We start from the raw sequence: 58353 nt of genomic DNA, 5'->3' as shown, positions 1-58353 counted from the left end.
TTCTTACAATTAGTAGTTCCAGACAATCCACATGGTATACTGTGAAGTTCTTTGCCTCCCCAGTTTTGTAGCTAGATCCTGCAATACAGAAGCAAAAGCACAGTTGAGTGAGCAGTTCAGGTAATGAATATAATCTTTTATGCCTCCCAGATCATTACAAATTACAATGCATAGGAGGTTCTTGGATAAAACATTTACCATTTCTCCCCATTAAACCAATGAAAAAGACTGTATCCCATTGTCAACTTGGATGGGAATAGACTGTGATCCAGGACCTGCCAGAGGAAAACAGGTGGTAGTTCCCCAAATCAGGATGGAAGTGTCTCCATGAGCCTTAGGCTTAAACATAATAGTCACATAGAAACACACCAAGGATAACCATGCTCCCCTCTGCTCATTTCTGTTGTTCAGTGAGGCTGTGAAGAAGATTTTGAGTATATTTTTAGGGATCCTGGAGGTACAGGTGATAGAGAACAAGACAAAGGTGATGGTTTCCTGTATGGACCCGCTGCACTAGATGACAAAATTAGGCTTCATACACAAGCAGATGACTTGTTATAACAATATCCATATGTCTGAACAACTCCCATAACCTTAGACTCATGTCTGATTTATGCTCCCCATCGTAATCATAGCCCTGCATTTCTGTTTCCCTAGAACACCTTTGAAATCTGTTTGTTCTCTATGGAAACAAGGTTGAGAAACATGAAAGAGCACTTGAACTGAGTTCCCAATAATAGGTTTCACAGAAACCAATTGCATCATATGTCCTATGATGCACCTTCTACTCGGTTAGAGGATAATGTTGGAAGATTTAAAAAGAGAGAGAAATAGAGGGCAGGGAGAGGCAGACAGTGATTGATGTCTGCAATAGTGATCTTTGTTTAAAGTACAAGACTACAAAACCTTGGCTGTAATGCATTTAGATTTCTCTCCCTGAAGACACATCTTTAAATATCTTTCTTTCCAAGAAGAGTACATTTTAAAAACTGATATTATAGTTAATTAAGAGACTAAATGGAGTAATAATCATAAAACATTTCTGACACCCTCCCCAACTACTATTTGCATTTTATTTTATCCTTTGATAACTATGGGTGTTAATATATTTAGCTACAATGAAAGCTTCCATAAAGAGACAGACCTACTTTCTTCTGGTTTCACAAAATAATTTAAGTGGAAACAGGAAAAGGAAATATGAAAACTCAATAATAACAGTCAAGCAAACACCACCACCAAAATACTATACCTGATCCGAGTCCGTGACTTATTTCTTGGTGCAGTTCTGTCTGTAGACGTTCACTGTTGTCTCCTGATGACACGGGTTTTATAGCTATCCCCGTGGGTGATCCCCAGGGGTTCTACAGATTGTATCGTGGGAGCAAATGACTTGTACATTTATATGGCTAATCATCTGCTGTTGCACACAGGTAGGGTGACTGCCTAAACGAACCCCAATTTATTCCCCATGATTACTTTAATCCTCTGTACTCTGATGGCCATTATAATACTACAATTACATTTAATAGTATATATGTAAATGACCTCCAATGGACTGGGAAGTTAATTATTATTTTAGATATACTGCATCTTATGTAAACATTGTTTTAATTTTATAATATACACTACAAATATGACCACACTGACACACTTCACAAATATCCACACCCATACAACAGCACACTTCATTGAAGCACATGCACACAATAAAAATTTGTTGAAAGATAGAAAAAATGATGTAAAATTTCACCACCTAGGCATTCACATGTTCTTTTGTATAGTCTACCAGAGATAACTTTTGAAGTTTCCTTCAAATAAAATTGAAAAACTGCTGGAAGAGCAGTGACTGACCTGCTCAATTGTAAACTGAAGAGTCAGCAGTTCTGATTCCACTCCACAGAGGAAAGATGCGGCAGTCTGCTTCAGAATAACCACACTTTATATGGAATTACGTATTATTATAATATAAATATTATTGTATTAATTTTTATTGCTGTGCTTTGATATACTTAGTGTATTCTTCTGTACTGTCTGAGGTGTCAAAACGTGCGATGAAGTGGTGGACTTCCCATCCCCGAAGCTGAATGTTTTGGGGTTGAGGCTAGCTTCTGATGTGAAGTGCCTCTGGTCAAGTGATTAGGGGTGCTAGGCTTGCTGACCCAGGGAGCTTGAACTGAATTGAGGCTTACAGTGCAGGGCCAGGCCCTTTGAGCATTTATTTGCATCCTGGAAGGAACTTTGTAACATGTCTTGACTGAACATCTGTATCCTGGGCATTTATCACTGCATTGTAACCTATTAACTTTGTTAATAACCTTTACGATCTTGAGTCTTATCTGTAAATTCTATTTGGCAATTGCAATGAAATGTAGAACTCAGTATCAGGAAAAGTAGACAGTATTGTGAATGATATAATTCATACCATATTTTTCTAAATCTTTGAAGAAATAAGCAAAGTATGGCCCATATACTTTAAATAGAACTAAAGCACCTTTGTTCATTTATACTTGATTGCCTCAATGTGACTTAATAAACTTCAATACCTAAGTCATTCACTGTAAGAGATTACTAAACAGTTCTTAATTTAATGTTTTAATAGAAGTTGCAGTGGTGTTTAGATTTATACTAACTCAAATACATGGCTGTTAATATTTTTTAATATCATGTCATTATATCATTCAAATCATATGATTGATCGTTTTAAAAGTAATTCTATTGGGGACTCTTACAACTCTTATCACAATCCATACATCCATCTATTTTGTCAAGCACATTTATACATATGTTGCCATCATTATTTTCAAAATATTTTCTTTCTACTTGAGTCCTTGGTATTTTCCCCCTCCCCACCCACCCTCATGAACCCTTGATAATTTTTAAATTACTATTATTTTGCATATCTTACAATGACTGCCATCTCAGTTCACCCATTTTTCTGTTGTCCATACTCTTGGCAATGGGTTACATATAGATCATTGTGATCAGTTCCCCATTTCTTCCCCCACCTCCCCCTTAACCTCCTGCTATCTCTATTCTCAGTATTGGTAATGAGAGGCTTACCTGTTCTGGATTCCCTGTGTTTACAGCTTTTATCTGTAATAGTGTACATGCTCTGGTCTAGCCAGATTTATAAAGTATAATTGAGGTCATGATAGTGGGGGTAGGAAGCAATAAAGATCTAGAGGAAAGTTGTGTGTTTTCTCAGTGCTGTACAACATCCTAACTGGTTCGTCTCTTCCTTGTGACCCTTGTGTAAGGGATGTCCAGTTGTCTACAGATGGGCTTTGGGTCTCGATTCCACACTCTCATCATTTACATTGACATTTTATTTTGTTCTGCATCTTTGATACTGATATCTGAACCCATTGACACCTCTTGATCACACAGGCTGGTGTGCATCTTCCATGTGGACTTTATTGCTTCTTAGCTAGATGGCAGCTTGTTTATTTTCATGCCTTTAGGATCCCAGACACTATATCTTTTGATAGCCAGGCACCATCAGCTTTCTTCACCACATTTGCTTATGCACACATTTTGTCTTCCATAATCATGTCAGGAAAGTGAGCATCACAGAATGTTGGGTTATTAGAAGAAAGTTTTCTTGTGATGAAGGAGTAATTGAATAGACCCCATATGTCTGTTTGCTACATTAATACTTAACATATAAATATATGTACATAAATCTATGTCTTTATTGTTATGCATAAATATATATACATATACACATGCTTGTATTTACAACTGCATAAATGCCCTGTGTCTCCTATTTCTTTCCTTTATTTCCTTTTACATTCAACTTGTCCCACTATCATGGTCAGCCTTCATAAAAGTTTCAATAAATCCTTTTGGCTACATTGCCCTTGATCAAGTCCCACGAGGCATCCTAGGCTCGCCTTTTCATTGATTTTAGATCACTTGTTCTTCCTTTGCCCCTGGGTTTTGACATCCCTCTTCATTTACCCTCCCTTCCTCTCTCCCGTGTCCCCCCAAAAGCATTGGTCCTATTGTTTTCTACTCCAGTTTACTTATCCTGCCTCTCTTATCTACATAGACATGCAGAGACAATAATAAGCACAAAACAAGACAAAACAAAATAACAACAAAAAACTCCCAAACAACAACAAAACAATGACAAAAAAGAAAAGATTCTAAATAGTCCAGGTGTGTTTGTTGACCATTAGGAGTGTTTTCCGGTCAAGTCTGATGGGGTGCAACACCCTGGCCTCAAAAATCTATTTTTTGGTATTTTTCCAGGACTTCAGTGCTTTGCTCCCTTTGCTGCTCTGTCGCATGTTGTTGGTGTTTCATCCCTGTGTGATGTGGTCAGATTGGGCACAATTCCCACACTGTGTCACAAGTGATGTCCCTAGTTACTACTAGGTCCCAGTAGTGCTATGCATCAGTGAGGGATGGTGTCTCCTTGTGGAGCCAGGTCTATGGCCCTCAATGTGCATTGGATGCTCTGACCAGGAACATCTACCTCTGGGCTTGGTGGGCCAGGATGTGTTCCACTCTCTCTCCTTCCCTCTTCATATGATCCTGTGTTTTCTGATCAGACCCTCCCCTCTCCTTGAGCTATAATTTTAGTGCTGTCTTCTGAAGTACATTTTTTGTGGGGGAGTCGGGGTGCCCACGTATTTGGAGATGGGGCTGGGCCCATAGACCTCTCTATTGGTTGCTCCTTCATGCTAATTTTGGAACACTGTATTGAACTCTGGTCTCTCTCTCTCCCTCTACTGTGGCGATATAAACATTACCCTCCGCTTGGGTAAGTTAGTGCCCTGTTCCCCCAATACCCATAACTTTCTTTCTTTCTTTCTTTCTTTCTTTCTTTCTTTCTTTCTTTCTTTCTTTCTTTCTTTCTTTCTTTCTTTCTTTCTTTCTTTCTTTCTTTCTTTCTTTCTTTCTTTCTTTCCCCCTCCTTTTAGTTGGCTGTAAGATATATATATATAGATATAGATAGATATATATTCCTGGATTGGGCTTGAGCCCTGCCATAGTACCTGGACCTCACCCTAGGAATGTATATAGTAGTAGCTTTTCCCTTATGTCCCCTTTGCATTTTTAAGCATACCTCAATGGACTCATGTTGTACTTGTCCTTTTGTGTTTAGCTTACTTTGCTTGGCATAATTTCCTCCAATTTTTTCCATGTGGTGATGTGCTTCTTACATTCATCACTGATTTTTAGAGATGGATGTACTCCATTGCATGTATGTACCACAGTTTCTTAATTTATTCATCCACTGTCAGAAATTTGGGTGTTTCCAATTCTAGTGATTTTGTATTGTGCCGCAATGAATGTTGGAGCAAACATGTCTGGTTGTGGTTTGTTTCTTGCCTCTTCTGGGTATATGCCCAGTGGAAGAACTGTTGGGTCACATGGTAACTCATTATCCATCTGTTTTAAATATTGCCACATTGATTTCCGTTATGGCAGTACATACCTACAGTCCACCAGCAGTGCACAGGAGTTCCTATATCACCACAGCTCCTACTGCACTTGTTTCTTTCTGATTTTTTGAATTGGTGACTTTGATGGTGTTAAATGGTATATCCTAATTGTTCTAATTTGAATTTCTCTTATGGCTAATGATCTGGAACATTTTATCCCATGTTTATTGACCATTGGGATTTCTGCCCTTAAGAAACTTCTGTTCAGGTCCTTTGCCCACTTATGGTAGTTTAGCTTTGGGGATTTTTACTCAGGTTCTTTAGTTTATTTATATTTCCTCAATTTTTTCCAGTTTTATATTACCCATAATCTGATTTTTACCAGGTTGCACATGTGGTATATGCAAACTTTAAGAGTTTGACCTTAATTACTTCTATTCAGCCAAATTGGCTTAGCTTCTATAATTTTTGTGAAAGATTATTATTATTGTATGATCACCTTTTATCAATATGCTCTGAATTTGTTTTTTAGTTTATTGGGGGCTCTTACAGCTCTTATCACAATCCACACATACATCCATTGGGTCAAGCACATTTGTACACTTGTTGCCATCATCATTTTCATAACATTTTCTTTCTACTAGAGCCCTAGGTAACAGCTCCTCATTTTTTCCTCCACCCCCCACTCTCCCTCCCCTATGTCCCCTTGATAGTTTATAAATTATTCTTTTTTGTTTCTCATGTATTACATCGACCACTGTCTCCTTTCACCCACTTTTCTGCTGTCCATCCCTCTGGGAGGGGAGGCATACATTGATTATTGTGATCGGTTCCCCCTTACCTTACCTTCCTAGTATCACTTCTCTCCTTATTGATTGTGAGGGGTTTGTCTGCTCTAAATTCCCTTTGTTGTGAGCTCTTCTAGTTATCAGTATACAGGTTTTGGTCTAACCAGATTTGTAAGATAGAGTTGGGTCTATGATAGTGCAGGAGAAGGAAACATTAAAGAACTACTAGAGGAAAGTTGTGTGTTTCATAGGTGCTATACTGCATCCTGACTCGCTCATTTCTCTTTTGTGGTCCTTCTGACAGGGAGTGTCCAATAGACTAGTGATAGGATTTGGGTCTCCACTCTACCCTTACCCTCCTTCCTTTTGTTATGCTTTTTATTTGTTTGTTTTATTTTGGGTCTTTGATGCATGATAACTCATCCCAGCAACACCTCATGATCACACAGGCTGGTGTGCTTCTCTCATGTGGGCATTCTTGCTTCTCAGCTTGGTGGCCGCTTGTTTATCTTCAAGCTTTTAAAACTCCAGATGCTATATATTTTTTTATAGCCAGGCACCATCATCTTTCTTTACCACATTTTCTTATGCAGCCACTTTGTCTTCAGTGATTGTATCATGGAAGGTGAACATCAGAGTGCTGTGTTAGTAAAACAAATTTTATTTTGTTGAGTGAGTACTTGAGTAGAAACCCAGTGTTCATATGCTGCTGTAATACTTTATAAATAAATATGTGTCCATAACTATATTCCCCTGTTGCTATAAATAATTGTATTTACATAAATACATACCTGTATTTAGACCTCTATAAGTGTCCTTTGCCTCGCAGTTATTTCCTCTGACTTTCCTCTTGTCCCACTATCACCTTGACCTTCATTCGGTTTTGGTCATTCTTTCAGGCTCCTTGCCCTTCATAGAGCTCTCCCAAACATCCTGTGCCCTCCTTGCCATCAATTTAGATCATGTATTCTTCCCTTGTCCCTGGGTTTGTTGGCACCCTGCTCCTTCTCCCCCACCTCCCCTCTCATGTGTTCTCCCAGAAGTATTGGTCCCTTTGCCATTTTTTATTGTAAGCTAGCTAAGTATTATAGATTTTAGTAATAAGGCCTTTGTCTGATGTGTTTTCCTAGCTTGTGGACTATCTTAATATATGCTTGGTGAATTTTTTTTATGTACACAGGTGTTTTATATTCAGTATATCACACTTGCCAATTTAGCTTTTTGCATCGATGTTCATTAGGGAAATTGGTCTGTAGTTCTCAATTCTTCTTTTTCCCCCCCTCCTTTCTGATAGTCTATGTATTCCCTGCACCAAAGTTCTCAGTTTTGTCCCAATTCACTCATTGCTATCTAATAGTTTAGGGTTTTAACTCTAGGTCCGTGATCCACCCTAGGTTTAATCTTGTGCATGGAGTGAAATAAGAGTTTTGCTTCATTTTTCTGCAGGTAGGTATTCATTTTTTTCATCACCACTTGTTGAAGAGGGCATCTGTTTACCAATTGATATTTTTGAGGCCCTTATCAAAGATCAGTTGTCTGTATGCTGACGATTTTACTTCTTGCTTTTCAGTTCTTTTCCGCTGGCCTGAGTATCTGTCATTATACCAATACCATACTGGTTTGACCACTGTGGCTGTATAATATGTGCTAAAGTCAGGTAGACAAGTCCTCCAACTTAGTCCTTTTTCTTGAGGAGATCTCTGCTAATCCTGTGCTTCTTCCCTCTCCATATGAATTTGGTAATTTCCCCCCAATTCTTTGAAGAAAGATTATGGTATTTGTATCGGGATAGCATCAAACTTTTATAGTGTTTTAGGTAGAACTGACACCTTTGCAATATTGAGCCATCCAACATAAGAGCATAGGATATTCTCCATTTGCTGAGGTCACTCTTGGTTTCTTGTAATATTGTTCTGCAGTTTTCCTCACACAACCTTTAAAAAAAATGTAGGTATATCCCTAGGTATTTCATTTGGTGATTGGCTATTGTGAAGGTGACTACCCTTTTAATCCCTCTTCCGTGGTCTTGTGAAATGTGTACAGCAGTGCAATAGACTTCTGTTTGTTGATCTTTGATCCTGCTACTCAGCCATATTCTTCTATTATTTCCAGCACTCACCTTGTGGAACTTTTTGATTTTCCACATATATAATCATATCATCTGAGAATGACAGGCTTCCTCTTCCTTTTGCAGACAAAGATCTTTGATGTCTTTTCTTTGCCTTATGTTTTTCAGGTAGGACCTCTAGCACAATGTTAAATAAGAGTGGGGATAAGGGGAGTTCTTGTCTGGACCCCTTTATCAGTGAGATATTTTCACCTTTTCTCCAGTAACTATCACAGTGCCTGTTGATTTTTAAAAAATAACTTTTATTAACTTGAAGATTTTTCCTTCCATTCCTATCTTCTTGAGTGTCTTAAACAGGAATGGGTGTTGGATGTTGTCAAATGCCTTTTTTGCATCTAGCAATATTATGATGTGGTTCTCATAATTTTTTATGTCAATGTGGCTAATGGTCTTTTGTATGTTGAACCATCCCTGCATCCCTGATATGAATCCCACTTGGTCATGGTGAATGATATATTTTATATACTTTTGTATTTTATTGGCCAGTATTTTGTTAAGGATTTTTGCATCAGTGTTCATTAGGGATATTGGTCTGTACTTCTGGATCCTTGTGCGTTCCTTGCCTGGTTTAGGTATCAGAGTTATACTAGCTTCATTGAAAGAGTTTGGGAGTTTTCTGTCTTTTTCTATGTTCTGGAAAAGTTTGTGTAGGATTGGTATCATTTCTACGCTGAATGGTTTGTAGAATTCTCCTGTGAAGCCATCTGACCTAGAGGATTTTTTGTTGTTAATCCCTTGATAACCGTGTCTATTTCTTCTATTAGTAGGGGACTGTTGAGATTCTTGACATCCATCTGGGCGCGTGTAGGAGGGGATTGTTTTTCCAAGTATTTGGCCATGTCTTCCAAGTTGTTGAATTCTTTGGTACAGGCCTTTGTAATATATATATATATATACATATATATATATATTATAATATAATATAATATAATATAATATAATATAATATAATATAATATAATATAATATAATATAATATAATATAATATAATATAATATAATATAATATAATATAATATAATATAATATAATATAATATAATATAATATAATATAATATAATATAATATAATATAATATAATATAATATAATATAATATAATATAATATAATATAATATAATATAATATAATATAATATAATATAATATAATATAATATAATATAATATAATATAATATAATATAATATAATATAATATAATATAATATAATATAATATAATATAATATAATACAATACAATACAATACAATATAATATAATATAATATATATATATTATTACCACTGTTTCTTTGTTTACCGTTATCTTGAGCATTATATAGTGCCCCTACTTACCTCTTCTTATGGCTTGCACATGGGATCAACTTTGTCTGAGATTAGGAACACAACCCTTGATTTTTGGAATTTCCATTTCCTTGGAAATTTGTTCTCCAGTCTTTGGTTTTCAGCCTATTGTTGTCATAATCATGAGATGTGTCTCCTGTAAACAACAATTTCACAGGTTATGTTCTCTAGCCCCTTCCTTTTAATTCCTGAGTTCAGTTTATTGATATTCAGGGTTACTATGTCCATATGTTGACCCTGTGATGTCATCTGTACCTTTTGTGTTGTATGTTTTCCTACCCCCCTTTCTTATCAGTGTGATAAGCATGTATGTGCGGGGATTGGGGGGGTGGGTTCATTCCTGCCTGGTTTCCACCATTAAACCAATATTACCTTGGAGACTATTTTCCCTTTCTTTCCCTCTGAGTGGAGTTGTTCTATGTGGTAATCTCTTACTTGTGGTCTGTGAGTGTTGCTCTTCTGATCATACTGGGTCTGCAAGGATTGTTTGTAGGACTGGATTTCTTCTAATGTATTCTTTGAGTTTTTCCTTGTCTGGGAAGACTCTTATAGATCATTTGGCTGGATAGATTATTTTGTGTTTGCATTAGTTTCCTTCAATTTTCAGGATATGTTGCTCTACTCTCTCCTCTTCCTCATAGCGTCCACTGATAGGTCTGAGCATATTCTTATTTGGATACCTTTATAGGTGAGTGTTTTTTTGTTGTTTTTTTCCCTACTTGCTCTTATGATTTTCTCCTTTTCCTCAAATTTGGATGATTTAACTGCTATATGCCTTGGTGACTTTTTCTTGGGATTCAGTCTAGCTGGTGTTCTTTCTGCCCTCTCAATGGTTACCTGGGGACATTTTCCTCTAGGACTTCTCTCGCTTTTTGTCCTTGATTTCTTCATTGTGTCCTGTTCTGATTGTCAAATTAATCCAATTTTGTTACTATTCATAGCATCAGACATGATTCTCAGGTTTCTTCTGCTTCTCTGGTTATCGTTTTTGACTGTCTTTAACTTTTATTAAATCTGCCAGGTTATCCTCTCATTCACTTGTGTGATTTTCTGCCTTATTAAGTATGTTGGCAAATTATGTGAATTTGTTACTGGCTTTTGTTATCTCATTCCTAAGGTCTTGTATTTCCCTTTGGTGCATGACCTTTATCTCCCATATCATTTCATCTTTTTTCTCTATTGCTTCCCTCACATCCTGTATTGCTCCAAGCAACATACTGAAGATTTCCTTCTGTGGCAGATCCACGTCTGCTTCTTCTATGCATGTTTTTAGGTTCCGGACTTCTTCCAACACTGTCTCTTATTTCTCCTGGTTTCACATTGAGGTTGTTGGGGCTGTTTGCCATTTGTGTGTCATTTTAGAGGAGCTTGGCACCATTTCTAGAGAGTCAAAGAGCACTGGTCTTTCTCTTTGTGAAACTTCATAGGAATGCTTCTGTTGACTGTCTACAGCTAACTGTGCTGGGAGCGTGGGCTACCAATTTACCACACTAGGGTTTCATTCCATCCCTAGCCAAATGGCATTCTGTTATTTGTAGGGCAAGTTAGATGGGCCTCATATAATGCTGGTAAGGTGACTGTAGGCCTGTGTGGAAGGTGCTGAGTTGAATGATCTCACATGTACCCCTGGTTGTATGGCCCATGGCTCCTTGGAACACCTGAGAGGCTGTGCAGTAGTGCCAGTTTCAATGGGAGTGCCTAGGAAAGCAAGTTAGGTGCCCCCTTTGGTGTAGATCACCAAGAAAAGCAGGAAAAATTTCTCTAGTCAAAATAATCACTACAGAAGTTGGGCAGAGGTTCCTACAGCTGTGTTGAGCACTGGGGAGGGCTGGCAGATCTGACTTAGGCCATGTGAAGCACTGCAGGATGTGGGTGGAAGCTACCTCCTCCACATGTAGAACTCTGAATGGTGGGAAAGGGTTTCCCTAGCTACTTAGATTGTTGGGGAAGGTTGACAGGGGTTCACCCAGCTGAGTGGAGTACCACAAAGGTGGGTGGGAGTTCCCCCAGTCTCTTAGAGAGCTATGGAGGGTTTCCCCAGCTTCTTGGAGGGTGAGTTTCACCAGCCACATTCTGGGTTTTGGAAGGCTGTGGGAGATCCTCCAGTTGCTTGGGGTGTAGCCACAGACAGGGGGTTGGGGGTCCCCCTGTTGGGTGGAAGGCAGGCAGGGGTCCTTTGGTGTAGGGGGGTGCACTGGAAGCCAGCAGTGCCATGTGAATGGAAAGATAAGGAAAAGGTGGGGGATGGAAAAATGAAAAAACCCGAGACTACCGTGACTGTTGTGGAAAGAGAGGGAAACAAAAGTAAAGAAATAGAGTTGCTCTGAGGGCCTGACCCTGGGGCTCGGGGTTTACCTGTGCCCAAAAATGATGGCAGCTGTAGAACAGCCAAAGTAGCCTAGCACTGGCAGCTACTATGCTGAGGTTAAAGCTTTGCTCCAGCCAGCCTCTGCAGTGGTAAACCAAAAGCTCATAGCTCTTCACAACCTAGTGGATCTATGTCTGCTTATTTTTATGATACTCCTCCTTGCAGAATGTGGTTTTCCTCTCCGTGGCTCTCCTGTGCTGATTGCCGCAGGTTCTCTCTGGTGTGTGTTACTTAGTCTCTATCTTTCCAGAACCCTCCTATTTTGCATATCTTATGACTGTTGTTCACTTATTTCTCTTGGTTGTTAACATAGAGGGTTTTTTTGTTTTCGAAACATGGGCATATATTGGACCAGTAATAGTGGGGTATATAGTTTTTTCCTGCTGGTATGGCAATTGTCACTTCACAGTAAATATGAGAACTATACTTACTGAATACAGTCAATTGTTTTATTTTAGATATGCAGGTGTTAGTTATGATATGCATATATACTTACTTTTTACTTATATGTGCAGAAAATTAGATAACCCTGTGTTGAAAATATCAAATGCATATTATAGCAGTATGATCTTATATAGATACCTCAGTGTTACATATTGTTTGTGCTTAACTACTACACTAAAGGTTGGAGTTATGAAGCCACCATACAATACAGAAATAGATAATGCTGCCCTACAGAATTTTTTTCTGTGACATGTAGGGCCTGCCGTGAGTTGAAATGGATTCAATCAAAATGGGTTTGTTTTCCTTTTTTGTTTGATTATTTTGGTTTTGTATAGATTTAGAATCATGCATACAAAATATGGAACACTACTTGCTTACTGTAAAGTCAACTGTTTGAAACCATCAGCTGTTCTGTGGGAGAAAGAGGGACTTTTATTGTCCAGTCAAGAGTTATGGTTTCAGAAACTGACAGGTACAATTCTACCCTGACCCATATGATCACTATGTTAGACAGGATTCTCCAGAGAAACAAAACCAGGACAGCAATAATTTAATATATATTTATATAGATAGATAACATGAAATAAAGTTAACTAATGTATAAAGCAGTACAAATGGCTCAGTGCAACTCACTTCCATGGACAGCTAATACACTGGTAGTCCTTCAAGTCTTGAGGGCAGCCAGGTATCCTCTGTAGAGAAATTCAGGCTATCTGGCCACAGGCAGCAAACTGCTAGGCAGGTCATCAACAATCAGCCAGATGAAAGGGTCTGGAAGTCCCCAGATCAAGAGATGTATATTCCAGTAGTGTGTCAAAGCAGATCTTGAAGGAAACTCAAATTACAGCAACACAATCCGTGGGTTAGGTGTCCCATAAGTAGTGTAGCTTGCAAATTAAGGCACATAATAAGGAAGGAAGCAGCCCAGTGGTCCAATGAACATAGAGCAAGAGACAAGAAAGATGAGGCTTGCTGAGCCATTTATGTCTCCGCCTTTGAATTAATCCCACATGTGGTCATAGGCCATATGGGCACAATAAACTTTAACTATCTCAATCAACATGAGTCAACATTGACTAAATGGCAGTGAGTTTGGTTGTGTTTATATCATATTTGGACAATGATATTTGCCAAGGTTGAGTGTGAGAAGTGTGTGGTATCAAATAGAGCAAACGGAAGATAACAGGAAGGATGGTCAACAGGATTGGAAGGTTAGGTCAATTTATGTTTTCTCCATTTCTGTAGAATCCCAATAAGAAGTGGAAAATACATTCAGGCCATCTGACCAAGGTACTACTTAGAAGCATAACATTCTTAAAAGAATTCCCAGAAAATATGCAGGCAGGAATAGCTGCAATTTATAAAATTGTTCCATTTATTCTGTGCTTCTATTTATTGTCATTACAATTAATTCCTACCTGGCTTAAAAACTCAGTGTGCTTTGTTCAGAACAAGTAGAAGTGGTTATAGAGGCCATTGCAGAAATTAGATCAGGCTTCTGATGGTGCAATGTGTAACTGTCATGTGGAATAAAGATTAGTTAATTAGATGATATGCATATACATTGTGAGCTAGAGAAAATTCACAGAAGACAGTACCAAAAATTTTGTCACAGATATACGTAAAGCACACTCTCATGGCATTGTGTAGATCACATACATTGATAATAAAAGTTTATACTAATCAAGGTGATATTGTGGAATAAAAGAAACTCTAAAACTTTCCCCCAAATAATTCTTCCCTTTAAGACAATACAGAGTCTGTCTCTTCTCTTACAAATCTAATGGGTTTGAGAGGGGCATCATTTGAAAAGAGAAGGGAAAATGGACAAAACTTGAGTCTCAGGGGACTCTAGAGCATAGACACTTCAAAACCCCTGTGTTAGTCTGGGTACATTAGAGAAACAAATCCACAGAAATTCATATGTATAAGAGAGAGTTTTACATAAAGGGTAAGTGCACATCAAGAGAACATCCCAACCCAGTGCTGCCCAAGCCCACAAGTCCAACACCAATCCACAAAGTCCTCCTCCATCTCACAAAACACATGCAACGATGCCAACTGTAGGAGGAAAGTCAAATCACTGAATGTGTAAGCATCTCAGTGCTGGCAGGATTCTCCACAGGGCTGGTCCAGCACCCAGGGCTGCAAGGGGTAGGTCCATGTGGCTTCTCCTCAGGGATGTCTTGCAGGAAGTTCGCCTTGCCAGCTGAAGCAGGGGACTGGCTAAAACAGTTGCACCCTGGTCTGACAATCCGAAAGCAAGAGACCCGGGAACTAGAAAGGCAAGCATTCCTGAGCCATTTATCCCTCTGCCCTTCAATTGACCTGACATGTGTTTATTGGCCAGGTTAGCACAATTAATTACCTCAGCCCTCAACTTTTTTCAAGGCAGATTTAAATACTCTTCTTCCACTTACCCAGCAACACATGCCAGGTTTACCCAAAGGGACAGTTAATAATTGTTTAAGAGTATACAAAGGAGCATCAGCATATCAGTCAGGCTGCTCAGAGACTGGAGGGGAAGACAAGGTTGGGAACATGAAATCACTGTTACATTTACAGATTGCTGCTTCTGCAACCTTGTCTGGGAGCAGGAGAGAAAGTGTCCATTTTATCTTAGGTGGAGAGACAAGATAGCTTCTGCTTCTTCAGTTCCAATAGTTGAGCCAGCAACATTTCCCATGGTCCTTGAAATGTGGAAGGTGGTGGTCCTGTCCCATTTGCCTAAAAATCAAACATTTCCCTACACTTCCCCACATACCTTAAAAATGTATATGCTACCTATTTATCACCAATATGTTATAATTTTTCACAAAGATGCCGTATGGGAAAGCATAAGAGTTATTGGGATTTACTAGGACTCAGAAATGTTTTCATAAAAGGAAACTTGTGATTGCAGCTATATTGCCTATGCCATTGTCTGGCTTCTATCTGCTAAATGTGTAATGGATAATTAACCATCTTTTAAAGTGCTTTGCATATAGGGAAATATCCCTGGTCTCTGAATAAATTTCTTGTTTGTTTAGACATCAAAAATTAAAACAGAACTAAATAAAAGCAGGCAAAAAATCACTAAAAGCCAAATAAATGTTCTTTAGTTCCCAAATAATTTATATAAATACCTTTATAGGTGGATTGCATTTAATCACCACAATCATATGAACAATAGAAACTAAAACAAGAATAAATTCATGAAGAATCCCCTTAGTTATTTTTTACTAACATGTCAACATCTCTCAAACTATGATATCAATATGTTGATATTTACATACCTACTTATCTGTCATGACAACTTTGTAGGTGCCTATTATTACAAAGATGATGTTGTCGTCATCTTCATCACAGAATGCTAATAATACCAGAGTACAGGCAATGGTTTATTAACAGAGCGATAAGTAAAATGATGCCTTGAGAAGAAGGTGGTTTAGAATCCAAGCCTAAGGGAATTGATGCAGGACTGAATTTATTCAGGAGAGGAAAGAAAGGGAAATATTTCTAAAGAATGAGAGGGTAGAGTTAAGGATTACAGTATAAGGATGGGCTTAACCAATATTCTTCTTTTGTGCTTTAATATCTAATAATTTGGGGATTAATATTTATGTCCTTGTGGATATATCCAATAACAGCAACAAAAGAAGTATTGTGATGTTTCTAACAAGGATATCTATATATAGATAAATATGGCATATTCTAAGCTCTTAGTGTACTTTGTGTTGAACAACATGTACACATCACTCAGAAAATGTTACCAAGCACAATGATGCGTTTGTTTTCCCCTCTGTGTCATGAACACATGGCAGATGCTGTGTCAACAGAGACAGACACTCATCATCCTCCTCACAGAATGCCCATAGCTCAGGGTAGGAAGAGACAGACAAACTCAAGGTCCTCATGTCGGTGCAGGTTCTTAGCCACCCTAGAGGACAGGATAAAACTGCCCCTGTGGGTTCATGCCATTAATTCTTTACTGGAGTAAAAGCCCCATCTTTCTCCCATCTCAGGGTACAGCAGCACACTATTCATAGAGAGATAGGTAAAATGATGTTTTGAGGAGAAGATAGCTTATGGACTAAGAATAGGGGAATATATGCAGGACTGATGTGGGGTGAGAATGGCGAAGGGAGAGTAATATCCCTAGAGGAAGGGTTGAGAGCGATAGCACAAGGATAAACTTTAGAAGGTCTTTCTATTTTTCTCTTTAACATCTATTATTTTTGGATTTTGTTTCCTATAAAAAGGCACAGTCACACCATCTTTGTGATCCCTTGCTAGAATATTATGCTTTACCCTAGCTGGCTTCTCTACTCACCATTAATTTCACCAATTACACAACCCCAGAGCAAAGAAGTTATTCTTCTTTCTACAGTAGATTCAGATATTATGCTTTAGGCTAAGAGTCCCTTGCTTTATTCATTTAACATATTTTATAGTTTATGATGACTTATTTAAATTATTATGCATTAGAAGTTTGTGATTTACAATAGACTATAGAATTTACTAGTCCAGAAGCTACTAGATAGACCATAATATTTGAAGCACTAAGAAGTACAAGAGACACAAGATATGTGTTCAATAGCTCCTGGAATATTTCAGTTAATGCATGAAAAAATAATGAACAAATAAAATTTTGCACATTAAAACCAGAATATTTTCCATTATTAAAATGATCATGTTTAAGTTGAAGAAATATTTTTAAAATTATAGCAAACCTGAAACTACTTATTATTGTTAGAGTTGAAAATTTGTATAAAAGCTCAGGTAATTGATGTGTTTGGGATCCATTGTGTGGTGCCATGTCACTTTAAAATAATTTTGATGACACAATTGGATAAGCTATGGAGTGTTCAGTACAAAGTTGATGGTTCAAACCCACCAACCACTCTTTCTGAAAGTTTAAGCTAGGGTGTCTATAAATATTTACAGTCTCTGTGGCACTAATTCAACTTCAAACCATTGGACATAGAGTTGGGTTCATGGAACTTGAAGGAAATGACTGTTTATGTATGTATGCAATTACTTCAATTGGCACTTATTTTTCAGTTTTTCCAGGGCCGCTTTCACATCTTTATTGCGCAGACTGTAAATCAGAGGATTTAACATGGGAATGACAAGGGTATAAAACAATGAGGTCACTTTGTCCTGATCTAGAGAGTAGGATGAACTTGGCCTGAAATACATAAAGAGCACGGTTCCTTGGAAAATTGCAACAACAGTTAAGTGGGAGGTGCAGGTGGAGAACACTTTAAATCTTCCCTCAGTAGAGCGAATCTTTAAGACCGATATTATGATATAGCAATAAGACACAAGAACCCCTGAAATAGTACTCAGCTCAATGAAACCATATATCGTGAATAGTAAAAGCTCATTGACTTGGATATCTGAGCAGGAAAGGAGTAAAAGTGGAGGCAAATCGCAGAAGAAGTGATTAATCTCATTTGACCCACAGTAACATAAGCGGAAAGCTAAAGATGTATGTATCAAAGCATCAACTATCCCAACCAGGTAAACCCCTGCCATGAGCATGGAGCAGAACGTGTTGGACATGTTGACTGTGTAGAGCAAGGGGTCGCTGATGGCCTTGTACCGATCAAAGGCCATCACTGCCAGCAGGAGACACTCAAAATCTGCAAACATGCAGAAGGTGTAGAATTGCAGAATACAGCCAATGAATGGAATTGTTTGTTTTTTAGCAAAGAGGTCCACTAGCATCTTGGGTCCAATTGCTGAGGAGTAGCAGATGTCACAGAAAGAGAGGTGGCTGAGGAAAAAGTACATGGGTGTCTGAAGCTGGGCATCCATTCTAATCAAAGTGATCATTCCAAGATTCGCCACAAGAATAATCAGATACACACCCAGAAACACGGTGAATATGACCACCTTGACCTTGGGGTTATTAGAAATTCCCAAGAGCTGGAATTCCGTTAAGGAAGAGCAATTCTCTCCATCCATTCTTTTTGATGTGTTCTACACTGTTGGGGGAAGGAGTCATTTAAAAATCAATGAACAACATAACAGATTAAGATTATATTCTGCTGTAATTCTACAAAATATTATCTGTATGTCTTACCATTATATGTCTGTGGATTTTGTTCTTTGTGCTCAGAAATCAGCCCAAATAAAGGTTACTGTTAAGGTAATAGGTTATTTTTTTGAAAAGTAAGACAAGTTTAACAGGAAGATGAGAAACACTGATTTTAAATTTATATGCTATTCTTGAGATATGTCAGTTGTATTGATCTCTATAGTCTTCTCACAGACAGCACAGGTTGATCAACCAAAAGTTCATTCTAGGTGAAAAAAAAAATCGCAAAATTTAGAGACAGAAGGCCAAGAAGATACAGGTCAAGAGTGGGCTTTGAAACTGCCCTATTGGACAAGAGGATTTCTAGTAGCTAAGTGGTTATATATTGTCAGATATTCATACCCATCAGCTTCTCTGAAAGGGAAAGAAAGAAACCACTGTCTGCTCTTATGAAGATCTAGTCTTGGAAACCCTAGGAAGGAAGTCTGCTTTGTTCTATGATGTTATGCTGATTCAGAATCAACTTGATGGAAGTAGGCTATTGGACCAAAAAATTGCATTTATTTTCTTTTTCTAGTAAAATAATGATTTTAAAGATTCAACAACAAGGAAAGCTACTGATTGTAACAGTAAAAGAAAAGTAGTATATTATGTTATTGTAATGTTTTATTCAATCTCTCCATCACATTTCATTTCTTTATTGTTTGCCATATTTATGCCAATTATTTAAATTACAAGTCTATTGAGAAACTAAATCAAAATGAAACCATTTGGAAAAATTAAATTAGCACATCTATTTGAATCTCTCCACCACTTGCCTCTCAATTTGACAAAGACTATTGAAAGTGCCATGAACCACTGATAGAATCGAATCTGTCTTGGATAAAGAATAGCCAAAGTTTTCCTTAGAAGCCAAGATGGTGAGACGTGTCTTATATACTTTGGACATGTTATCAGGAGAACTAAGTCCCTGGAAAAGGACATCATGGTTGGTAAAGTAGAGGGGCAGGGGAAAAGAGGAAGGCCCTCAATGAAATGGACTGACACAGTGACTGCAACAATGGGCTCCAACAGAGGAATAATTGTGAGGATGGAACAGCCTGGGCAATGTTTCTTGCTGTACTCCATAAATTCACAATGGGTTGGAACTGACTTGAATGGATTTTCCAATGAAAATTTCATTTCTGGGGATTACCAAAATCGATTTTACATAAAAAATGAAAATAAAGTATAATAACTATTTCAGAATTATCATTTTCTTGTGTGTATATGTCTCTGCATGCATGAACCCCTGTTAGTAAATAAAATTTAATTTTGAGTTGTTATCTGATTTTCCCCCCTGCACTTAGATAGCATAGAATGTGACCCTTAAAAACTTCAATTTTTTTCATATTGGTGCTTTCAATGTGATGATTCAATTATAGTTGAAATAACACTAGTACACATTTTCAATTCACCTATGTAGTTCTAGCACTTGAACAATAATAAAAAGTAATGAATTATTCATCAAATTAAGTTAAAAGATAAGTGACTGATATATCGACTTATACAAATAATGTCAGTTAATATCAACCATAAAATATTATGACTTGGCTGTTAGATTTCAGTTCATTTAACTTAACTAGTAGTTTAAAAGTGATTGATTAATAATTCCCTCAATATGTTATTTCATATACTTTTTTCCTATTTCTGTTCATTTGGCATTTGAGAATCTTACCTGGGATGAGCATGTTTTCCTGTTCTGTTTCTGGTAGAACACCAGGTAAATCTCATTTTATTCTTACTTACAGGCATTTGGGATTTAATCTCCAAAGGCTCTGCCTCTTTGTTATACAGACTTGTGTTTAATTAGATGTCTTATTCTGTATATTCCCCCTGTGAATGTTGCAACCCCTTTAGCAAAGCCTAATGTGTTCATTAAAAGTGATTCTTGGCCAAGAAGTAAGAGAACTGAGTTTAATGCTATGCTTTCTGGCTACCTTAAATCTATAACCTCTTCCAGAAATACAGATCAGTTCCATACTTGAAAACCATCTCCCTTCCATTTTTCATCTTACTTGTTCCATTTCCTAAGCAAACTTCTTAAATTCCAATTTTCAGAAATAGGACACCTAATCCAATGATTTTATGATTGTATATCAACTATATGTGAGTCCATCTTTCTTGATTCATTTCTTTCAAGTTTATTTAACTCAATATTTAGTGTAGGCTCTAATGCAAGAATTTTCCAAATTAATTCATCATTAAGCATCTTTGATTTTTAGAAGCATAATGAACAAGGAGTAGACATAAATAGATTTAAAGAACAATTTCTATTAATATCATTGGTAGATGCAATTAACTATTTCTAAGAAAGTATGCTTTAGGACTATGCTTCTGTTTTTATAAACTCAGCTACGTTTCAACACGAACAAAAATTAAAACTGATGTTTTGCTAATCAATGTCAGTTAAAATGTGTTAATAAAATAAACAATTACACAAACATCAGTTGAAATCAACCATAATTCACATAGAACTGAGTTGTTCATATATGTATGTATGTGTACATATATGTATTTATTTAACTGAGTTATAATACATATATATATATATATATATAATTTATTTTAGAAGTATTAAAACCAGACTAGTCCCAAGGATTTGGAGATTAAAGATGTCCCAAATATCCAATTCTCCCAAGATGATATTTTGCCACATTTTGCCCAACTCCAACTTTGAGTATATTCCCTCACTGCCTTAGATTCTGGCGTTCACTGCAACAGCCCATAGAGACTCATGAAATTTTAAGGAAATGTCTCATGCGGTTGTGGGTGCTGTTCAGTCCCACATACAAAGAACAGACATAGGTGAGTCAAATGCAAGTTCCTGAGCCAGAAGCAAAATTTAAAACAGGGCTTGCCTCTATCAAAGCTCAGTCAAGAAACAGAAGTATGGTTTTGATGGTAGTATGGATTTTGACTTTTGGCAGAATAAGTTCCCAAGGGGGAAAAAGCTGGTGTCTTTTGTCACATCCTCTGGTAAAGCAGCCTGAAAGATGCCCAAGGAACCTGTAAATGTGCTTGGTTCGCATCCCCTCTAAAGTCGGATCTTAATGCCACCTGAATCCTATCCATTAGTACAATAGAAGATGCTCCGTAAAATGGAATCATAGGCTCAGACTTGTTTCACAATTATACCACATCACATAGGAATTTTGCCTCAGACTCAAAACTCAAATGCCATTGCATTGGTTACAAGGGTAGAACTTCCCCCTGTGGGTTCCTGAGACTGTAACTCATTATAGGAATGGAAATGCTCATCTTCCCTCCCAAGAATACCTAGTTGTTCTTTATGCCCAACGAATAACCACTACTTTGGCTTTCCTGAATTATAGCTAGAAGAGCCATATTAATCGATTATAACTCATATAATATCTTGTTAATAATTTGTATATATATAATTCAATAAAATTGATTATAGTCTTCAAAATGTGCAATAATTATCACTAACCCTTCCCAAATCATTGTCCCACTGTTAACCTACACTCAGTGTCCTCTCACCAAACAGTTCTTTCTTCTCCCTTTCCTCACACCCCTCCTAACTATTAATGATCTTTGGTTTTTATATATTTTCTTATTTCATGTAAATAAAATCATACAGTATTTTTTTCTCAGTATATTTTTTCAACTTTCATCCGTGTTTTGGCCGGCATCAGAATTTTCTTTCTCCAACAGCTTCTATGGTTTTAAAGGCTTGTCTTTAACAATTGACCATCTAACTGAGGTCACAATGAAAAAGTCAACAGGTAAAAAGCATACCAGCTCAGGTGATCCAAGGATTTGAAATGGGAATAGTCAAGATCAGAGGAACAAAAGGGAGTAGAGTTTAAGTTCTGATCACCTGGTTTGTTGAACATCAAAAATCTTTTTGCAGAGTCTCTTTGTGAATTAGAAGTCCATTGAATTCCCTCTGACCACATCACCAGTCTTGTCCACAGAAAGGGTAAATTGAAAAGTGGACTACTGTAGTTTAAATTTAATTTTTGCCACTTTCTGCTTTCATTTGGACTGAGATTTTTCTGCGTTCTATTTTGTTGTTGTTGATGTGCTTTTTGTTACTGTTGTTATTTTTTATTTTCTTTCTTTGTGTATGATTTTCTTTATATAAAATACAGGATAGGTAAACTTATGGAGACAACAATGCAGATCAGCAATTTCTTGGGATTATGACAGAGGAATTAACAGGCATAGGAGATGCTAATAAAAATGGATAAAAGAATATAGAAAATGTTGCAAACTGATTGTGTTGATGATTGCACAGCTCTTTGATGTATTTGAATAATTTTTATATTATTTGTGAATTGCATGTCAAGTATTTTATGGCTCTATGGTATTCCATTGGACATGTGCAGCATATCTTGTTCATACAGTCGTTAAAAGATGACTATTGAATACTGTGTGAGAGGCTGCACTGAACATAGCACAGGGAATGCTATTTAGTTGTTTTTCAAAATAACCTTTTGGCAACAGTTAGAGTTGATGCATGTACAACAGAAGTCATGCAATTGATGTCATTAAACTGTGTATGAAAAATATTTAATTGGAAAATGTTTTCATATATGCATATATATGTATAAATCAATTTATTGGGAGCTTTTACAGTTCTTATAACAAGCCATATTTCCATTGTGTCAAACACATTTAAACATATGTTGCCATCATCCTTTTCAAAATATTTTCTTTTAAACTGAGCCCTTGGAATCAGCCCTCATTTTCCCCTCCCTCTCCCACCCTCCTTCCCTCATGAAGCTTTGATAATTTATAAACTAGTATTATTTTCCTATCTTACAGTGACTGCTGTCTCCCTTCACCCACGTTTCTGTTGTTCATCCCCCTTGGGGTGAGGAGGGGGTGGTTATGCCTTCATCATTGACTTTCTCCTCCCACCATCCCTGTACCCTCCTGGTATGACTGCCCCCATTATTGTTGCTGCGGGGTTTACCTGTCCTGGATTCCCTCTGTCAAGAGCACTTATCTTTACCAGTGTACATGCTCTGATCTAGCCAGATTTGTATGGTAGAACAGGGTGTTTTAGATAGGATTAATAGGTTTTGTTAAAGAAACAAAACCAGAATGCTAATAATTTAATATATATTTATACAGATAGATAGATAGATAGATGTATAACATAAGACATAAACAGTTAATTAAATTCTAAAGCAGTACAAATGGCTCAGTCCAACTCACTTTCGTGAGACATTTGTGAGACACTGGCAGTCCTTCAAGTCTTGAGGGCTTCCGGGTAGTCCTCTGTAGAGCAATTCAGGCTATCCAGGCACAGGCAGCAAACAGCAAGCAAGTCACCAACAGCCAGCTAGATGACAGGGTCCAACAGTCCCAGATCAAGAGATGTAAATTCCAAAGGTGTGGTGAAGAAGGTCTTGAAGGAACCTCAAATTACAGTGACACAGTCTACAGGTTAGGTATCCCACAGGTAGTGTCGCTTTCAAATTGAGGAACAGAACAAGCAAGGCAGCCACACATTGGTCCGATGATCAAAGAGCAAGAGACAGAAAAGGAAAGTCTTGCCGAGCCATTTATCTCTCAGTCCTTCAATTAATCCCACACGTGTTTATCGGTGAGCTTAGCACAATAAACTTTAACTACCTCAGTCCACCAACTTGGCACCTGTACACAGTTCTAATTCCCAGACATTAATGAAATCAGATTTATACTTATTATTAAACATCTATCATACATATAAATGAAAACACACTGAGTGCAATTGTATCTGATATATCATACATGAACAAAGGAAAGATATGCAATAAGCACATATAAAGGAAATACACTGACAAAAACCTTGCTTTTGCGATTGATCACGTGGTCATACCTGATAGGTAGAACTACCTTCCTTTACTACCCATTCTGTATTATGTTTGCCCTCAGCAAGCACCTCAGCTGGCTATGGTTTCTTGCCTGGTCGGGTGACCCAGACCTTCATTCCTGAGTGGTCTTGGTCATTATACGTCTTGTCAAGATTGGTTTGCCGCAACTTACCATTTACTTTAATCACAAGGCACGGTAGCTCTAAGAGTCGGCCTATGGGATCTCCTGGATTCAGACATATTCTTCTTTACCTCCATTATGTAACACTAGTCCAATTTCTCCTTGATAATCAGAATCAATCACACCACTTAGTACAGTAGTACCCTTCCTGACCTGTTGATCCAAAGGCATGAGAAGCCCAAAGTGGCCAGAGGGCATTCTCAGCTGCCAGTTCAGTGGAATCCGTGCTGTGTTACCGGGTGGGAAAATTCCTTTCTTCTGGAACAGGACCTCCAGGCCTGAGGAGCACAAGGTTGCTGGGAGAGGAAGCAAAAATGCTGCAAGGGGATCACTAGGAGTAATAGTGAGTGGTGCCACTCCAGCTTCCACCCCTTGGTTCCTGGACCCATGAATTCTGGCTTTGGAGGCACAGTACCATATATTGGCAGCTGGTTTAGAGCGTATACAGCTTCCTGGAGAACATTGCCCCAGCACCACAAGTTATTGCCTCCTAGTTGATGGTGTAATTGTGTATTTAGGAGCCCATTCCATTGTTATTTCAAGCTAGCAGCTTCAGGATGATGAGGAACATGATACGACCAGTGGATTCCATGGGAATGGGCCCATTGCCGCACTTCATTTGCTGTGAAGTGAGTTCCTTCACTTCACAATGCTCTGTGGGATGCCATACCAGTGGATGAGACATTCTGTAAGTCCACGAATGGTAGTTTTTGCAGAAGCATTGCATGCATGGAAGGCAAATCCATATCCAGAGTAGGTGTCTATTCCAGTTAGAACAAAACGCTGCCTTCTACATGATGGAAGCAGTCCTATGTAATCCACCTGCCACCAAGTTGCTGGATGATCTCCCCGAGGAATTGTCCCATAACTTGGACTTAATGTTGGTTTCTGCTGCTGGTAAATGGGGCACTCAGCAGTGGCAGTGGCCAAGTCAGCCTCAGGAATGAAGGTCTGAATCAGGGTGGTCATGATAGAGGTGGATGGAGGACGCATTAAAGAACGAGAGGACTGGTGAGTGTTTTGTTGGTGCTATATTGCACCCTGGATGGCTCAACCCTTCCTTGCGACCCGCCTGGGAGGGGATGTCTAATTGTCTACAGATGGGCTTTGGATTTCCTCGCTGCCTGCCTGGCCCCCTTCATTCCCATCTTATTTATATATTTTTTGCAAAGAGAATTGTTAAATAACCCATCAAAATAACTTGAGTGCTATTACATATGGTTGGTGATGTTAGGTGCAATCCAGCTGGTTCTAACTCACAGTGACCCTAAGTACAAAGAAAGAAATATTGCTCAGTGCTGCACCATCAACACCCTTGTTGTTATATGTTATGGCCTGTGGTTGCATCCATTGTGACAATCTGAAAATTGTGAGATACTGCATACTTGATGTTTGTAGTCTTTTAATTCTCCAAGCCTCATAATCATGTCCCTCTCCCTGAACTCTTCTCTGTCCACTTGGCTTGCAGGATTAGACTTCTTTATTGAGACATGTAGCCAAATCGTGTCATCACATTCTTCTGGATCATAAAAGTCTCTCTCCCCTCTTTCTTTTATACATGTGTGTTTTCAATGACTTTTCAATCATTAGTGGACTCTTAAGGGCACAAGGATAGATTATGATAGACTTATTGCATTCTCACTCAATGAACAGGTGCTTTTCCATAGATCAATTCATCACCATATATTATGTAATTATCATGTTATCTTTTTCATCCTGTATTGTCTCTTTAACCTCCATATATAGACATGTCAAGTGAGAGCCAGAGTTGACAATCGCACGTTTGGAGTGTCATGGACATGAAGTTTATTTAACTAGAAAGCGCTTTCTCTCAATTGGTTCCTGACAGCAATGCAGTGACAATCCCTGCCTTTAAAAGGATTTTCACTACTACTCTTTTGGAACATCAGAGGTGTTTTGTTTTATTTTTTCTCAAAGCCAAGTTTGAAAAATAGTAATCTACAGATGCATAGAGATCTGAGAGAACTTAGAGGTCATCTAACCCGCAGGTTTAAACCAAGGCAGGATTCCAATCATGCTTTTAAAGGGGAGTGAATAAAGAGGGAAAACATTGCTGTAGGATTCTACAATAACCTGATTTGACTATCTCAGGTGAATACTGGAACATTATTAACTTCTGTGCGATATGGGCTGCTGTTTCTCACAATTTCAGGGAGATCATAGGAAATAAGGAAGAATGGCTAATAAAGAACACGGCCAATAAAGTGTGCTATCCTCAGGGCTTCCATTTTGCACACCTTTAGGGACAACAGGTGAATAAGGTAAAATGGTATCAGCTAAGGCATCGAGAGGGAAAACCTGTGGAAAGATGAGGACAATGGCATATTCTGAATAATATTTTAAAAAATTTTAATCATTGCATGATACTGATAGTTACATAGTTCCATATTTATTAAATGCCTACTGGAAATTAATATTTTTGCTAATTCTTATAATTATGCACAAAGTATATTAATTCTAAAAGCTTTTCAGGAAATCATTGCAAAGTTTGCTGTCACAGAGATTAAGATTTAAGAGCCTTCAACAAATGTATCTATTCAAATAGTGAAGTAATTTTCTGTTTCTTCTGAAGTCTCACTAACAGTAGACAGAAGCAGCCTTTCCTAACTGTATATATAAACCATGTTCTCAAATTAGGTTACACTCACTAAAAGAAATCTTTCATTAAAGTAAGTTATGCTTGATGCTTGGCAAAGTGCTGCCTAGTTGATATCCATTACTGATTGTGAAAAATTCATGTTCATTTTTATGTGATGTTTCCAATACTGAAATAGCAAATTTATTCTCAAGGGAGATATTGTTGAGGCAAAACACTCACAAACGACCTGCTCATAATTGCCCACCTGAGAATCTCCAGAGGTTGATGTCTTTGTGTTCCTCAGGTGCTTCACTCCCACTATCTACTTCCCAGGAGCTCATTTGGAGAGAGTAAATTCATTGTCGGTCACTTTCTTCTGATTTCATTCCTAACTAATTTCCCCTGAAGTGCTCCCCTTTCTGATGGGATATCAATTCATCTGGCAAGACCCAGAGTTTTCCAACCACAATATGACTGTCCTGCCAGAACATGGAGTCCAACTTCCTTTCAAACTTGTGCATGAGAACAGGTGCTTCCAGGAGTATGTTTTGGATAGGTGAATTAACTTTCAAGGAAATTTTATTCAATTAAATGTGGAATCCTCAAATCATTGGGAAAAATGACTTAAGGTGGAAAATAAGATCCTACGGAAGGATTATGTGGGTGAAAATGTATCTAAAAAGCTGTCCTAATATTATTGGTAAAACCAACATAATGCTATATAGGAAGACATCTACTTATAAACCATTTTCCTTCAGAAAATAGCTTCCTGACTTCAGATATAGGTTATTATGGAAAAAATTCGGGTATCATTATACCTTAAGTCTCCTGGTCTGATATTGGTTTTATTAATGAAAAATGATTATTTACTGAAAGTGTTGCAGCTTTGATTTTGCAAGAGTATATCTGTAAAGCATGGCTGAGAATATAAATTTATTCTAATAAACTTATGAACGTTCTTACAAGCATATTGTGAATAGATCTTTTACATGAAGGATTTTGGTATATAATATACTTGAAGAAAATGACCTATAATATATGTATTGCTCCTGGGATTTTCACAAATTAAAGGCACCTTAGAAAGCTGCACCCAAACAAAGATACAGAACACTAACAGAATTCCCAGACCATCCTTTTTTGTTTTGTTTTTTCCTGGATTTAACTTTAATTTTAAGCTTAATTTACTGCCGAGCCACAAGTTGTTGCTTCTTTGGTGTCTTCTGGGATGTCTTTTTCTTCAGTGCAACCTCCTTTCAGGTTTAGGAACAATTTGCTCCTTTTCACGAAGGATCATTGCAATGTTGCAGTGCGGCAGGGGAGCTCACGTGTGTGCTGACCATGGCTCTGTAACTGCCTTGCTCACCTGGATGTGCTCAATGACTAGAGACTCCACTTCTAAATCCTTCAGCTTACCAGGACTCTCTGCATTTTAAGCATGTGCAGCAAAAAAAATTCAGTACTCTTTGTAGGTCACCCATCCTGGGTCCAACCACACTGTTCGGCCTGGGCACACGAAGCCACGTCACAATTGTAATGTCGGAAGGGCACACACAGCTTCTGCAAAGTGACATCTTTCAAGTACTTGGGGGTTTCCTCGGTATGTGACCCTGGACGATCTGGGCAGTGTCAGGGGTGTTGTTCAGATGGATCCAAGGATTCAAAGCTCTTTATTTGCATGGCTTTGTGGGTTTTCTAGGTCCAGTGAGTAGTGAACTATTTTGACAGATCCCCACATGTAGAGCATTCCCCAGACCCTTTGTGAGCTCCCTCCTACATCACAGACCCATTACCACTATGGGTAATTATTGTTCTAACTTTCATTATGATTTTTAAACAAATGATATTTTAGATTAATGAAGAGACTATAAGAAGGTTGATGTAGGGTGGATTACCTGGGGGTTTCTGACTGAGAAAGGTGCTTTCCCAATGAATTGGGTGTTTAATCAAGGATTGGTTTTCTTACTAAATGTATTTCCTCTTACTTACTATATAAGAATAAGAAATGAAAAAAATCAATGTTTCTTTCCCTTGGATACACAAAAGCCAGCTTCTATACCATTAAAACATATCTAATATCAACAGAAGTTACTTACCAAGAACTGTTTTCCAGGTATCTATGTATAGTTTCAAGGGTTTTATATAAATTCTCATGGCAGTAAAGAAGTCATAAATACAAGGCTCCAAACAATCCCATTTTAAGGGACAACTAGGTAATAATTAATAAGATAATTGGTATAATGTGTTGTTCTATTAATGAGTTGTGTAGTTAATTTTAAGAGAGACACTGTAAATGTTGATAAAAATGGTTAAATTTATTTTTTATTAATGCCGGGGTTGTTTTTAATGACACTCCGAATTCTACAAAGTCCTCCTTTAGGGAGTTCTTTAAAAATTGCTCAAATATATAAAACACAATAGTTGTCTCTTAAATTTAACAATAAAATATTTTAAAGTAACTGTAATATGATCCTAATAAATGATAAAATGTTTATCAACATATAAACTGGATATAAATATATTTAATTATTAATTAAGTGAAGGGACAATTTTTTATTTAATCTAAATTAGAATAGGAAGGAATCCAATTCACATTATAAAATTTAAAAATTCAATATTTTCACACTATATAGAATGGATTTTAATAATAGACTAAGTATTAAAGATATGATAGTTCATAGAAAAGTGATGTTAGGCTCCCGCCTGGCCCCGCCTCAACGCCCGTCCTCCCTCCGAGGCTGCTCGCTGGGCTCCAGACCCCCGGCGTCACCCCCCCCAAACATGACGCGCGATTTCAAACCCGAAGACCTCATCTTCGCCAAGATGAAAGGCTATCCTCATTGGCCGGCTCGAGTAGATGAAGTTCCTGATGGAGCTGTCAAGCCACCCACAAACAAACTACCCATTTTCTCTTTTGTAACTCATGAGATTGCGTTTCTAGGCCCCAAAAATACATTTCCTTACTCTGAAAATAAGGAAAAATATGGCAAGCCAAATAAACGAAAATGTTTTAATGAAGGTTTATGGGAAATTGATAACAACCCAAAAGTGAAGTTTTCAAGTCAGCAGGCCTCCAGGAAGCAATCTACCACGTCTTCTGATGTTGACGCCGAAGGAAAGGAAACTCGTCCAGTTTCCAAGGAGGATTCTGACCGGGAAGAAAAGGGCAGCAGTGAGGATGTGGCTACAGGAATTGATGTGACTACTCCGAAAGCTGCCAGAAGAGGGGGAAAGAGGAAGGCAGGAAAGCAAGGAGAAAGCGAGCAAAGTGGAGCCGGTCACCAGCCGGAGCATCCGTCCATCTGAAAGCAAGTCCAAAGAGAGGACGGCCTGCAGCTACAGAAGTCAAGATCCCCAAACCACGAGGCAGACCCAAGATGGTAAAACCGTCTTGCCCTTCAGAGAGTGACATGGGAACCGAAGAAGAGAAAAGTAAGAAAAAAGGGCACGAGGAAAAAACAACCCAAAAAGCAACTGAAAAAGGAAGAAGAGGCCCAAAAGGAAGAAGATAAACCAAGAGAAGAGCCAGACAAAAAAGAAGGGAAGAAAGAAGTAGAATCAAAACGGAAAAATATACCCAAAGCAGGAGTTGCGTCCACGTCTGATTCTGAAGAAGAAGGGGATGATCAAGAAGGGGAAAAGAAGAGAAAAGGTGGGCGGAGCTTTCCAACTGCTCCCCGGAGAAACGTGCTGAAAGGGCAGCATGAGAAGGAAGCTACAGACCGGAAACGCAAGCAGGAGGAGCAAATGGAGACTGAGCACCAAAAAATGTAATCTATAGTAATAAAAATATATCTCATTTTGGGCTCAAAGCATTAATCCAGTTACTGAAAAGAGAATACCAGTGGAGCAAACAAGAAATGATCTTGAGATAGACTCATTGGACTGAATTTCCCCTCCCCTTGATGGAAGAATGTTCCAGACTCTAAATTGAGGGCTTCATTATTAATGGCATTATTACTGTGTTATGATTGTTTCAAAAATTACTGTAAGGTACACACTACATACTAAAGTCAGCCATCATTCCTGTTACAGTTATTAGCAAGCTTGAAAACAAAGCTTTGTATATTTTGAGTTATAACCAGCTCAGCTGAAGGTGGTGATTGTGCATATCATTTCATTTATAAAATATAAACCTACATTTTGTTTTGAAGCTGGGTATTAAACTTGGAGTAGCTATACACCCCCGAGAAATGGGCACTGTGCCCTCACCCTGACCTTCCTTTGTTGTTAATTCTTTAAAATATTGTTTTTTTTAATCCTGAGAGATTAAACAGTAGACTTGTTAAGAAACAAAAAAATGAAACTGTAACCAAAATTTTAAAATAATGTGTTTTTTTTACAAAAAAAAAGAAATTAAAGTGATGTTAGAAGAGACCATAATAAGGATTTGGGTTTGGTGTTTTCAACTTGGTGCTTTGTTGTTATTATTTAAATATTTAGAACACCATTTTGAACCTGAAAATACCAAATTTCTCAGTCCCTACACTTTACACTATGATGCTCTTTAGATGAGTGATTTCAAAACATTTCCTTTGCCACAGTACATACAGAGTTTGACATCGTTCATACATTAGTTGATCCCAGACACAATTACCTAAACATCAAATTAGGAAGCAATCCCTAGAAATCTTGGGAAATGTTTTAATCTTTCAGCATTGTTGAATCACCGGTGTAATTGAAACCTCATTAGAGTAGATGACATTCTATTTCTCACTTGTAAATTTCTTTTTTATACTTCCTTATTTTCTTTTAAGCCACTGCTCTATAATTAGGTAGGCTTAGTACCTCACTTTTTCCATGCATATGATACTGTCACTTACATCTCAGAATATATCATCCTTAAAAAATAAGGCTTGATTTCTGTATTTCCCTAACTTTTATGTCACTATCTGAATAGGTGGAATCATTTTTCTGACACATTAGTTAAATTAAAAATGGATTAAAATTAAGCTTCTTTTTTGAACGTCACCAAGTTAGCAAGGCTAATGAAAATTTACCACTAAATACTTGACAAAGTGTTAAAGCAAGAGAAAATTTTCGTTTCCAGAAATTGGCAAAAACAAACCAGCAAGAGGGGGTGCTCTCCTGTGGGACATATAGTCAGTTCAAACATTTATGAGTGTGAGAGCAAACACCACCCTGACTAGCAACAAACAACATAATGAATTTCCTATTTCAAATCTGCTCAGAGCATGGAAAATCTGACAAGGTATTTATTAGTGCCAGGACAAAGACAGAAGGAAATACTCTCATGAAATTTTAATAGGTAGGTATTGAAATATTAGTAGTTCACATGGATCTAATTAACATTTCTTCAAAACCTATACCAAGCTCAACTCAGTCGCTCATTCAGGAAAACAGTAAGAGGTAGATGGATGGCACCTGCGGGACATATAAAGTCTCCTTAACTCTCTTTATTTCTTGACTAGGAATGAAAGCATAAAATTAAAAGGATAATTATGAAGGATTAGAGACAGGAAAATAGGATAACTAGTCAAGAGAAAAACAATCATTATAATAAAACTAGAAGGTAGTTCAAGTTTTATTATAATTGGAATGATGTTCTGATCATCACTAAGTGCCATTTTGGTACAAGATCGTTGGGCATGTGATACCCAATATTGGAGAATGAGCTTGTCAGCAGTTGGTTAGTCCCATATATGCTCAGCCCAGGGGAATAGGACTCAAAATTCTGCATTCTCATATGGGGATTTAAATTGAGAATACAGTGAAGCAGTAGAGAATGTAAGTTAGCAGAACAATGAAAACCACAAGAAAGGATCAAATGAAAAAATAAAAATTCTTAGGAATAATGCCAAAGAATTCATTTAATATTAGACAGGATATGTGGAAGAAAATGTCTTTCTGCTATATCAGAACTAACATTGTATAGCATAAAAGTTATCAGAAAAATCACAAGTTAACATGCATTATCCACTCTTAAGCAAAGAAAAACAAGGAATTCACGGGTGCACCAATTATAGGTGGTGACTTTAATACACCACTCTCTGATAAAGACAGATCATTGGGAAAGAAACTCAACAGGGAGGTTACAGATCTAAATAGCACAATTGGACGACTTGACTTGATAGATATTTTCAGAGCTTTCCAGCCACATTCACATTCTTTGCAACTTCACATGGCACATATTCAAAAATAGACCACATGCAGGGACACAAGTCAAACTTGAGTCAATTCAAGAACATAGAGATTATACAGACATCTCGCTCCCATCATTGTGCCATGAAGCTGGAAATTAACAGAAGGACAGTGAAGAAAATAAGGGTAAAAAATTGGAGGATGAACACTTTCCTATTGCAAAAGGAATGGGTATTGATGCATATCAGAGATGAAATTAGTAAGTTTCTAGAAACCAATGAGAATGAAAATACAACATACCAAAACCTGTGGGATTCAGCAAAGGCATTTATCAGAAGAAGGCTGATAGCAATAAATGCACACATTAAAAAAGAAGAGAGACTCATGGATGGTATGCTGACACAAAACTTAAACCAACTAGAGCAGAGTCAATATAACAACCCCACTAATAGCAAGAGGATAGATATAATAAAAATCAGAGTAGAGATACAGGAGAGGGAAAACAAGAATATTATGGAAAAAGTTAATGCCGCTAAAAGTTGGTTCTTTGAAAGAATTAACAGAATTGATAGGCCTCTGGCAAACCTAACCAAAGAAAGGAAAAAACAAACAGCATTGGCAAGGATGAGGGATGAAACAGGGGATGTTACAACAGACCCTAATGAAATCAAAAGGATAATTACACAGTACTATGAAAGTCTATATTCTAACGAACTCACAATTTGGAAGACATGGACAAATATTTGGAAACACAATCCCTCCCTGGACTATCCCACATGGATGTAACTAGCCTCAACAGACCCATAGCAAAGGAAGAAATAGACAAGGTACTCAAGGGATTACCAAAAAAAAATCCCCTGGGCCAGATGGCTTCACAGGAGAGTTCTACCAAGCATTCAGGGAAGAACTAACACCAATACTATGCAAACTCTTCCAGAAGATAGAAAAAGACAGAAAACTCCAAAACTCTTTCTATGAAGCTAGTATAACTTTGATACTTAAAGCAGCCAATGATGCCACAAGAATTGAGAACTATAGACCAATATCCCTAATGAACATCGATGCAAAAATCCTTAAACAAAATACTGGCCAGTAGAATACAAAAGCATATTAAAAAATAATTCACCATGACCAAGTGGGATTCATACCAGGGATGCAGGGATGGTTTAACATATGAAAGGTCATCCGCATTATTCACCACATTGGCAGGAAAAATGATAAGAACCATATGATAATATCAATAGATGGAGAAAAAGCATTCGACGACATCCAACATGCATTCCTGTTTAAACACTTAAGAAGATAGGAACAGAAGGAAAATTGCTCAATATTATACAAGCCATATATGAAAAACCAACAGCTAACGTGGTAGTTAACGGAGAAAAGACGAAAACATTTCCACTGGAAAAGGGAACCATACAAGGATGACCCTTGTCCCACCTTTATTTAACATCTTACAGGAGGTCCAAGCTAACAACATAAGAAAAAGGAAAGATATTCAGATGGGGAAGGAAGAGGCAAAATTATCATTATTTGCAGATGATTTGATTCTATATATTGAAGATCCCTTAAACTCCACACGCAGAGTGTTGGAAGCAATAGAGGAATATGGCAGAGTGGCAGGATACAAAAGCAACAAACAGAAGTCAATTGGACTGCTCTACACATCAGAAAAGACCACAGAAGGGACGATTAAAAAGGTAGTACCCTTTACAATTGCCAAGCACAAATTGAAATACCTAGGGATATACCTGACTAAAAAAAAAACTAAAGATTTGTATGAGGAAAATTATAATACACTACTTCAAGAAATCACGTGAGACCTCAATAAATGGATGAATATCCCATGCTCATATACTGGCAGACTGAATATAGTAACAATGTCAGTTCTGCCCAAGGCACTATATAGGTTCAATGCTAGCCCAATACAAATACCACCATTCCTCTTCACAGAATTGAAAAACACTCACTACCAACTTCATATGGAGAGGGAAGAAGCCCAGAATTAGCAGAGAACTCCTCAAGAAAAAGGACAAAGTTGGAGGGCTTGCTCTACCTGTTTTCAGCACGTTCTATATGACCACAGTAGTCAAAACAGTGTGGTACTGGCATAATGACAGACATTCAGATCAATGGGAAAGAGCTGAAGACCCAGAAATAAAAACATCAGCATACAGGCAACTGATCTTTGATAATGGCCCCCAAAATATTAAATGGGAAGCAGATGCCATCTTCAATAAATGCTGCTGGAAAAAATGGATATCTACCTGCAGAAAAATGAAAGAAAAAAAACAAACATAAAACCTTACCTCACTCCATGCACAAAAATAAACTCAAGGTGGATCACAGACCTTGAGATAAAACCCCCCAAAATTAGAGTCATCAATGAGGGAATTGGGACAAATCTGAGAACCTTGGCACAGGGATTACGTAGGCTACAAGAAATAGGGAAGGATACAAATACAGAGGAGATACAAATAGACAAGTGGGATATACTGAAGATAAGACACTTGTGAACATCGAAGAATTCACCAAGAGAGTAATAAGAGAGTCCACCGACTGGGAAAATATCTTTAGCAATGACACATCAGACAAAGACCTTATTAATAAAACCTACAATACTTTGCAAGCTTTCAATAAGAGAAAAACTAATTGTCCACTGAGGAGGTGGGCAAAGGGCCTGAACAGAAGTTTCACAGGGGCAGAAATCTGAATGGCCAATAAACATATGAGAAAATGTTCCTGTTCATTAGCCATAAGAAGAATGCAAATCAAAACATCTATGAGATATCACCGAACACCCTCCAAGATAGACCAATTCAAAAATCAGAAAGCAACAAGTGTTGGAGGGGCTGTGGTGAGACAGGAACTCTCATCTACTGCTGGTGAACCTGTAGGTATGTACAGCCACTATGGAAATCTGTTTGGCGATTTCTCAAACAGATGGAAATTGAGTTACAATACGACCCAGTATTCCCACTACTGGGCATATAACCAGAAGAGGCAAGAAACAAACCACGGCCAGACATCTGTGCTCCAATGTTCATTGCGGGACCGTTCACAATTGCAAGGAGTTGGAAACAACCCAAATTTCCATCAACAGACAAATGGATTAAAAAACTGTGGTACATATATACAATGGAGTACCATGCATCACTAAAAAACAGTGATGAACACATGAAGCATATCGATGCATGGGAAGAACTGAAGGAATTTATGTTAAGTGAAATGAGCCAAGCACAAAAGGACAAGTAAGTACAACATGAGTCCGCTGAGGTAAGTTTATTTATATATAAAAAAGAGAACAGAAAGGTAAGTGCAAAGGGGGCACAGGGGAAAAGCTATGGGTGAGGTCCAGATAGTATGGCAGGGGCCAGTCCAAATCCAGGGGTACATACAGTAGCCAACTAAAACGGAGCTGGAGGGAGGAAAGAGGAAAGGGAAAAAAGAAGATGTGTGATGGGGGAATAGGGCACTGACCCACCCAAGGGGAGGGTATTGTTTGTGTCTCCACAGGAAAAGAGGAACCAGATATAAAGCCAGTGCCAGATGACTTCAGTGTGCTGACAAGGAGTGTGGAGCCAGTGGAGGGGCCTGAGGGTGTGCCCCCCCCCCAACCAGCTACTTGCACAACTTCCCAGAAGAATTAATTTGAGAGGACAACACTGAAGCTGCAGCTAGGGGAGAGGGGCTTGTCAGATCAGCACAAATGGGAGCAAAAGAAGGGAGAGGAAGAGAGAGTGGAGCACATCCTGGCCCATCAAGCCTGGAGGAAGATATCCCCACTGTGAACAGCCAATGGACAGAGTGAACAATATGGCTGATCCCACTAGGAGACATACCATCCTTTGACGGCCCAGGACCCTAAGAGGGACAACACTGTAGACTCAGAGCCAGGACTGGCCCAGACTGACCCTGTGACACTGAGGCAAACCACTAAAACCGACACAGCAACCATGGGAGCACAGCAGGGCACCCCCGAGGGAGTACAAAGGACAGACTCAGGGGCCAAAGCATGGTACCCCATTGGACCTGACTGAAGGACATGCCTAGAGATAAAAAATCAGACCTTGATCTATTTACGGGTTTTTCTTTTCATTTTTTTTCTTTTCATTAATTTATTCTTCTATGGATAATTGGGTTTCCCTTTTTATTACCATAACTGTGTTCTCACTCATTGCCTATCTTGCAATGACTTGATTTTTGGTGAACATTATTATATCTACAGATCTATCTAGATAAGATAGACTGGATGAATAGTCTGGAGGAGAAAACAATGGGACCAATGGTTCGGGGGGACACGGGAGAGGTGGAGGATGGGGCAAGGTGGTGGTACTGACCAACTCAGGGACAGGGGAGCAATAAGTGATCCAAATCAGTAGCAAGGAGGGTGTGAGTGGCCTCGTAGGGATTCAGCAAGGGCAAGGTAACCGAGAGAAACCACTGAAACCCAAATGGAGGCTAAGTATGATATTGGGACAATAGGAAAGTAAAAGGAAATAGAGGAAAGAACTAGGTGACAAAGGGTATTTATAGATGTCCAAAGACTGGAATGTACATATGTAAATATATTTATATGAGTGTGGAGAAACAGATCTATGTGCATTTATTTATAGGTTAATTTTAAGGCAGCGGATGGACATTGGGCCACCACTCAAGCATTTACTCAATATAAGGACACTTTGTTCTAATAAATTGGCATTCCAGGATGCACATCTTCCCGACACGATGGCTGAAGAAAAATGTGTGCATAAGCAATTGTGGTGAAGAAAGCTGACAGTGCCCGGCTATCAAAAGATATAGCGTCTGCGGTCTTAAAGGCTTGAAGATGAACAAGAAGCCATCTACCTGAGAAGCATCAAAGCACACATGGAAGAAGCAAACCAGCTTGGTTGACCACAATGTGTAAAAGGAACCAGTTATCAGACATCAAAGAGCTAAAAACCTTATCAGTGGGTACCCACCTTCCTGACACAACCACTGAAGACAAGCATGTGCATAAGCAAATGTGGTGAAGAAAGCTAATGGTGCCTGGCTCTCAAAAGATATAGCATCTGGCGTCTTAAAGGCTTGAACATAAACAAGCGGCCATCTAGCTGAGAAGCATCAAAGCCCACATGGATGAAGCAAACCAGCCTGTCTGAACATAAGGTGCAGAAGGGACCAGTTATCAGACATCAAAGAGATAAAAACCATATCAGTGGGTGCCCACCTACCTAGTATGATCAATGAAGACAAACGTGTGCATAAGCAAAGGTGGTGAAGAAAGCTTATGGTGCTCAGCTATGAAAAGATGTGGCGTCTGGGGTCTTGAAGACTCGAGAATAAAAATGTGGCCATCTAGCTCAGAAGCAACAAAGCCCACATGGAAGAAAAACACCAGCCCTTGACCACGAGCTGTCAATGGGATCAGGTATCAAGCATCAAGGAACAAATAATCATATCATTGAAAATGTGCGTGAGCGCAGAGTGGAGACTCAAATCCCAATGGTAGCCAACCGGACACCCCTTACTGAAGGGTTGTGGGAAGGAGATGAACCAGGCAGGGTGCAGGGTAGCAATGATGAAACATATAACTTTCCTCTAGTTCTTAAATACTTCCTCCCCCTAATATAATGATCCCAATTCTACCTTACAAGTCTGGCTAGACCAGAGGATGCACATTTGTACTGATGGCAGCAGGAAACACAGGGAATCCAGGGCAGATGTCTCCTCCAGGACCAGTGGTGAGAGTGATGATGCCTGGAGGGTGGAGGGGTAGAAAGGGGGTACTGATGACAAGAATCTACGTATAACCTTCTCCCTGGGGGAGGGACAGTAGAGAAGAAGGCGGCAGGAAATGTCAGACAGTGTAATATATGACAAAATAATAATAATTTATGAATGATGAAGGGTTCATGAGGTAGGGGGGAGTGGGGATTGAGGGGAAAATGAGCAGCAGATATTAAGGGTTCAAGTCGAAGGCAAATGTTTTGAGAATAATGGAACAAATATACATATGTTTTTGACACAATGGATGTATGTGTGGATTGTGATAAGAATTGTACGAGCCCCCAATAAAATGATTTTAAAAAGAAAGAACGAAAGTACCATGGCCTGCCAAGTGGGCCAACAAACCTGTCTTGGAAGAAGGATCGCCAGAGGGCTCCTGAGAGACAGGATGGAAAAACTACATCTCAAATAATTTGGCATGTTATCTGGAAAGATCACTCACTATAGAAAGACATCATGCTTGGTAAAGTGGGGAGCAGCAAAAAGGAGGAAGGACCTTGATGACATGTGTTGGCACAGTGGCTGCAACAATGGGTTGAAATATAGGAACAATTGTGAGGCTGACGCCGAAGGAGATAGAGTTTCATTCAGTTGTGCATAGGGTCAATATGAGTTGAAACCAACTTGATGTTACCTAACAACAACAATCTTATGGCTGAAAATAAAGTGGCAGATAATATTAAGCATTGGTGGGAGTGGACCAGTCAGCTGTCTCATACATTAGTGAGATATTTACTACTTAGGCGACAGTTTGACAGCACTGCCTGAGCTGCCCATCATATTCCAAGAAAAGTTTTCTCTCAGATAGGAGTGCATGTAACCACCAAAAGACAAGTTCAAGAATGTTCACAATTGTTTTGTAACTTGTAAAACAATGCAACTGCTGTCAACAGTAAAATCACTAGACAATTCATAATATATTTGTTACATAGAATACCATGCAATAATGAAAATAAATATCCAGCAAGTGTATGCAACAGTGATGAAACAGAAAATAAGTTGTTCCTGTGTAAAACCAGTACATACTTTAAATATCTGCTCTGTTTGGAGTTTTTACAAAGAAAATAACGATCATAATGAGAGTTAGGAGAGGATTTGCCCTGGTGGAAATGGGCCTGTGAGGTAGGAGGGAGCTCACAAAGGGTCTGGGGAATGCTCTCCTGCAGTGCCCTGTGGGGATCTGTCTAATTGATTCACTACTCACTGGACCCAGAAAACCCACAAAGCCATGCAAATAAAGAGCTTTGAGTCCTTGGATCTATCGAAACAACACCCTTGACACTGCCCAGATCATCCAGGGTCACATATCTAGGAAAGCCCCCAAGTACTTGAAAGATGTCACTTTGCAGAGGCAGTGTGTGCCCTTCTGACATTACAATTGTGACGTGGCTTACTGTGCCCAGACCAACCAGTGCGGTTGGACCCAGGGTCGGTGACCCAAAAAGAGTACTGAATATTTTGCTGCACAAGCTAAAATGCAGAGAGTCACAATGAACTGAAGGGTTTAGATGTGGAGGCCCGGGTCATTGAGCACATCCAGCTGAGCAAGGCAGTTACAGAGCCATGGTTGGCCGCAAGTGAGCTCCCCTTCCGCACTGCAACATTGCAATGATCCTTCGTGAAAAGGAGCAAATTGTTCCTAAACATGAAGAGGAGGTTGCACTGAAGAAAAAGACACCCTAGAAGACACCAAAGAAGCAAAAACTTATGGCTTGGCAGTAAATTAATCTTAAAATTAAAGTTAAAGCCGGGGGAGTCGAGAGTGGAACAGGGTCTCGGAATTCTGTTAGTATTGTTTCTTTGGCTGGGTACAGCTTTCAAAGGTGCCTTTATTTTGTGAAAATCCACTCCTATACATATATTATTGGACATTCGCTTCAAGTACATTATAGACCACAAGGCTTTCATGTAGTCTATTCACAGTATGCTTGTCAGAAAGTTTATAGATAATTAGAATAAATTTTATTTTCCGTCATGCTTTATAGACATACTCTTGCAAAATGAAAGCTGCAACACTCATCAATATTTCAATAAATAATCATTCTTTTCATTAATAAAATTGATATCATACAAGGAGATTTAAAGTATAATGATTCATTCTTGAATTTATTCCATAATAACTTTTATCTGAAGTTAGGAGAGTTATTTTCTGAAGGAAGATGGTTTATAAGTAGATGACTTCTTATCTAACTTTATGTCGGCTCTACCAGTAACATTCGGACAGCTTTTTAGATGCATTTTCCCCACATAATTTCCCATGGTATCTTATTTTCATCTTAAGTCATTTTCCCAATGATTTAAGGATTCCATATTTAATTGAATAAAATCTCTTTGAAAGTTAATTAGCCTATCCAATATCTATAAAACATACTCCTGGAAGCTACTGTTTTCATGGACAAGGTGGAAAGGACATTAGACTCCATGTTCTGGCAGGATAGTCATATTGTGGTAGAAAAACTCTGGGTCTTGCCAGATGAATTGAAATCCCATCAGAAAGGGAAGCACTTGAGGGGAAAATTAGTTAGAAATGAAATCGGAAGGTGACCAAGAACGATTTCACTCGCTCCAAATGAGCTCCTGGGAAGCAGATAGTGGCACCTGAGGAACACAAAGACATCAATGTCTGGAGATTCTCAGGTGGGCAATTATGATGGGTTAGTTTGTGAGTGTTTTGCGTCAACAATATCTCTCTTGGGAACACATTTGCTATTTCAGTATTGGAATCATCACATAAAAATGAACATGCATTCTTCACAATCATTAATGGATATCAACTAAGCAGCACTTTGCCACACATCAAGAATAATTTATTTTAATGAATAATTTATTTTAATTAATGTAACCTAATTTGAGAACACACTTTATAGCTACAGTTAGGAAAGGCTGCTTCTCACTACTGTCAGTGAGAGTTCAGAAGAAACAGAAAATTACTTCACTACTTGAATAGATACACATGTTTACGCCTCTTAAATTTTAATCTCTGTACATGCCAACTTTGCAATGATTTCAAGAAGAGTATTTAGAATTAATATACCTTCGGTGTTCATAATTATAATACATTAGCATTAATATAAATCGACAGTAAATAAATATGGAACCATGTACCTAGCATTATCATGTAACAATTAAACACTTTAAAATATGATTCAGAATATGCCACCGTCCTGAGCATTCCACAGGGTTGCCATGTCACATGCCTTCGGCTGATACCATTTTACCTTATTTACGCTGTTGTCCCTAAAGGTGGGCACAATGAAAACCCTGAGGATGGCACACTTTATTGACCATATGTTTTATTGGGAGTATTTCTTATTTTCTATGATCTCCCTGAAACTGTGGGTTACAGCAGCCCATACCGCACTGACGTTAATAATGTTCAAATGTTCACCTAAGATAGTCAAATCAGGTTATTGTAAAATCCTGCAGCATTTTTCCCTCTTTATTCACTCCCCTTTAAATGTATGATTGGAATCCTGCCTTAGTTTCAACGTGCAGGTTAGATGACCTCGAAGTTCTCTCAGATCTCTATGCATCTGTAATTATTATTCTTTCAAACTTAGCTTTGAGAAAAAGAAAAACACCTCTGATGTTCCAAGAGAGTATTGGTGAAAAATACTTTTAAAGGTAGGGATTGTCACTGCATTGCAGTCAGGAACCAATTGAGAGAAAGTGCTTTCTAGTTAAATAAACTTCATGTCCGTGAGACTCCAAACATGTGTTTAGCAACTCTGGTTTTCACTTGACATATCTATGTATGGAGGTTATTAGAGACAGTTCAGAATGAAAATGATAATATGCTGATTTCATAATATATGGTGATGAATTGATGTATGAAAAACACCTGTCCATTGAGTGAGAATGCAATAAAAGTATCATAATCTATACTTGTGCCCTTAAAAATCCACTAATGAATGAAAATTCCTTGAAAACACACATGTATAAAAGAAAGAGGGGAGAGAGATTTTTATGATTCAGAAGAAAGTGATGACATGATTTAGCTTCAGGCCTTAATAAAGAAGTCTAATCCAGCAAGCCAAGTGGACAGAGAGGAGTTCAGGGAGAGGGACTTGAATATGAGGCTTGGAGAATTAAAAGACTAAAAACATCAAGTATCCAGTATTTCAGTTTTCAGATTGCCACAATGGATGCAACCACAGACCATAACACACAGCAACAAGGGTGTTGATGGGGCGGGACTGAGCAATATTTCTTTTGTTGTACTTAGGGTCACTGTGAGTTAGAACCAGCTGGATTGCACATAACATCACCAACCATGAATAATAGCACACAAGTTATTTTGATAGCTTATTTAACAATTATCTTTGCAAAAAAATATAAATGAGTTGGAATGAAGTGGGCCAGGTGGGAGTGGGGATCCAAAGCCCATCTGTAGACAATTGGACATCCCCTCACAGGAGGGTCACAAGGAAGAGTTGAGCCAGCCTAGGTGTAATATAGCACCAACAAAACACTCAACAGTCTTTAACGTGTTTGGTAGACTAACAGTCTAGTCTAGTTCCTTAATGCTTCCTCCCCCACTATCATGATACCAGTTCTACCATACAAATCCAATTAGACCAGAGCATGTACCCTGGTACAGATAAGTGTTCTTGACATAGGGAATCCGGGACCTATAACCCCCCCCAGGAACAATAACGGTAGTAGCCATATCAGGAGAATGCAGAGAAGGTGTGAGGAGAAAGGGGGAACTGATCCCAATGATGAAGGTATAACTGCCCCCTCCGTCACAAGGGGAATGAACAACAGAAACACTGGTGAAGGTAGAGAGCAGATACTGTAAGATAGGAAAATAATAATAATTTATAAATTATCAAGGGTTCATGAGGGAGGGAGGGTGCAAGAAGGAAGGAAAAATGAGGGTAAATACAAAGGGCTCAAGTAGAAAGAAAATGTTTTGAAAAGGATGATGACAACAAATGCCCAAATGTTCTGGACACCATGGACGTATGGATTATTATAAGAGGTGTAAAAGTTCCCAATAAATTGATTAATATATGAAAACATTTTCCAATTAATTTTTTTCATACATAATTCAATGACACCAATTGAATTACTTATGTTGTGCATTCATCACCACTAAATGATGCCCAAAGGTTATTTTGAAAAATAAATAGCATTCACTGTGCCATGTTCCCTGCAGTATTTCCCGTGGTAGTTAAAAGGAAACAACGGAAATATTCAACAGTCATGTCTTAATGTCTGTATGAACAAGATATGTTATATACAACCAATGAAATACTAAACAGACAAAATTGACATGCAATTCACAAATAATATAAATAAATGGTGCAAATACATCACAAGAGTTGTGCGATCATCGCCACAATCAGTTTTGGAACATATTCTTCATTCTTTTATCCATTTTTATTACCATCTCCTGGAACTCTTACCTCCCCTGTCATAACCCCAATGTATTGCTTATCTAGTACCTGTCTCAATAACTTTATCCTGGATTTTATATAAAGAAAATCATACACAAAGAAAGGAAATAAAGAAAAAATAGCAACAGTAACAAAAAAAGAACACATCAATGATAACAAAATAGAACACAGAAAAATATCATTCCAAAAGAAAGAACAAGTGGTAAAATGTTCAGTTTAAACGAGATTGAACAGGCAGTAGTCCAATATTCAAGTCACCCTTTCTGTGGATAAGACTAATGATGTGGCCTGACAGAATTCAGTGGAAATCTAATTCACATAGAGACTTTGCAAATGGATTCGGGGCGTTCGACATTCATTTTAATTTAATTTAATTTAATTTACATAAGCATTCAAGTTAAGCTCTAATACCTTTGCCCTTCTGATCTTGACTTTTACCCTTTAATATCCTTGGATCACCTGAGCTGGTATGCTTTTTCCCTGTGGGCTTTTTCTTCATGACCTCAATTAGATGGTCAAGTGTTAAAGACAAGCCTTTAATACCATAGAAGCTGTTGGAGAAAGGAAGTTCTGATGCAGGCCAAAACACGGATGAAAGACGAAAAATATACTGAAAAAATAAATCAGACTCAAAGAGCAAATACTGTATGATTTTATTTAGACGAACCAAGAAAATATATAGAAACCTAAAGTCATTAATAGTTATGAGGAGTGCGAGGGAAGGGAGAAGAGAGAACCGTTTGGTGAGAGGATATTGAGTCTAGGTTAAAAGTGGGAAAATGACATGGGAAAGGTTAGTGATAATTGTTGCACATTTTGAGGACTGCAATCAATTTTATGGAATGTATATATAAATCATTAACAAAACATTGTATGAGTTGTGGTCAATTCATATGGCTCTTCTAACTATTCAGAAGCCCCGATGGAGTAGTGGTTACGCATTGGACATGCACAACGAGGCATTCTTGGGTGTGACGATGAGCATCGCTGCTCCTATAAAGAGTCCCAGGCTCAGGAATGCACAGGGAAGGTTCTACCCTAATAAACAGCTCCCTAAGCATTGGGACCAAGGCAATGGCATTGGATTTTGAGACTGAGCCTTAATTCCTATGTGATGTGTTGTAATTCTGACTCTGATCCCATTTTATGAAGCATCTTCTACTATAAGAATGGATTGGATTCGGTGGCATTAAGGCCTGACTTTAGCAAAGGATGTGAACCAAGCACACATTTTTGTTTCCTTTGGGGCATCTTTCAGGCCACAGGATGTGACTCCAGCCTTTGTTTTCCTTGGGAGTGTAGTCTGCAAAAAGTCAATATCCATACTTCTATTTCTTGACTGAGGCTTGATAGAAGCAAGCAGACCCGCTTTAACTTTTGCATATTTTCATTTCTGGCTGTAGAACTTGCCCATGGCTCACCTCTGCCTGACATTTGTATGGGGGACTGAACAGCACCCTTAACTACATGAGATATTTCCTTAAAGTTTCAATGGGATGTTGTCATGCACCCCAGAACCTAAGGCAGTGAGGGACTATACTAGGGAGAAGTTGGTGAAAATGTAGCAAAATAGCATCTTGGAAGCATTGGACATTTGGGGCATCTTTAATCTCCAAATCCTTGGAACTAGTCTGGTTTTAATACTTCTAAAGTAAATTATATACATATATTATAACTCAGTTATGTAAATATATATATATACTCATACATACATATATGTACAACTAAGTTCTATGTGAATAATGGCTGATTTCAACTGATCTTTTTGTAATTATACATTTTATGAGCACACTCTAATTGACATTGATAAGCAAATCATTAATTTTCATTTTAGTTCAAGTGTTGAAATGGAACTGAGTTTATAAAAATGTAAGCATCGTCCTAACCCATACTTTCTTAGATATAGTCAATTGCATCTATCAATGATATTAGTAGAAATCATTTTTGAAATCTATTTATGTATTCTCTTTGTTCATTACCCTTCTAAAAGTCAATGATGCCTAATAATGCATTAATTTGCAAAATTCTTGCTCAGAGACTACACAAAATATCAAAATAAATAAATTTGAAAGAAATAAATCAAGAAAGATGGAATTCCATATAGTGGATATTATACAGTCATAAAATCATTGGATCAGGGGTCCTATTTCTGAATAGGGAATTTAAGAAGAATGCTTAGGACATGGAACAAATAGAATGAGCAGAGAAAGGGAGATGATTTTCAAGTAGAGAGCTGATCTGAATTTCCGGAGGAGGTTCTAGATTTAAGGTACCAGTAAGCATAGCATTAAATTCAGTTATCTTACTTCTTGGACAATCTCTCTGAATGAACGAACACATTAGGCTTTGCTAAAGGGATTGCAGCATTCACAGGGGGAAGATACAGAATCAGACATCTAATTAACCACATGTCTGTATAACAAAGAAAATTGAAGGTAGAGACTTTAGAGATTTAATCCCATATGTCTGTAAGTAAAAATAAAATGAGATTGACCTAGTGTTCTCCTACCAGAATCAGAACAGGAAGACATGCTCATCCCAGGTAAGAGTATCAAATGCCAAAATGAACTGAAATAGGAAAATATATATACATATAGTAAAACATATTGAGGGAATTATTAATTAATAATTTTATACTCCTACTTCAGTTAAATGAATTTATGTCTAACAGTCAAGACATAGTATTTTATGGTTGATATTAACTGACCTTATTTGTATAAGTAGATATTTCATTCAATTACCTTTTAACTAAACTTGGTAAACAATCCATTACTTCTTATTATTGTTGACGTGTTAGAACTATATAGGTGAATTTAATAATATACTAGTGTTATTTCAAATATAATTGAAACATTACAACATTGAAAGTACCAGTATGAAAAAATTGAAGTTCGTAAGGGTCACATTCTATGATATTGAAGTGCAGGGGGAAAAATCACATAACAACTCAAAATTCAATTTTTATTTTGTAACAAAGGTTCATGCATACAGAGATGTATACTCGCAAGAAAATAATTCTGAAACATTTATTATACTTTATTTTCATTTTTATGGAAAATTCATTTTAGAAATCCACAGTAATGAAAATGTTATTGGTAAATGCCATCAAGTCAATTCCAATCCATAATGAATTCATGGACCACAGCAAGAAACATTGTACTGTCCTGCTCCATGCTCACAATTGTTCCTCTGCTGACCCCATTGTTGCAGTCACTGTGCCAATCCATTTCACTGAGGGCTTCTTTTCCCCTGTCCCTCTACTTCACCAACCATGATGTCCTTATCCAGGAGCTGGGTTCTCCTGATAACACATCCAAGGTACATAAGACAAGTCTCACCAATCTTGCCTCTAAGGAACTCTTTGGCTGTTCTTTATCCAAGACAGATTCAATTCTTTCAGTGGTTCATGGCACTTTCAATATTCTTTGTCAAACTGACAGGTAGGTGGTGGAAAGATTCAAATGGCTGTGCTAATTTGATTTTTCCCAATGGTTTCATTTATTTAGTTTCCAATAAACTTACACTTTAAATAATTGGCTTAAATATGTTTAACAATAAGGATATGAAATGTGATAAATTGAATCAAACATTCATGCATGTTTCATATCAATTAAGCCTAAGTCATCATTACTTCAACAATAGCATAACAAAATATTTTTCTTTCACTGTTACAATCAGTAATTGTTCTTGTTGTTGAATCTATAAAATCAATTGTGTTTTACTGGAAAAATGCAATAAATGAAATTTTTTGGTCCAATTGCCCACTGTCATCAAGTTGATTCTGACTCAGAATAACCTCATAGAACAAAGCAGACCTTCTTCCTAGGGAGAACAGACAGTGGTTTCTTTCTTTCCCTTTCAGGGAAGCTGATGTGTGAATAGCGGACAACACATAACCACTTAGCTACTAGAAATCCTCTTGTCCAGTAGGGTAGTTTTAAACCCCACTTTTGTCCTGTATCTTCTTGGCATTCTGTCTCTAACTTGGTAATTTTTCTTAAACTTTGATGAACTTTAGGTTGATCAACTTGTGCTGTCTGAGATAAGATGATAGAGATCAATACAATGGACCTATCTCAAGAATAACATATCAGTTTAAAATAAATGTTTTTCATCTTCCTGTTAAACTTGTTTTATTTTTCAAAAAAATATAGCATGCTACTTTAAGAGTTACATGTATTTCGGTAAGTTTCTGAGCACAAAGAATACAATCCACAGACATGTAGTGCTAGGATATACAGATAATATTTTGTAGACTTACAGCACAATAAAATCTTGATCTGTTATGTTTTCGATTGATTTTTAATTTATCCCCCTCCCCCACAGTTTAGAATACATCAAAAAAGAATGGATGGAGAGAATTGCTCTTCCTTAACAGAATTTCAACTCTTGGGAATTACTAATAACCCCAAGGTCAAGGTGGCCATATTCACTGTGTTTTTGGGTGTGTATCTGATTATCCTTGTGGCGAATCTTGGAATGATCACTTTGATTAGAATGGATGCCCAACTTCAGACCCCCATGTACTTTTTCCTCAGCCACCTCTCTTTCTGTGACCTCTGCTATTCCTCAGCAATTGGACCCAAGATGCTGGTCGATCTCTTTGCCAAAAACCAAACAATTCCCTTCATGGGCTGTATTCTGCAATTCTACACCTTCTGCATGTTTGCAGACTCTGAGTGTCTCCTGCTGGCAGTGATGGCCTTTGATCGGTACAAGGCCATCAGCGACCCCTTGCTCTACACAGTCAACATGTCCAACATGGTCTGCTTCATGCTTGTGGCAGGGGTTTACCTGGTTGGGATAGTTGATGCTTTCATACATACATCTTTAGCTTTCCGCTTATGTTACTGTGGGTCAAATGAGATTAATCACTTCTTCTGTGATTTGCCTCCACTTTTACTCCTTTCCTGCTCAGATATCCAAGTCAATGAACTGGCAGTATTCACTGTGTTTGGCTTCATTGAGCTGAGTACCATTTCAGGGGTTCTTGTGTCTTACTGCTATATCATCCTATCGGTCATAAAGATTCGCTCTACTGAGGGAAGGGTCAAAGCCTTCTCCACCTGCACCTCCCACTTAACTGTTGTTGCAATTTTCCAAGGAACCATGCTCTTTATGTATTTCAGGCCAAGTTCATCCTACTCTCTAGATCAGGACAAAGTAACCTCATTGTTTTATACCCTTGTCATTCCCATGTTAAACCCTCTGATTTACAGTCTGCGCAATAAAGATGTGAAAGCGGCCCTGGGAAAACTGAAAAATAAAGTGCTGATTTAAGTAATTGCATGTATATGTCAACAGTCATTTCCTTCAAGTCACATGAAACCAACTCTATGTCCAATGGTTTGAAGTTGAATTATAACTACAGAGACCCTACACAGAGTTTCAGAGAAGGTAAATCTTTATAGGAGCCCATAACGTTAACTTTTAGACAGAGCGGCAAGTGGGTATGAACCACCAACTTTGTATTGAACACTCCAGACCTTACCCAATAGTGTCATCAAAATTCCTTTAAGGTGACATGGCACCATACAATGGATCCCAAACACTTCAATTACCTGATCAAATCCTTGACTATAACAATACTAAGTAGTTCCAGATTTGCTATAATTTAAAAAATGTGTCCTCAACTTAAATCTGATCATTTTAATAATGGGAAATATTCTGTTTTAACGTGCCAAAATTTTATTTCTTCATTATATTTTTCATGCATTAACTGAATTATTCTAGGAGTTATTGAACACATGTTTTGTGTCTCTTGTATTTCTTAGTTATTCAAATGCTGTGATCTATCCAGTAGTTTCTGGTCTAGTAAATCCCCTAGTCTAATGTAAATGACTCCGAATATATAATAATGTAAATAAGTCATAACAAACTATAAAATATGTTAAATGAAAAGGCAAGGACTCTTAGTCTATAGCATAATATCTGAATCTACTGTACAAAGAAGAAAAACTTCTGTGCTATGGCGACATGTAATTGGGGATATAAATGGTGAATAGGGAAACCAAATGTGGTAAAGGAAAATATTCTAGCAAGGGATCATGAGTTTCATGTGTCAATGTATTTTTATGGGATAGAAAAGCCAAAAATAATAGATATTAAAGAGAAAAATAGAAAGACCTTCTAAAGTTCATATTTGTGCTATAACTCTTAACCCTTCCTCTAGGAAAATTATTTTCCCTTCCCCATTCTCACTTCAAATCAGTTCTGTATATATTCCCCTATTCTTGGTTCATAAGCCATATTTTCCTCAAAACAGCATTTTAGCTATCACTCTATGAAGAATGTATTGATATACCCTTAGATGGGTCAAAGATGGGGTTTTTACTCCAGTAAATAATTAATCTCATAATCTCACAGGGGCAGTTTTATCATGTACAAATGATGGCTAAAACCTGCATCGACTTAAAGACTCTGAGTTTGTTGTTTATTCATACCCTGAGATTATGGACATTCTGTAATGATGAGTGTTTGTCTCTGTTAACACAAGCATCTGCAATGTGTTCATAACACAGAGGAGAAAAACAAACATAAAAACATCATTGTACTTGATAACATATTTTGAGTGATGTGTACATGCTGTTTAACACAATATAAACTGAGAAGTTAGACTATGCCATATATATCCTTGTGAGAAACTTCATACTTTTTTTCTTGCTGTTTTTAGATATATCCATAAAGACATGAATATCAATCCCCAAATTATTAGATCTTAAGGCGCAAAAGAACAATATAGGTTAAGCCCATAATTGTATTATAATTTTTAACTCTTCTCTCTCATTCTTTAGAGAAATTTCCTTTTCTTTCCTGTCCTGAATCAATTCAGTCATGCATCAATTCCCTTAGTCTTGGATCCTAAACCACTTTCTCCTCAAGGCATCATTTTACCTATCACTCTGTTAATAAACCATTGCCTAGTTCCTGATATTATTAGCATCCTATGATGAAGATGAGGAAGGATTCTATGTTATAATAGCAGCGGCAATGTTGTCATGACAGGAAAGTAAGTATGTAAATATCAACATACTTTATATCATATTTTGAGTGATGTTGACATGTTAGTAAAAATAAGAACTAAGGGGATTCTATATGCTTCACTTCTTGTTTTAAAGTTTCTATTGTTTGTATTATTGTGGTTATTAAATGTAATACACCTATAAAGACATTCATATAAATTATTTGGGAAATAAAGAATATTTATTTCTATGTTACTGATGTTTGCCTGTTTTTATTTAGTTCTATTTTACTTTCTGATGTCCAAACAAAATAAGAAACTTATCGAGAGAATAAGGCTATTGCCCTATATGCAAAGCACTTTAAAAGATGCCTAACTATCCATTACAAATTTAGAAGATAGTAGCCACCCAATGTTATAGACAAAATAGCTGTCACTTCAAGTTTCCTTTTATGAAAAAATTTCTGAGTTCTAGTAAATTCCAATAACTCTTATTCTTTCCCATGTGGTATTTCTTTGTGAGAAATTGTAATATATTGGTGATAGTTATGAAACATAAATTTTAAAGGTATGTGGGGAGGTTTGGGGAAGAGCTCTTTGATTTTTAGGCAAATGAGACAGGACCACCACCTTCCACCCTTCAAGACCCATGGGAAATGATGTTGGCCCAACCATGGGATCTGATTGAGGAGAATCTGGCTTATCTCTCAACCTGAGATCAAATGGACACTTTCCATTCTGCTCACTGAAAAGGCTGCAGAAGCAGGAGGCTTCAAACTAAACTGTAATTTCATGTTCCTGACCTTGTCTTCTTCTCCTGTTTCTGAACACCTTGTCTGATTTGCTAATGCTCATTTGCATACCCTCAAACAATGGGAAACTGTCCCTTTGTGTAAACCTGCCAGAAGTTGCAGGCTAAGTGCAAGAAGGGTATTTAAATCTGCCTTGAAAAAAGTTGAGGACCTCGGACTGTCTGTTCTGCAGGGTCCTCTTAACCTCAACTTTTTGTCTATCTTATCTCTTCTCTTTGCAAATCATGTCCCTCTTGAAGCAATTAGATTTGTAATATAAGAGCCAGACTCTGTATTTTCTTACAGGGTAGGATTACGTAGGGAAAACTTTTAGAGTTTAGTTTATTCCACAATATTGCTTTGATTAATTCAAACTCTTTTATTATCAATGCATTTGATCTACACAATGCCATGACAGTGTGCTTTCGAAATATCTGTGACAAAATCTTTTGGTACTGGCTTCAGTGAATTTTCTCTAGCTCACAATGTATATCCATACAATCTATTTAACTAATCTTCATTCCACATAATAGGTACGTATTGCAATATCAAAAACTGATTTAAGTTGTGCAATGTCCTTTGTAATGACATCTAGTTGTTCTGAACAATACATACTGGGTTTTTAAGCCAGATAGGGATTAATTGTAATGACAATATGTGGAAGTACAGAATAAGTGAAACAATTTGATAAATTGAAGCTATATGCTACCTGCATAGTTTCTGGGAATTCTTTTAAGAATGTTATGATTCTAATTAGTAACTTGGTCAGATGGCCTGTAGGTATCTTCCACTTCTTGGGGTCCTACAGAAATGGAGAAAACATAAGTTGACTTAACCTTTCAATCTTGTTAACAATCCTTACTGTTATCTCTCATTGTCTCTCTTTTATATCACACACATCTTACACTCAACCTTGACAAATATCATTGTGCAAATATGATATCAATGCCTTCAAAAGTGCATTTAATCACAAACTAAACTCACTGCTATTCAGTCAATGTAGACTCAATGTGATTGAGATAATTAAGGTTTACTGTGCCAACATGACTAGTAAACCCATGTGGGCTTAATGGAAGGGCAGGGAGATAAATGGATCAGCAATCCTCACCTTTCTTGTCTCTTGCTATTTGATCATTAGAACAATATGCAACTGCCTTGCTTGTTTTGTGACTCAGTTTGCAAGTTACACTACCTGTGGGACATGTAACCATGGATTGTGTCGCTAAAATTTGAGTTCCTTCAACACCTGCTTTAGCATGCTACTGGAATATACATCTCTTGAGCTGGGGACTATCGGGCCCTGTCATCCAGCTGACTCTTGATGACCTGCTTTGCTGTTTGCTGCCTGTGGCCAGATAGCCCGAATTGTTCTACAGAGGACTACCCAGCTGCCATGAAGACTTGAAGGACTGTCACTGTATTAGCTGCCTCATGGAAGTGAGTTGCACTGAGTCATTTGTACTGCTTTATAGATTAATTAACTATTTATTTCTTATGTTATCTGTCAACATAAATATATATAAAAGTATTAGTCTCCTGGTTTTGTTTCCCTAGAGAACCCTGTCTAACATAGTGATCCTATAGTCCATGGTAGGATTGGACCTGTCAGTTTCTGAGACTATAACTCTTTACTAGATAAGAAAACCCCCTCTTTCTCCCGCAGAACACCTGATGGTTTCAAACTATTGATTGCAGTAAGCAGGTAGGTTTCCATATTTTGTATGTATGATTCTAAACCTAAATAAAACTAAATTAAACAGACAAAAACAAAGGAAAACAAACCTATTGTGTTTGAATCCTCTTCAACTCATGGTGGGCATAATTATCTTGCTCTGTGTTGCATGGTGGCTTCAAAACGCCAATCTTTTGTCTACCAATTGAGCACAAACAATTTGTGTCACCGAGGGATCTATAAAAGATCCGACTGTTATAATATGCATTTGATATTTTTAAAATATGGTTATCCAATTTTGTGCTCTCATAAGTAAAAAGTAAATATAAATGAATACCATAACTAACACCTGAGTATCTAAAATAAGACAATTGAAGTAACCAGTAAGAATAGCTCTCACATTTATTGTGAAGTGACATTTGCCATACCAGCTTGAAAAACTACATGGCAGTCCCTACTATCACTGGCCCAATATAGGCCCATGTCTCAAAAATCCCCCTCCTAGGATAATACCCAAGAAAAATAATGAACAACTGCCATAAGATTTGCACACTCAGAGAGTTCCAGGAAGATGGCTACCATGTAACACACACCAGAAGGACACTGTGGAAATCAGCACAGGAGAGCCACTGAGAGAGAAACCCCACTCTTCGAGGTCAATGGAGGAGCATCATAAAGATAAACAGCACAGATTTATCTAGGCTTTGAAGAGCTATGGGCCTTTGGTTTACCACTGTGAAGGCCGGTTGGGTCTTAGCCTTTAGCGCCAGCACAGATGCTGCCAGTGCTGGGCTACTTTGATGGTCCAAGGGTTTTACTTCAACAGAGACACAGCTGCCACCACATTTGAGCAAAATAAACCCCTGGCCACAGGGTCAGACAATCAGATCAAATATATTTATTTCTTTATTTTTGTTTCTCTCTCTTTTCTCTTTCCCACCTCAGTCACTGTGGTCTCAGGTTTCTCGTTTTTATGGTTTTTTTTCTTTTTGCCTTCTATTTCCTTTCACATGGCACTACTGTGCTCCAGGGAAGTCTCCTATGCCTAAGGAGCCTCTGCCTGCCTTCCACCCTACTGGGAGTGCTTCTGCCTGCTTTCTGCAGCCACACGCCAAGCAGTTGGAGGATCTCCCACAGCCTTCCAACACTCTGGACATGGCTGGCAGAACTCACCCTCCAAGCAGCGATGGGAACTCCTGCATACCTTCCAAGGTCCTCTAAGTGGCTGGGGGTCCTCCCGCCCACCTTTGTGGTGCTCCACTTGGCTGGCTGAACCTCTGCCTGCCTTCCACAAAAACCCAAATGGCAGAAGGATACACTGCCCACCCTCTGCAGTAATACACATGGCTGAATGAACTTCAGCCCACATCCTGTAGAGCATTAAATGGCCTGAGGCAGCTTTGCCAGCCCTGCCCATTGCTCCACACTGCTGCAGGAAGCTAGGACTGACCTCTGTGGTAATCTTGCCGACTAGAGCAATTATGCCTGCATTCCACGGTACTCTACACCAAAGGAGGCATAACCACTCATTCTCCTATTCACTCTACACTATCATAAGCCCTCTCAGGCACTCAAAGCCACCATGGACCATACCACCATGGGTACACGTGAGGTCATCCGGCACAGTAACTTCCATGCATGACTGCAATCACCCAACCAGTGTACCCTGAAAGTCCCATCCAAATTTCCCTGCACATAACAGAATATGTTTGCTATGGAGGGAATGAAACCCCTTTGATAGCCAAAGCCCCAGCACAGTTAGCTGCAAGCAGTCAACAGAAGCATTCCTACAGTCTCCTGAAGAGAAAGCCCAGCCCTTTTTGACTCTTTGGAAATGGTGCCCAGCTTCTCTCAAATGACACACAAACAGCAACCAGTCCCAACAACCTCAATGAATAAACAGGATAAACAAAAGGTAATTCCATAAGAACTGCTGAACCTATCAGTATGTATAGAAGAAGCAGATGTTGATGTGTCACAGAAAGAAATCTTCAGAATGCTGCTTGGAGTGATAGAGGACATGAATAAAGCAATATAGAAAAAAGATGAAATGATACAAGAGTTAAATGCCATGCACCCAAGGAAAACACAAAAGTTAAGGGATGAGATTACAAAAGCAAATACCAAATTCATACTTTGCCAACAGTCTTACCAAGGTAGAGAATCACACCAGTGAATGAGAGGATAACCAGGCAGAGAACCCCCACCCTCCTCCGCAGTTATCTATAAAGGCATCCAAATAAGAATATGCTCACACCTATCAGCGGACACTACTGAGAGAGTGGAGTAAAATATCTTGAAAACTGAAGGAAAATAATGCAAATATAAGAAGATTCTATCTAGCCAAATGATCTATAAGACAGATGTAGATGTAAGAGTCTTTCCAGACAAGAAAAACTCAAAGAATATATTTTTAAAATCCAGCCCTAAAAGAGATTCTTGCTGACCCAGTATGGGCGAAAAAAACAAACACTCAGAGAGCACAAAATAGAGACCATCACATAGAACCACTCCACTCAGAGGGTTACAAATAGAAGATAATCACCCAAGATAATATTGGCGAGTGGTGGAAACAAAGCAGGAATTAAACACACACACACACACACACACACACACATGCACAACACACTGATAAGGCAGGTAGTAGAACACCCAATTCAACAGGTGCACATGACATCACAGAGTCCACAGATGAGCATAATAACCCTGAAGCTCAATGGACTGATCTCAGGAATTAAAAGGCTTAGACTGGCTTAGAAAACACAACCTGTCAACTGTTGCCTAGAGGATACACATCTCATGATTACAGACAAAGACGGGCTGAGAATCAAATCAAGGGTTGCAATCCTAATCTCAGACAAAATTGGTCTCAAGGTAATAACAAGAGATAACTAGGGGCACTATATAATGCTCAAGGGAAAAATAGACAAAGAACCAGTTAGCATAATAAATATATACACACCAAACGAGAGGCTTGTAAAATTCATCAAACACTCCAAAAGATGAAAAGAATATCTCAGGTGCAACAACAGTACTTTAATACAACACTCTCCGAGAAAAAATAGATCACAGGACAGAAGCTTACCACGGAAGCCACATATCTACACTATACAAATAGACAACTTGACCTCATAGATATTTTCAGAACTCTCCACCCAAATGCAAGAAACAATAACATGATTTTCTAACCCACATGGCACATACATGAAGATAAACCACATGCTGGGACACAAATAGAATTTGTGTAAATTTTAGTACATAGAGATTATACAGACTTCTCTCTCTGATCACTATGCCAAATGACTGGAAATGAACAAAAGAGAGATTAAAGAAAAAATGGCAAAAGATTGGAGGATGAATAATTCTCTGTTGTGAAAGGAGTGGGTAATGGTCCAGATCAGAGGTGAAATTAGGAAGTTTCTAGAAAGCAAAAGAATGAGAATATGATATACCAAAACTTTTGGGACACTACAAAGGCAGTTATCTGAATAAGTCTTATACCAATACATGCACACTTGAAAAAGGGAGAGAGATGTATGAATGACTTACAGCTATTAAAGCAGAGTCAATAGAAAAAAAATGTTGAATAGCAAAAGGAAGAAATAATAAAAATCAGGGCTAAGATTCATGAGAGGGAAAACAACAAAACTATGGAAAAGCAATGCAGCTAAAAGTGGTTTCTTCGAAAGGATTAGCAGAATGTACAGAGCACCGGCAAACAACCAAAGAAAAGAAGAAAGAAATATCAATAATAAGGATGAGGGTTGAAAAGAGGACATTACAATGGATAGTAATAAAATCTATATTATAATTACACAGTACTAAAAATGTCTATACACCAATGCATTCAATAATTTGGAAGATATGGACAAATACTTGGAAAAACTATCTCCTAGACACCCCAGATAGACGTCAAGAATCTCAACAGACCTGAGACTTCCATGAAGATGGCAACTGATTAACATATACCAGAGGGACTCTGCAGAAATCAGCCAAGGAGATTTACTAAGAGGGAAATTCAATAGTGCTGGATCACAGAAAGAGCATCATGAAGATAAGTAGGCACAGATCCACAAGGTTTTGAAGGGCTTGGGGCCCTTAGAAGAAACTCAGCCCTACAAAATAACCCTGCTGACCCAGTATGGGTAGAAGAACAACACTCACCAGTATAAATAAGGGACCGCCACCGTCTCCCAGAGGGAAATAAAGAGAAAATAGACCCCAAGATTGCATTGGTTTAAGGGTGGAAAGAAGTCAAGAATGATCCAAAGCACACACAGGCACAGCACAGGATTACAAAAGGAAGGTAGTAAAACAATCAAGGCAGAAGGCTCAAAATGATGAGTCCGCAGATGGATATAATAACCCCAAATATTACTGGACTGAACTGAGGCATTAAAAGAATGAGACTAGTAAACTGGCTTGGAAAACACAACCCATCAATCTGTTGCCCACAGGAGGCACAACTCAATGCTACAGAGAAAAATAGGCTGAGAATCAAAGGCTAGAAAAAAGCAT

General features: G+C 38.0%; 2 protein-coding genes and 1 pseudogene across 2 annotated transcripts; 2 read left to right on the top strand and 1 right to left on the bottom strand.

The window, feature by feature from the left end:
- Nucleotides 1-17482: 17482 nt before the first annotated feature.
- LOC142446477 (olfactory receptor 5W2-like) lies at nt 17483-18418 on the bottom strand. Its single transcript, XM_075548226.1, has one exon. The coding sequence runs from the start codon at nt 18416-18418 to the stop codon at nt 17483-17485; it is 936 nt and encodes a 311-aa protein (XP_075404341.1).
- An 11498-nt stretch (nt 18419-29916) lies between these two features.
- On the top strand, nt 29917-31024 carry LOC142446476 (PC4 and SFRS1-interacting protein-like; annotated as a pseudogene).
- Nucleotides 31025-48743: 17719 nt separating this feature from the next.
- On the top strand, nt 48744-49691 carry LOC142446478 (olfactory receptor 5W2-like). Its single transcript, XM_075548227.1, has one exon. The coding sequence runs from the start codon at nt 48759-48761 to the stop codon at nt 49689-49691; it is 933 nt and encodes a 310-aa protein (XP_075404342.1). The 5' UTR covers nt 48744-48758.
- The last annotated feature ends 8662 nt before the right edge of the window (nt 49692-58353 follow it).

Source organism: Tenrec ecaudatus, chromosome 4, assembly GCF_050624435.1.
Source record: "Tenrec ecaudatus isolate mTenEca1 chromosome 4, mTenEca1.hap1, whole genome shotgun sequence".
NCBI classification, from domain to species: domain Eukaryota; kingdom Metazoa; phylum Chordata; class Mammalia; order Afrosoricida; family Tenrecidae; genus Tenrec; species Tenrec ecaudatus.
The sequence above is the reverse complement of the archived record's forward strand: the minus strand, read 5'-3'. Positions and strand labels throughout refer to the sequence as shown.

Bases quoted from the DNA above. Each gene is read 5' to 3' on its own strand.
- LOC142446478 (XM_075548227.1), top strand. From the start codon at position 48,759: ATGGATGGAGAGAATTGCTCTTCCTTAACAGAATTTCAACTCTTGGGA.
- LOC142446477 (XM_075548226.1), bottom strand. From the start codon at position 18,418: ATGGATGGAGAGAATTGCTCTTCCTTAACGGAATTCCAGCTCTTGGGA.